The sequence below is a fragment of the Cryptomeria japonica genome, chromosome 2, assembly GCF_030272615.1.
Source record: "Cryptomeria japonica chromosome 2, Sugi_1.0, whole genome shotgun sequence".
NCBI classification, from domain to species: Eukaryota; Viridiplantae; Streptophyta; class Pinopsida; order Cupressales; family Cupressaceae; genus Cryptomeria; species Cryptomeria japonica.
The window spans coordinates 47816235-47888323 of NC_081406.1; the positions used below are offsets into that span (position 1 = coordinate 47816235).

At 36.7% G+C, this 72089-nt stretch overlaps 1 protein-coding gene across 2 annotated transcripts; it reads left to right on the top strand.

Annotated features, from left to right (window-relative positions):
• The first annotated feature begins 9746 nt into the window (after window positions 1-9746).
• LOC131046214 (putative RNA methyltransferase At5g10620) lies at window positions 9747-50022 on the top strand. 2 transcript variants are annotated; one of them, XM_057979899.2, is made up of 7 exons: window positions 9747-10011; window positions 10117-10151; window positions 27672-27829; window positions 27967-28033; window positions 28266-28343; window positions 28502-28647; window positions 49647-50022. In XM_057979899.2, the coding sequence occupies exons 1-7, from the start codon at window positions 9918-9920 to the stop codon at window positions 49687-49689; spliced, it is 621 nt and encodes a 206-aa protein (XP_057835882.2). In that variant the 5' UTR covers window positions 9747-9917; the 3' UTR covers window positions 49690-50022. The 2 variants fall into 2 exon arrangements, with proteins under 2 accessions (XP_057835882.2, XP_057835883.2); XM_057979900.2 differs by having other exon boundaries at window positions 9753-10011; window positions 27687-27829.
• Window positions 50023-72089: the final 22067 nt, after the last annotated feature.

Sequence of the window (72089 nt, forward strand, 5' to 3'; positions counted from 1 at the left end):
TAGCTAGTAAATCATCGACATAATCTTCCATTATAGTGTGCATAATATCATGAAAGATGGTAGTCATAGCTCTTTGATAGGTTGCCCTTGCATTCTTTAGACCAAATTGCATCACATTCCAACAGTAGGTTCCCCATGGGCATGTGAAAGTAGTTTTATGTTGATCCTCTGGAGCAATCTTAATCTGGTTGTACCCTAAAAAGCCATCCATAAGAGAAAGCATTGCATGACCCGCTGTTAGATCGATGATCATATCAATGTTTGGTAAGGGGAAGTCATATTTAGGGCATGCCTTGTTCAAATCTTTGAAGTCTGTATAGATACAAATGCCTCGATTAGGTTTGTCGACAAGTGCAATATTGGAGATCTAATCTGCATAATCGATTGGTCGGATGAAACCAACATCTAAGAGCTTTTTGAGTTTTGCCTTGACAAGAACAACAATGTGTGGGTGCATCTTTCTAAGCTTTTGTTTTATAGGTTTATCTCCTTCTGCCATGGTTAGGTGATGCATGACCAAATCAGGATCTAAGCCAGGCATGTCTGCATAAGACCATGTGAAGTTGATTTAACACTTCTGGAAGAATTCCACAAACTTTGGTTGTTCCTCTAGAGTTAGTAGAGATGCCAAATGTATTTGGTGAGGAGTCTCAAGGGTCCCACATTGAATTCATTTGTTTCTTCGATTAGGATCATCGATCTCTTCTGATTTGTACTAGAGGGGAGGATGTCAAACCTTTCATCCGCAGGCGCCTCAGAGAGGTTTTCACCTTTGGATATGCTCTTTATTTTTACTTTTTGGGGATCAACAAGTGCCATTGTGTGGTTTTCACTAGAAGATCCATGTTTTATTGTGATATTTTTGTAGCTGAAAGGTTTGGCATCTACCCCAAAGTACATTGCGCTATTAAGTTCGATGGCAAATCCAGCTTTATGATCTCCGCTTGGTATGTTATCCCGTATTTCTAAAAAGTTGATGAGCGCCTCATCATTTTGGAAGTGATCAAGACATGGGGGATTTGGCTGGTTCCAGTCGATGAATTCAAGGTGGATGACGAGCATGACCTCATCGATTAAGTTGAGTTCAACGAAGGCGTCAGTGAGGGTTAATATAGATGAGTGAAGTTCGTCAATGGTACTCTCCTTGTCAGATTCGGGTGTAGGATTTGACATAGGGTTTGTGGAAGTTGTTTCTTGTTCACAAACCCAAAAGGTTTTAATCCATGCCTCTCCATAAACTGGGATATCTTTAGGAGGTGGTGGAGGTGATGTGTCTTCCTCGTCTGAAGTATTTAGATTCACTAAATCCCATTCCCACTCATGTGAATCGATCTCTGAATCACTCTCTAAGATCCGATTATTGTACGAGGTTGGGATGTCTTTTGAATTGAAGAGTGTATTGGTTACGGGTTTGTGCTCTTTGGGAGGTGGGATTGCTGGGGCTGCTGGCAGGATTATTGGTGTTGTTGATGCTGCTGCTAGGAGTATCGGTGTTGGTGATGCAATTGGTGCTACTGATGGGATTATCAATGTTGTTGATGATGTTGTTGGCTTTGATGCTATTGATGTGATTATCGGTGTTGTTGGTACAGTTGGTGCTACTGCTGCTACTAATGGGATTAGTGGTGTTGTTGATGTCGCGGATGGCTTTGATGCTACTGATGGGATTATCAGTTTTGTTGGTGCCACAGAGATAATAAAGGATGGTCTCCTTGGAGTAACTATTTGATACATAGGTTTGTTGAGTTTACCTTTGAATTTAAGCTTAGAAAAAGATTCCTTTTGAAAACCTGCTCCAGTTTTATCTTTGGGTTTCAACTCAGGTTGTAAGGGCTCGTGTCATCCTTGTTTGCAATGTCCCAAAGCACTATGGCCATCATAGCCCATTCTTTGCATGATAGTGAAGCCTTTTGCCATATTTATCAGTGGGAATCTTATCCTTTGGGATTTCTATGTTGATAGGGTCCTTGTAGATCCATCCTGCCAAGTCCTCATCTCCGGTTTCCTCTTCCTAACTTTTACCAGGGATGAACTGCGCCAAAGTGCATGCTTTCTTGGCCAGTGGTGGTTGAAGCAACTTTTAAGGCTTGCCATGAGTTCTAGGGGAGGTGGGTAATTGCCCAACACATAAGAGTTGGTTAAGATTATATTCCCCATGACCTTCCTCAATCATTTTCATTTTCAACTTCTCTTGCTTTGGTATAGGGGTGATCGAACTAGAAAGAGAGGTTGGATTAACATATGATGTGGAAGGGATAGCTTCTCTTTTGTTAGGTATGGTAATCTCTGAATGATGGTTAATATTTTTACAATATGCAAATGGATTTGCATCGCCAAGGATTATAATTTCTACATCGTTATAGGGAAACTTGATTCACTGATGATAGGTAGATGGAATGACTTGCATGACATGTATCCAAGGTCTTCCTAACAAAAGATTATATGACAAAGGAAGGTCCAAAACTTGGCAGACTATATGTTTCATTGCTGGCCCCACTCTGATAGGTAATACAACAACTCCTCTGGAAGAACATTCTACATCATCATAGGCCTTAATGGTTATCTTTTTATTGGCATCCACTGATTCTACCGCATATCCCAATGCTGTGACCAACTGCAAGGTGCATATATTCAAGCCGACTCCATTGTCAATCAAGACTCACTTGATTCTGTGTTGGTTTACAAATCCTTCAATGTGAAGGGATGCATTATGTGGTTGTTGGAATGAAGCATTGTCACTTTCAGAAAAAAGTGAGGCATGGTGATGACCTGAGACTGCCAACCATGGCTTGAAATTGATTTGTGTTAAGGTTGGCAGGGACTGACGCTTCTTGGAGAGCTTGATCTAAGATTGTTTTATGAGAAGGGGATAAGCGCAAAAGCTCTAATATGGAAATGAGTGCGGGCATTTTATCTAATTGTTCCACAAGATTATATTGCTTGGGCAGGGGTGTCATTCCTTGTGGTGTTGCTCGAATGGAAATTTTTCTACGTCGCGTAACAACGTTGCATGTAGGTTTTGGATCTTTGATGGTGAGGGTTGCAACTTGTTCATCATCGTCATAGAGGTGATTCACAGTATAATTATAGGCAGCTTGTCTATAATTAGTTGTAGTATCTGTGTTTCGCTCGGAGGTGGAAGGACCCCTTTGATCATGTGATGGAAGTGGATTCTTGAACATTAGATGATCATCATTGGATGTTTTAGGGTCATGTCCTTCTATTTCAATTTCTCCTCTATCAATAAGATCTTGAACAAGATCTTTCAGTCGATGGCAATTGCTCGTCTTATGCCCTTTTCCTTTGTGGAATTCACAATGTTCATTATCTCTCCACCATGGAGGTTTGACCTGAGGCTCATAGTTAGAGGTTTTTGGTAAGTTCAAAAGATTGGAAGAGACCAATTGACGTAATATTGTTTTGATGGGTTCCCCTAAGGGTGTGTGCGTGCGTTTTGGTTTGTAGTTATGTTGCCTCTATTTTGGTTCCTCTTGTGGCACATTGTGACCTTGATTTTGTGGATGAGTGATGGTGTTGTTTTTAGGAGGGGGGATTTTGTCCTGCAAACTTGATCACAGGTTGTGCGATTTTTACTGTTCGTGCATCCACTATCCCATCATTGACAACGTTATTGTTCTTGTTCCACAAATTGGGTTTATCACTATTATAATGTGAGCGAGGGCCATCTTTGGGTTCATTGTAGATTTTGATAAGTCCCTTTTTTAAAAGGGCTCGTTCACATTTTAATCCTTGAGTGATCATCTCTTCAAAGGACTTTGTGCCCTTCATGTCTAAATGGAATTCCATCTCGTCATTCAAGTTGGAAATGAATATTTCTACTAGTTCTTGCTCAGGTAAATGAAGAGAACGTCTACTAGATAGTTGCCTCCATCGTTGTAGGAAAGATAAGAACAACTCCCTTGGTTTTTGTTTGGTGTTGCATAAATCTGCCATGGTAACATCTCCTTCTATGTTATGTGCATAATGAGCGATGAATTTTTGAACTAGTTCCTCAAATGTTCTAATGCCACCTGGTAATCGGGAAAACCATTGCGTGGGTGTGCCTCCCAAACTTTGAGCAAATAGGCACATTAGATAGGTGAACTCATAGGCCACCATTAAACAAGTTGAGTGAAATTCTTGTACATGATCTCTAGGGTCTCCTTTGCCCCTATACTTTTCAAACTTAGGTGTTTCGAACCCTCACGGAAAAGGTGGCATATGCATGTTCCTATCAAAAGCATAGGAACAAATATCGTTAAGTGAAAATCAAGTAGTCTTCACACCACTATTGAGTTGTTGAGCGAGATTTTCTACTTGTCTCAACATGTCTATTTTTGAAGGAGGAGGAGGCAAGGGATTCCCTTGATGATTAAGGTCATAGTGGGAGTAATCTCTACCTCTTCCACCATCGTTACGGCTATGTTGTTCAGATGTCTATCGTATCTGTGTGGTATCAAAGTCAGAGGGTAATTTGGCACCCTCTTGAGCAAGTCTCAAAAAATGAGCATCTGCGTTGTTTCTAAGGATTTCGTCAAAGAGTCTATTGAACTTGAGATTGTGTTGTGCTCTTTCTATATCTTCGGGAGTTGGAGTGCTAGGATCTTCATCATTTGTGTCTCCTCCAACGACCTCATGGAAATCATTGAGGTTTTCTTCCTCATCTTCAATCTCTGGTTGTTGGTTTCTCATTAATCTTCTTTGAGCCATGTTGTTGAAAGTTTGAGGTTGGTAAATGTGTTTATGAGGTGGTAATGAAATGTTTTGATAAAAGATAAGTTTTATGAAATGTTTAGAAGATGGATCTCTAACACTAAAGGTTGGATGTTAACAAAGTTCTTTGTGAATTGCTCTTTGTATTTTCAACAATTTTGATGTGATAAGGTATAGCAAGGTTTGAGATGTGTTACAAACCAAGCTACCTAGCAATGAGAGGATTCACTCATAAACTAGTTTTAACCTATTTAGAAATGCCTCTTAGGATGATTGATCCTAGATGTAGAGACACTCTAAAAGTGATTTGTTGGTTTGATTTAACCAATATTTAAAAGAACTTAGGACAAGACCTTTTTGTGTTTTTGAGAATGGATTTGTGATGTATGAAGGTGAAAGTGGATAGAATATGGACCTCAATAAATACTTTCTGTCACAAAGGGGGTTTCTACTTCTTCCTCTCTCTCAGGGGTTGGTGGTTCCCCTTGAGCTACGTTGTAGGTGATACAGATTTTTGGAAAGAAAGCAGGGTTGATCTTGCCCCCTTTGTTTTTGTGATAATTCAAGGCTCTATACTGAGTAAAAGCTCTATTTTTCAAAGTCTCCTTGTCAAATTCGTTGGATTTGCCTTGAAGATACAAGTGCATATGGTGCAAGAAGGCTCAATGTGAGAGAAAAAAATGTCTATTGATATAGAAAAACTTCCTTCTTTTGATAAGAGGTTTTGAACTCAATTGTCTCTTTTTCAATGTGGTCTTTTGATGAAGACTCCTTTTTCTCAAGATGTGAGTGTTGGTCATACAAACTTGATACTTGTTTCACTTGTTGATGTTGTTTTGTTTACCAATGTTGAATGTAAATTTATTGGATGAATACTTGGTTTAAAATTGTTTTGAGTTTCTTTGACAAGAAAACACAACAAGCACAATAACCTTTCCCCTTTTCAAAAAAAGGCAAAAATAGGTGTCGGTCTAAATCAACCCAATCATGAACCTTGTGAGCCTCTTTACAAATGTATTTTATGTTTTCCAAAGCCTGAAGTCAGCCCAAATTGTTACTGGTCTGACACAAGATGAAGACAACTCAAACACACTTTTTATACCTAAGGTCAATGACCAGTTGCGATATTTTCAGCCCACATCTTGTTATTTCTTCGATTTTGGTACTACATACCTTATGAATCCCGCTGTGGCAGGTAAGGATGTGATATACTAAGTCTTGCACGAGCATAACAAAGAGATGATCCCTATGATGGGGGAGTCACCACTTTCATCAAGCTACAAGTAGCCTTTCAAAGAGCCCTGTTTCTACTCAAGGAAATATGTATGGTGAGTATCTTGGGAGCAAAACCATCTACGCTCTTGCACTGAACTTTTCACAAATATCCTCAATCAATAGAATGAGTGGGCTTCTATAATAAAAGGTGTTTAGTAATGTTCAATGTCTTTGGACGTAAATTTATTTTGCAGTGACTCATTTAAGAGCCTTGTAACTTGTGGTGGGGCCCATATATCCTTTTGACAAGTTACACTATAGGAACAACTACACCCAAGGCTACAACTTTCGCTCTCACTTGATTTTTATAGCGGCTCAAAGGATTTACTGTGCAAGGTTGTTCCCAAGAGTGATGTGTCTCTTGACAGGCCTCTCTTTAAAATAAAAATTTCGAGTGTTACTAACACTTTTCTCTTGCACCTAGGACCACGAGAGCCAAGGGAGAGGATAGTGTGTGTTAGAAGTGGGACCACTCTACAGATTTTTGCACAAGTGTGCCAAACACTGAAAACACTTGTTCTTTTTAACTGGTTTATTGCAATGTGATCTATATGCTATTTGGAGATTTTGCTCCAACAACCATGGTGTTCTTTTTAACTTCACAAGACAATTTGTTTTCTAACTAGGAATTTGAAAATCCTAATCAACAAAAATGAAAGCACATTGCTCAAAGTAAAAGTGAGTTTGTAACAAAAAGGGGCAAGTTGTTTGTTCTTTTTAACTTGCAAAATAAAAAGTTGATTGTGAAGTTTTAACCTTGCAAGAAATGAAATTTGTTTTGTTTGTTTTAAGCACCAAAATGAAAAATTTGTTCCTAACTTGCAAAAGAAAAAAAAAATTGTTTATTTGTTTTGTGGTTCTTTTTAACTTTGCAAAATAAAATTTATTTTAAGCCCCAAATTGAAAATTCTGTTTATTTTAGTCCAAAAGGAAAAAATGAAGTTGATTTTAAACCAAAAAATAGAGTGAGTTCTTTTTAATCCAACTTTAAAAGAAAAGCTTAGAAAGAAAGAAAAAAGAATTTAAACCCCCTAACTCCTCGAATTTTGCAAAACAAGAAGTTAGCAAAAACCTGCACAAAAAACAAAACAGTTAGGGAAAAAAAAAGTTTTTGGCAACCTTCTACAAGCCTAAAATTTTGATTTTTCAATTACATGATATTTTTTTTTCAACTCTCTGTTACAAAAGTGCTACTCTGTGTAAACACAAAAGCGCTACTCTATGTAAACACAAAAGCACTACTTTAATATATACGCGCTGAAAGATTGACAAATGTGCTAAAATAACAACAACAACGCTACTATGAACGGACACGCTAATTAAAACTGTCAAACAAACTGAAATCTCTATCAGACAGAGAGCACAAATGCGCTAAAATAGTGACAAAAGCACTATTTAAACAACAATAGCGCTATAACTCAGACAAAGACGCTACTTCTCTAACATAAGCGCCAAAACTTTGACAAAAGCGCTAACTCCTCAGTTGTCGAAAGCGCTAAAACACATTCAATAGTGCTAAAGCGCAACCTGTGTGACAATTTGACAATTTTTTAAAAAAAATTAGTAGTTTTAGATCAGAAGGTTGTGTGTTCGATTCACGTCGGGTTCACCAAATGATGCACGCTAAAAAGGACACAAGAAACATAAGACAAGTCGTTAGTGTTGTTAGTGACAATCAAAGACCAAACACAAATGAAACTATGATCCTAAACATGCATATCAAGAGATATAAAACAGATAATGAAAAACATACAAAAATGAAGGAAGGAAATAAACCCCCCCAATATGCTCTCCAACATGCTCATAGTCGCTCCTCCCTTGTTCCTCTCCTCTCCAAGTTCCACATGAGTGTAACCCTCAACTTTTTGAACTATCTATGGATGTCTTATGGAGATTCAAGATTATGAAAAATGAAAATGACTACTTATGCAAGTGTAAACAAGCTAATATGAGAAAGCACCTTAATTATTCAATGTTAATTTTAGCCAAAATAACAAAACAAATGCTTCTAAAATGCTCTCTCAAAATAACTATAAGTTTGATGCATACAAGATTTCTGGACTGGATATGAAGGAAATGGGCTCTATTTATAAGAAAAACAGGGCAATGGATGGTTGAGTTTGAGTAATCTTAACAAGGGTCAGGATTGATGGGTTCATGATCCATGTGAGGGCTTTCAACCCAATCCCAGGATGACAAATGTCATCATGAGATGGCTTGAGAGGAGAGGGAAGAAGCATTAAATGCTTGAGATGACACGAAGGTTAGTTTGGAAGGTAAGGTTAGACTTGAGTTGAATGAATAAAGCCTTTATCTAATGAATAATGCTTTTATCCAATGGACAAACTCTTGTGCAACGGTTAGTGGGGATAACCATGGTCAAAACAATGAATGCTTGAAGAGACCCATGAGTTAAATGAGGGTTGAGTTAGAGGGAAAGTCTCTAACCATGTGGGTGAGTTGAGTTTAACCATTAATGGTCATGTAAGAGCCATAAATGATTATATAAGAACCATTAATGGGTTGGAAGACTTTAGGGGTTAACTTGATGGAGACATAAAATATTTAATGCTTTTCAAAGACTTGGGATGCTTTGAGAAGTGACTTCAAGTTGCTTAGGAATGTGACAATAATTAGGGGATGGGTTTAGGCTAATTAGGAATGGTTTAGAAGAATCTAGAAAATGGGTCAGAAGATTTTAGAATGGGTTAGAAGAGTCTAGTGGGTTTGGTGGGTGAAAGAAAATAAGATTTTAATTAAAATAAAATTCATTATTTCAACAAAATAGGTGCAACTTGCATTTGTAGGAGAATGCAAGTGGGGGGTAGTTTAGGGATTTAAATAAATGTTTTATTATTTATTTAAAAGAGGAAAGAGGGTTAAATTAACTAAATGTTTTTTATTCATTTAATTGATTTAGAGTGTGGCTTAATGAATTAATTTAAATAAATTGAATAATTTATTTAATTAATAGAAGAAGAGGTTGAAGATGAATTAACTAAATATTAATTTAATTAACTGTTTATTGATGGTTAAATAATCAAATAAATATTAAATATTTATTTAATTAAGTGGATAGATTTATGTGACTACAATATCTAATTTCTACAATTGAATAAATATTATCTACATTATTATAGATTTTTCTAGAAAGTTCGTTATGATTGTTCATAAAGTAATGCATAGTTTGGTTCTCTAAGCATGATTAAACCTCGCGATGTAGATTTTTTTTAGTTGTTATTGAGTTCTAAAACTTTTTTTCACCTTTACTTGTGTTTAAATCTTAGTGATGTTGGAAGTTCTTTTAGGGATTGAATATAGATAGAGGGGAATACTTTCAAATTTATTGATATTAGTTAAGATTTGTTATTGATAAAGAAGATGGGAAGACACCATACAAAATACAAGATGCTTTAATGATAAACCAAATTATAGTATGTGGCGGTGTGAGTATTAGATCAATGCAAACAAGATTCTAATGCTTTGATTTGATTTGTTCCAAAGATTTGATCCTTGATTTCTAAAGATATACTAATGACTTAAGGATTGTCCTTGTTGTATACAAGATTCTTAGTCCTCAATTCAAAGTATTTGACATACTAGTTAAGAATAATGATCGTAATATTTGAAAACAAATAAATAATTTCCAATTAAAAAACAAAATTCTAATAAAAAAAATCCAAAACACAGAAATGCATGTAAAAATAATATTTGATACCATTTTCTATTTACATTTTAAAACTAGTGAGAAACAAAATAAGAGAAATTGAACATTACAAACATTTTTAACAGAAAACTAAGTGAAACACATGAGGGTAAAGGAGGGAATGCACCTCTCTCCAATGAACTTCCAGTCACACAAATAATATGGGTAATATATACGGATTTAGGGTCTAAAGGGTGCCTATAGCCCTGATTCACTTCGAAACATGGAGTTTTGCCTTACCACAAAATCAATATCAGCAGCAATAAATCCGTTGGCTGCAAAAAGAAAGTCTGGTTACTCAAAAGATCTGCTAAAAGGTAAATCTTGATGCTATTTTTTCCCGCTATAAAAGTTTTGATTTTTTTAGACCACTGCAATTTTCTTCTAAATATACCGACTTTCCACCAATTCATCGCTTACAGGAGAGGCGAATTCGAAATATCTTGCTCGGTCTGTGGTAATTTTTCATCTTAATTTTACTTTAAAAAATCACTGTTCATGCATTTTCCTTATAAAATTTAACCAGGTAGGAGTTTTGGGATTTTATTTTATTTTATTTTTTAAAAATATTTAATTGTCGTGATGGAAATTGGGAATTTACTTTGGAAATGTAGAATTCTTTATGGTTAAAATTTAGCTGTGTAATTTAGGAGATGTTGATTGATACGCTTTGTTTCCCTTAAATAACGAAGACCAAATCAGATAGTGGAGCAAATGAGTAATAATATAATATTAATTTGTTGTTTTTTGAGATAGATTAACAGTAGGGTTCTATGCAACTGCTGAGTTAAATTTTTTAACGCAATGATTCTAATTTTTTAAGATTGTTATTATTTCTAAGAATTTTTCTGTTTATATAAAATTTTCTCTTAAAATAATGGAGCAGTAACAGTTTAAGAACTAGTATTCTATCTGTAGGTGAATAGGAGAGTTGGAATTATTCAGCCACCACTTTACCAAAAATGACATGGCTGCACATTTCCCTTCAATTTTTATCTCCAAAAATGTGCTATATGATTGCACATTTAAGTAGGAAAAAAAAATTAATACACATTTATATGATAACAAGAACATTATGTCAAGTGTCGCAGTTAAAACACTTTGTTGGTGAAGTGGCCACCAAGGTTCAAATCCCTGCTGGGCCATTGTGCTCACATGCCTTGTACCTTCGTCAGGTTTTATCAAGTGAAGTGTGGGGATGAGGTCAGATTAAAAGTTTACTAGGCATATTTATTTATTTATTTTTAATATGTTTTAAAAACATTACAAATTATTTATTATGCTTAAGTAGCATGAGGTAAGTAAGGATTCTATAGCTGTCCTCTGAAATACATAAACTGAAATTGATAAACACCAGTGAAGTGTGGAGAAGAGGTCATGTTAAAAAGTTTACTAGACAGTTTTTTAGAAAAATAAAATAAAAACACTACAAATTATTTATTATGAGGTCCTAATACAACACTTGCTGAAGTTTTTGCAAATGGGGTTGCAAGCTAAGTGGGTTTAACCTTGGAGGGAACTCCGTGGTTAAGCGCACTTGAGTTGGAGTAGTACTGGGATGGGTGACCTCTCGGGAAGGCCCAATGCTTCACCCCTGTGAGCATCACCTAGATGCAATGAGTGCTAAGTGGACCATTCATTCTCATGAGAGATGGCTTCTTGTGAACCACTACTCATGAAACATGGGTCAATGAGTTTGACTCAAAAGTTACATAGTTGAACCCTAATAGCAATATCATAGTTTGACTTACTGCGGAAAATACCTCCTACTTATCAATTGATGAGCTAAAGGGGCTCTATAATGAATGGTTCATAAGGCACAACAATTGCTGAAGGTTTTGCAAATGGGGTTGCAAGCTAAGTGGGTTTAACCTTGGAGGGAACTCCATGGTTAAGCGCGCTTGAGTTGGAGTAGTACTGGGATGGGTGACCTCTCGGGAAGGCCCAATGCTTCACCCTTGTGAGCATCACCTATATGCAATGAGTGCCAAGTGGACCATTCATTTTCATGAGAGATGGGTTCTTGTGAACCACTACTCATGAAACATGGGTCAATGAGTTTGACTCAAAAGCTACACAGTTGAACCCTAATAGCAATATCATAGTTTGACTTACTGTGGAAAATACCTCCTACTTAACATTTATGTTTTCCCTTTTTTTGGCTTTTGGCTTTGTTTTTGCAGCCCTTTGAATGATAATTGTGTTTTACATTGTAATTTCATTGATGTCAAAGGAGTCAACCGACCAGTGAGAATCAATTATAATTGTATGTGATCTCATGTGTCTGGTAGCTACAACAATTTTAGTTGCTTCTGACATGACATGTTTGAGCATTCGAGTTCTAGAAGGATTGTGACAAGTTATGTTTGATAGCTCTCTTAATGTTATCATTATGCTCTGGTTTTAGTAGTTCTTGTTTGCCTATCACATGTAATGTTGTTTGGAAGTATTTGTGGTATGTCTTTGAGGTTTTCTGCTTAGAAACAATGTGTGCACTCATTTGCATTGTTATGGTGTTTGGCTTCACATTTTGCTATAGTTATGTGTTTGGCTTCACATTTTGCCATAGTTATGTGTTTGGCTTGTGGTTGGAAGTTAAGTAACAATACATTTGAAGTATCATATTCTAGAGTTTTAGAGGTTGAGCTTCAACAGACAAAAAGTTAGAAGTGATAGAGTGTTAACACACTGTGTTTGTTGGCTGACTTTGCTAATGTTCTGAATGGATGTGCTGGAGGATTGTAATGTGCACCAATCGGAGGTAGCATGTTGATGTTCATTGGGACCAATGGAGTGTATGTTGGGTAATGCATAATGTGTCCTTCCTCTTGGAGACCTAGCCTATTACATGTTTGAGGTTTATTCTTGTGGCCGACTTGCGGATAGTCTACTCATGTTCTAGGCCGACTTGTGAACATAATTATAATTGTAATAAATATATATAGTTGATCTAGGTTCACTCCTAGAGTGACTATTGATATGTATATTTAAAAGGTCTAATTGATGTGCAAGTATGTGGGTGATGTTGTATGAGTAGCAACTCATCATTTTGTGTGGTTTCATTTAAGCATATTATGAGGAAATTTTGAAGTTGATCAAGTCAGGAAGAAGCTAAGTATTCAGCCTTGAAGGTTCGCATTTCATATCTCTTATATTCTGTATGAGATTTGTGTCTCACATATTGAGTTGGTGCTTAGATCTTGGATTAGGGGATCGGTGCCTCTTGTAGGTTGGTGCCTGCAAATGTAATTGGGGATTGGCGTCTTATTGTGACCATTTCACACATCGGCCCATTAGAATGGGGACCCCCTCTTTTTGCTTTAGGTTTTGCTTTCCTTTTGCTTGTTTTTCTCTTTGCTTTTTAGGTTTTTTGAGTGAGCGAGTGGTTTGCCTGGGCTGGCTAGATTAGGGATAATCTTGGAAGTTCGTTTTAGGGTTTCTTTCAAGCTGAGTCTAGCCTAATTTTGGGGAGTTGTTAGTCGTCTGCCTGAAACCTCAAGATTGCCATAATGAAGCATGCCTTTCAGGGGAGTCAAGTTGGCTTGATCAAGGAATAGGGTGAATAGGCCTCAAGTCAGGTCAGGACTAGATTTGAGGGTTTTCTTGTCAGAGTCCTATTTGTTTCCCTGTCTAAGTCAGTTGAGCAGAGCCAATGAAGAAAAGGAGTTGGTTTGATCAAGTTTGATGGAGGATGAAGCGAATCAAGGTAACATCTAGCCTGAAAATGTCAATTTCGCTCCTGACCCTTCCAAAGGGTCCAGGGCGAAAATCATTGTAAACCTCTTTTTTCTTCTCATTTTTGACTGAATGATGCTTCCTAGGGCATGTTTGAGGGTAGATTGATATGTTCTTGCCTGGAGAGGGACTTGATTGATATTTGAAGAGCAAGATGATATCTGAAGGAGAATTTCGCTCCTGACCCTTCCAAAGGGTCCAGAGTGAATTTCATCCTAAACCCTATTTCTTGCCGTGGATAGATTTGCAATCTTGTTCCTAGCTTGGAAAAGACCTAACTTTGCCTTGTGAGGTGGTTTGAAACTTGAAAACTGAGCAATTTGGCTTGGAATGGAGATTTCGCTCCTGAACCTTCCAGAGGGTCCAGAGCGAAAATCTTATTAGAGCTTATTTCTTCCTAACTTTGGCTAAGTTTTGATGTGCAGGGTCTCTTGGAATGAAGATTGGACATTATTTGATACCTTTGAAGATTTGGAAGCGTGCAAAATGAAGAATTTTGGACAAGAAGGGAAATTTCGCTCCTGACCCTTCCAGAGGGTCCAGAGCGAAATTCCCAAAAGCTCTTATTGTGCAGTGAAGAAGGTCAAGTTTTTGGCATGGATGAGAGAGGAGTAGTGTCTTCTTCCTTTGAGAGGTGAATTCAACCTGAAATGATGGTGGAATAAGCCTAAATAGTGAATTTCGCTCCTGACCCTTCCAAAGGGTCTAGAGCGAAAATCTCTATAGGAGGCATTTTTGGCTTTGTTTGGTCAAATTGAGGTGTCCAAGACATGATGAAAGGAAGAATGAGCATATTGAAACCCTTGGGCATGTTTAAAAATTGTGAAAACGAAGGATCTGGCCAGGAAAGAGAATTTCGCTCCTGACCCTTCCAAAGGGTCCAGAGCGAAATTCCTTGTAAACCTATTTTTTTAGCCTTTCTTGGACATGAAACCTTGTTCCTAAGACAATAAAGATGAAATCCCACCTAGCAAAGAAGTTTCAAGGTAAAAAAATGAAGATTTTTGGTCAAGATTGAGAATTTCGCTCCTGACCCTTCCAAAGGGTCCAGAGCGAATTTTCTCAAAACTCCTTTTGGCTATCAAGTTTTGCTAGGACAAGTATGGGATGAGGTAAAATCAAGAGGGAATTGCCCCTGGGAGTGACTTGAAGTGCTAAGAAATCATTGAAAAGTGAAGGAATTGAGCCAAATAGTGAATTTCACTCCTGACCCTTCCAAAGGGTCCAGAGCGAAAATCCTAAAAACTATTCTTTCTTTCAAATTTTGGGCAAAACTAAGCTTAGACAAGGGTGTGAGAAGGTATTTGGATTGCTAAAAATGCAAGTTTTGAAGACAAATGAAAATTTCGCTCCTGACCCTTCCAAAGGGTCCAGAGTGAAATTTCCAAATTCTCCTTTTTTCTTGCAAATTTAAGACAAGATTTTGCTTTTCATGACTTGGAGAGGAGTGAGGCAAGATGTTCTATGCCTTGGAAGTAATTTGAAGATGAAAGGGTTTGAAAATTGCCCTAAAAACCTGATTTTCGCTCCTGACCCTTCTAAAGGGTCTAGAGCGAAAATCCTAAAACCAACATGTTCCTTTCAAGTTTGTGCTAAGACAAGACTAGACCAAGGTAGAAAAGGCCCTTGAGACCACCTTTGAGTGGATGTTTGTTTCAAAAAAAATGATGATTCTAGGTCAGAGAAGGATTTTCGCTCTTGACCCTTCCAAAAGGTCCAGGGCGAAAATCTCAAAATCCCCTATTTTGCCTTGCAGGAACAAACCAAGCTTGGGTGGAGTGAATGAAGAAGACCATTGCCTAGCCTTGAGGGGTGGATTGAAGTCAGAATGATGGAGGAGTAAGCCTAAGCAAGGAAAATCGCTCCTGACCCTTCTAAAGGGTCTAGGGCGAAAAACATCAAAGACACCTTTTCCTCCAAAATTCAAGTAAAACTAGGCCTGGACTACAGTAAAAGAAGCCATTTGGAATGCCTTGAAGAAATTTAGGCCTTCAAAAAATGAGAATTTTGAGCTCAGGAGAGAATTTCGCTCCTGACCCTTCCAAAGGGTCCAAAGCGAAATTCCCAAAAGAACAATATTTCCTTCAAAAATTGATAAGCCAACTCAGTGATTGAGATGAATAGACCCTGGAGATTACCTTGGAGCAGGTTAATGATCAAACTAAGGTGAATTTTGACCTAAAAAGTAAAAATTGCTCCTGACCCTTCCAAAGGGTCCAGGGCGAAAATCACATTTTCATCTAATTCGCTCATGAGAAATGCTAAAATTTGGAATGCAAGACTTTGTTAGGTCAAACATGAGCTCACCTTCCGGAAGATTTTGGAGTCAAGAAAACAAGGTATTCAGGACCTAATTGGAAAAATCGCTCCTGACCCTTCCAAAGGGTCCAGGGCGAAATCATCAAAAAGCCTATCATTCAACCTTGTTAGATTGAGTCAAGGACAAATTGCAAGATTGTGAAGACAAAGACATGGAAATTTGCAAATATAGGTTGTGAAAATTTCAATTTATGAAGTGAGCAAGCCTGGATGTGAGGTTCAAACAAGTCTTGAAGTGATTTAGACCTTCATCATCTTGGATATTTCAAATGCCTAAGGAGGAAAGAAGCTTCATTAAGCCTTGATCAAACCTCAATATTCCTCAATTTTTACTAAATTTGCCAAATTTAAGACATTTGGGGAAGCTAAGTCCAGTTTGCATAATTTAAGGCCTTTATAATTGAATTAATTAATTTTCAAGCCTTAAAATAGATAAAAATTCACCTTGGAAGCCTTGAAATTAATTTTAAAACTTAAAAAATAAAGGTGAGCGCTCAAATTCATTTCTTTGCTTTTACAAGCAAGTCGGCCTCCTTCTAAAGGGATTTTATTTTATTTTATTGCTAAATACCTAAGTCGGCCTCAAGGATAATTAGGGTGAGCGCCCTATATAAGGGAGGTGTATCGTGAACAAAATGCAAATCATTCATTCATTCCTTCTTATGCGAATTTGAGGAGCAGATTAGAGGAGCGAATTTTTATCAAGTTGGAGGCTAATTTCCAGGATTTGCTAAGTGTTTGGAGGCTGGTGGAAAGCGAAGTTCTTTGAAGGTTGATTGAGGCATAATTCATCAAAAGGGAGAACAGAAATTCAGTCCTTATCCAACAAAATCTGATCTTCTTTCTTCATTTTTCCAAAGTTGATAGTTAAGCATTCAAAGAAAAGATATGAAGAATCAATTTTTTTTTTTTGAAGCTCTTATTCAAGACTTATTTTGATTTCATAGCAATCTTTTAAAATTCAAGTCTTGTAAAATCTGATTTCAAGCTCATAATTAATTTGAAAGTTTATAATTCTTGGATTTATCATGTCATTTTCAAATTGATGTCTAAATTAATCCCTTGAAAGGTCTTAGATCCTATGCTTTAAGATCTTATACTCAAAGACTAACTTTAATCTTTTGTGTAGGCATCGAATGACGACCCCAAAGCTGGAGGATCAACTACTTGGCAGACTCTCATCAAACAAGATCAAGCCAGGACAAGGACGATCTCCTCCAGTCCAGTTTCATTAAGGACGACCTTCTCCATCTATCTTCCAATCCAGCATTTGAAGGAAAGCATCACCAAATTGAGCATCAACCAAGTGTTAGACAAGGTGGCATCCCAGTCATCACTCCTCCAGTCGGGTTGGTCCACCTCAGCATGTTTAGATTCAATGCACCTGACTCATTAAAGATGGCACAAACTTCGATGTACCTACCCCGGCTATCCATTGGTCGAATATTCCAGAGAAGACATGTGTCCAAATAATGCAATTATTTCATTGGTCAGAATTAAGTTTGTTGTAACAAACCCTAATTAGGGTTTCATTGTAAAATCTTGGCCATTGATCTCGAATTGATCCAAGCCGTTCATTGTATTTGAGGATGCTATATATGCCCTCAATCATTTCATTTTAAGGGGTTAGAAAAAGAGTTTAGAAGTTTAGAAAGTTAGAAAGTTGGAGAGAAATTAGTCATTGTTTGTAGCAAGATTGAGTGGTGAAGAAAGAATTTTGAACAATTGTTGTCCATTTAGCTATGAGATCAATAAAATATTGAAGTTATGGTGTTTTATTGCAATACTTGTGGCTATCTTCATGATTGTTTATCTTCTTGAATCACTTTCAGTTGAAATAGCATTTAAGTTCTAAGTTTGAAGGACGAAGTGTTGTGCTTGATCTTTGATAAGATTTACATTCCAAACCACTAGCTTTTTACTGATTGTAAGAACGCCTTGTGTGGTCAACTGGAAACATTGAGATTGATTAAGAATTCAATCATCATTAGAAGTATTGATATGTATCTCCTTGATAGTATCTATATCCTTGATGATTTGAAAGTTATTGAATCCCCTTAGAAGATCACATCAATTCCAATAGAGTTGTAATCTCTTGGCGATACTGAAATTGGTAGGATCTTATCAAGTCTAGCCTTCATTGAGTCATCCTTAGGATTAGTTTAAGTATCTCTTCCTTGAAACCCTTATCTTTTGATATTTTTGAAAATCTATCAGCATCAGGAAAATCCTGTTCCCTCATTTGAAAGGAAGTAACACGGACAAGCTTTCTTTGAAAGTACGTAAGGCCCCTTGAAGAAACATTCAAACACAACGACCACTGGTGCTAATCCACAAGTAGAGATCCTACAAAAAAGAACCTTGAAGTCATCCTGATTGATCCTTTTCGCGACATCTTCAGCATTCGGAGACTTTATTCAAGAGAGGATAAGATACCTCTGGGTATTTTATTCTGTGTTTGGTCGTGTACAAAATACACATCAACATGTCTCCGGTAGGTTGGTGCCTACTTCATATTGTAAATTCCTTATTATATTCTTGTGAGGTTGGATTTGGGCAGTAGATCCAAGTAGCTATTCTCAACATAGTTTTTCCCTTCCAAGTTTCCATGTAAATCTGGTGTTCAGTTGTGTGGATGCGTGCTTATGTTCATTGTTTGATAAGTTGCTTAATAAGTAAGGAAAGATTAGTAAATGCTACTAATGATAATTTGATTTTGAGGATAGTTGTGATGCTTGAAGAAGTTATTGATGGTAATTAATGTTCAATCAATTTGAAATCGACATATACTGATTCACTTCCCCCTCTCAATATATCAGTGTGCTTAACAAATTGATCCAAGATGTATGAAATTAGGGCTAATGTATGTGTCTGCATGTGCTATGTGAAAGGGTTCTATCCTTGGCTTATGTCATAGCTCTTGCTATTTGTGATTACTAGTTGTTTGAACTTCAATAAGATGTGTGGTGTTTTACTATAGTAGTAAGGCAAGGATGGTCATTTTAAAGTACATGTGGCATATGTGGAGTTTTCTCATTGGTCTAGGATGATTGATCTTGACAACTTGTATGGGTCTAAAGTATGTGGACCAAGTATATTTTGCTACATGGCTAGTGGTAGGCACCATGGTGTTGTCTACGCTTTGTCTAATATACATTCACTCATTTTCTTCTCAAAGCATCGAGTCCATTTGGATTGCATTTATGCATATCATACAAGTGGTTGACACAAATGTTTTCTATTGGTTTAGGGGACTAATCAATGGATATCTAAAAGGGTCCACAAGTGCATAGGTGAATGAGAGGTCGCATGTCTCTAGGTGGTACGTTTATGGTGGGCTTGATGTGTCTACTTAATGGGGCTCGTATTTTTCATGGCACATAAGTGATATAAAATAAAGGAAGCCACGTGTTTGTTTTTCATTGGTTGTGAGCAGGATTTGCTCTTTGACAAGTTTTATTTACCTACTTGTTGATCTCATTGAAGCTCATAACAACTATTTATCATGTGGGCTTGGTTTGAAGTTGATATAGGTTGTTGATTTAAGTCCAAATTTCAAAAATTGTAATGGAAAGGTGATACTTTCAGGCAATCTAATACAAAAGTAGGGGCATTTGGGGTTTTCTCTGGTAGTTTTTTTACATGATGAGATTTAGGGAGACAAAGGGCATTAGTTGCCATGGAACGAAGGTCTCAGCTGATTGCAAAGGTTTAATGACAAAGCAGGACTTGCAGAGAGAAATCTGATCTCATTCCCCTCCCCTATAAAATGAAACTAGCTAGAAGTGGTTAATCTAGGATGGCAAAGCCTTTCTTTTGCATAAAATATGATTTTAGCCTAGACCCCTATGATCTCAAATGTTGTGCAGGTTTCCTATGCAGCGATCTTAGCCAATTGATTCACAATTCTATTGAGGAGCGATGATCAATAGTCTAGATTTGATTTCCCCTAGAAATTAGGGAAGTAAATCGAGCTTCAGTGCATGTTTTATGGTATTTACCATAGCTATAGGACTCGCCTAGACTTGCCCATACTCTACAAGTCCTAAGGTGAGCTAGGCTAAATGAGTCTCGGGGACTTGAGACTAGTGTAAAATCCCTAATCATTTTCTTTTATAATTCTTTATGCTTCCCGAACATAAGGAATAACAATGTGCTAGTAAATGGAGGATATTCGTTGTTTTGAGCTACTTTTGATTGGAAGATTTTGAGATATATAAAGATATCTTGCAAAGTCCTCTAGTGGTAGCACATCTTTGGGAATGATGATCACCTCATACTTTGTCTCTTCATTACCTTGAATAAAACATTGTCCTTTGGGAACAACAAGAGTTGTTGAAGAAAGATCTCAATCTCTTGTTTTTGATTCTCCAAGTTGACAATGAGTGTTGGTTGTGAACCTTGTGCATGCATCCCTTAATTTCATCACATATGCTTATTATATCTTGGTCTATTAAACCCTCTAGGTTTGTACATTATTCTAGTATTGGATCATCATCAAAGTGAACCAAAGAAAAAATTCAATCTTTGGCAACATACTTTACACGTCCTCCTCGAATGCACATCCCCCTTAAATGATGATTGTGAAACTTTGGTGAATAGGACTTATTAGACTCGTCATGACAATATTTTTCAAAGAATCCATCAAGAAAAGGGAGAAGACAATTAAATTGATCATCTCTTATAGTGTAGCTACTATTTGGTGACACAAATGTTAAAGTGGGAATGTGATCCCCCAATAGTTTGTTTTCTTCTTTTGTTAGCAACCCTTTTTCTATAGTAGTTTGTTCTGACATAGAGTTGTTGATACTTGTTGAATTTTTAATACTTGTAACTCCATTGATACCCAGAGGAGCTATTGAAGATGACGTTGAGGATGAATTGTACTTCAAAAGGAAATTTATTGTGTCTTCTATTAATGAGCCTCTCTGAAGGTGTTGTAGGAAAATGTCAAGATTTGGTAATGAATCCTCAATATTCAACCCTGATTGGAAGAGTGGTTTTGAAGTTGTATTATCTTTCAATTAGAAGATCCCATTTTTATCTAATTGTGGTCTTTCCTTGACCTTGTCCTCTGTAAGTTCTTCAAACCAGCCTTGGAATGTAAAGAATAATTCATTTGACAACTCTTCCTTCATGGCATAGTGGATGCCTTCTTGCTCAGTGCAAAAAGTTGAATCATCACTTTGCTCGAGAGACACATGTGAGATCTTGTCCTCCTTAGAGAATGTATGATATGCTTTTGTAGTTCAACTTCCTTCTATGTGCAACATGGAAATTTGCTTTCCTTTGATCAATAGTCCTTCATCATAGAATTTGAGCAAGGCATGTGAGGTAGACAAAAAATCTAGCTCCTCTTTATGATTTGTTGTTGAAAATACAAAGGTGGGTTCTTGAGGATAGGGCACTATTTGTGGATCCTCCCACGTATTTTCTTCTTGTACTTACCTCTTTTATGCTCCATGCCCTTTCTTGGCTCTTTACTCTGTGAGTAGGTGTAGTCAGTAAGCACTTGGCCATGCAAAGTATTCATGTTTTAAGCACAAATGGGTTCAAATTGAAAATATCCTAATACAAAGTCACCATCAGGCTCATCATGAAGATGTTGAAGGTTACTTGAAATTCTTTGATGATTTGAACCATAAAAGGTCATTAGGTGCAACATGCAATGCGTTTCTGGACAATGTCTAGCATTGTGCTCTCCTAGCTCATGGAAAAAACAAAAAATATTCATGTGGTGCCTCTAGAGAAAGCCTTGTAGGTGAATTTTCAATAGAAAAAGCCTTGTAGGTGGAGGTAGTTTGAATCTATCATTTTTGTTGGAAGGACCAACATTTCAATGAAGATGCCCTTGGTACATTGAGCTAGACCGTTTTGCCGAAGCTATCTCTTCATATTTGCAAAAGTGTATCAATGAGACTTTGAATCATGAGTCTAATTGAGTCTTTTCTAATTTTGCCAGTGGTAATCTTGTTGTCTTGTAGCGCATCCACTCATTCTTGAGCTTCTTCTAGTTCATCAATTCCACCGGTTTTGATCATGAACACAACCTCTTGTATTAATGAAATAACTCATGTGAATCTTAAAAGAATGCCTCAATCTAGCATTGATTTTGCTAATAAGGTGTTTGAATTGCACAACTAATTCCCTTATGGGCTCATTATTTTCTTTCTTTGCATTTGAGGCTTGTGAAAATAGTATGTGGCTATCTTCAACTAGTTTGAAACATGATGAGAACTTTTCCCACATGATCTCCCATGTAGTGATCAAACCTGTGGCAAGATGTTGAAACCACTTTGTTGTGCCTCCAACCAAGGTCTTGACAAAAAGATTGATTCCATTAATGAAACAACTCATTAGGATCTCTAGAAAATGCTTCAACGTGGCACTGATTTTGCTAACAAGGTGATTGAATTACACAACAAATTCCTTTATGGGCTCATTATTTTCTCTTTTTGCATTTGAGACTTGTGCAAATAGTATCTGGCAATCTTCAATTGTTTTGAAACATGAGATCTTTTCCCAAATGATCTCCTAGTTGGTGATTGAACCTATGGCAAGATGGTGAAACCACTTCGTTGCGCCTCCAACCAAGATTTGGACAAGAAGTCTAATTGCAACATCTGTTGAAGATGGGCATATACTATTTGCACAAGCCTCAAATGCAAAGAAAGAAAATAATGCACAAGCTGATGAACTTTTCCCAAATGATCTCCTAGTTGATGATTGAAACACTTTGTTGTGCCTACATGTTGACGTGTATTTTGTACACCATCATACACAGAATAAAATACCCAAAGGCATCTTATCCTCTCTTGAATAAAGTCTCTAACTGCTGAAGATTCGCATCAAGGATCAGTTAGGATGACTCCAATGTTCTTTTGGTAGGGTCTCTACGTGTGGATAAGCTCTTCGTGGTGTGATGTGATTTGCTGGAATCACAAGGGGACTTACATTTGATGATTGAACTTCCGATATGCTTTGCTGGAACACAGGCTCTGACTAACTTAGATTTGAAAAAATGAAAAAGGATGGGGCGAAGAGAGGATCTAATCCTAATACTAAGAATGTAAGAGCAATGATTGATCTTTGATGAGACTCTAACTAGGTCTTGTTTTGACATCAATGGACCATCTCCACAAGGCTAGTGCGATCTTCTAAGGGAAGCTTTATGATGTTCAAATCATCACCGCAGGCATAGACACCATCAAGTTGATGCATGTCAATGAAGAAGCGACAAATTGAAATTGAGCTTAGGCTGAATGATTCTAGTTGACTACACAAGGCAAGTCTGCAATCAACAAACTGCTAGTAGTATGGATATACGAATTCCACCATCAATCAATCACATTTCCTCCATTCATTTAATCATCTACCATCTAGGATTGAAGACTCAACAAGAAACCATGCAAATTGCAAGAAACGACACACTTCACCATTACTTCAATGAAAATGGAGTTTGTTTACAATCAATGGCAACAATTTCTTGCCTTGTCCTCCTATTCTACTCTAATTGCTATTCTATTTCTATCTTCTAACTATTCCAACTATCTCCTAACTCTCTAGCTATTGCTAATCTATTGCTAAGTTCGCCTTTACAAATGAAATGCCTGGGCTTATATAGTGCCCACAATACAATTTGATGGCTTAGATCAATTCAAGATCAATGGCCAAGATTCAACAATGAAAACCCTAATTAGGGTTTGTTACAACCATTACATAACATTTAATGCTTGACCAATGATAAAATTGTATTGCTTGGACACATGTCCTCTCTAGAAAATTCCACCAATGGATAGCTGGGGTAGGTACATCGGAATTTGTGCCACCTTCCATGAGTTAGGTACATTGAATCTGGACATGCTGAGGTGGACCACACTGACTGGAGGAGTGATGACTGGGATGCCACCTCATCTGACACTTGTAGCTTGCTAGATATTCAATTTGATGTTGTTGAGAAGCTATCTTTAATTAACTCTTGTTCTAACTCCTTGTGTCCTTGATGTGCAGGATGATGATGTACCTCGCCTTGGAACGCTGGATTGAAAGAGGTCACCCCTGTCTTGGCGAAGACCGTCCTGGCGAAGACCGTCCTTGATCCGGCTTGATTTTCCTTGAAGAGATCTCCATTTGATGCCTACACAACATTTCAAAATTAGTAACATGATTTTGCAATACATAACATAAATTAGAGAGCAAATTTTAGGAAACTTAATGATAAGTCCTTTATTAATCATTTCCTAAAAACGACTGAGCTAAGGGAAAACAAATTTTCAAAATTCAAAATTAAGGCAATGATGATCAAAATTCGAAATTAAAACAAGAGATCTTGCCATACCTTACTTGAGAGCTTAACTCTAAAAATAAAGGAATTCGCCTAGGCAAAATTTGAAATAAGATGGTCTTCAACGTGATCTCCCTTCAAAATAGCAATTTCGCCACCTTTCAAGTTTTTGACGTGATCTTCAAGCCTTTGACATGTTCGCACCAATAGAATTTTCAAGTTCGCACCCCTTTTGAATATAATTCGCACCTCTTTGTCTTCCTTAAATCGCACTTGAGATGATAAAATAACAATGTGAAAATAATGATCTTCACCACCCTCCTTTATAAGTGCTTTCCTCTCATCATTATTTAGGCCGACTTTTGTAAAAATAAAGCAATTATAAACGATTTTTTAATAAATAAGAAAGGCCGACCTTCATAAAACAATAAAATACCAAGCGCTCTATAATAATTAATTAATTTGCCATCGTTTTTAATTAATAAACTTCGATTTTTTTTACAAGGCAAAAATTAATTAATATTTAAATGCAATATTTAAATGCTATTTTTAATTAAATTTTCAATCTTATCGAATTTTCTAGCATTTAAATAAATTCAAAAATGTGTTTGAGCGCCAAAATATTTTGAAGATGGAAAGATACGTACCTCATCGCCCTGGTCCCTTGGAGAGGGACAGGAGCGATCCATCAACTGGGTCTTGATTCTTGCAATTTCGACGTCCAAAGTATTTATTTCCACGTTGAATTAGACATTTTTGCTAGGATCTTTGAGCTTAATTGACTTGTTTGTGCGAATGAATGCATCTCATGACTATTATCGCCTTGGTCCCTTGGAGAGGGACAGGAGCGATCCATCAATTTTTACTTGAAATTCTCCGTCCTTGATATCAACTTCTCCTTTATTACCTTTCAAACAACGCTTTGAACCCTTTGCAAGTTTGTTTTGTCATGATCTCCGAAGGAAAATGAGTGCTTTGGCAAATATCGCCCTGGTCCCTTCCTGAGGGACAGGAGCGATCCTAGTGTCCTAGCTCAAATTTGCAAACTTTTGATCTTCGTTCTTCGTTCATTGCCTTCCAAAGGACGTCCTTGACCTTGCCTATCCTTGCCTTGTCTTGGTTTTGACGGGACATGAGTGTTTTGATGAAAATCGCCTTGGTCCTTGTCCAAAGGACAGGAGCGATATAGGCTCTTTATACAAATTGGTGATCGTTTGACGTTTGAAGCCTTTGGTATATCACCTTCGAAGGACGCCTTAGACCTTTTACCACCTTGCAAAACCTTGACTTGGCATGAATTTTACATGAATTGGCAAATATAATAGATATCGCTCTGGTCCCTTCCTGAGGGACAGGAGCGAACTTCAAGGTTTTGAGTTTGTCCTTGTTTCGACCAATTTGCCATCACTTTCATTGCGTAGAATGAAGTCCCCTTGAACACCTTGGACGCTTGAAACTTTTGAAATCTATGCCTTTATGGAAATATCGCTCTGGTCCCTTCCTAAGGGACAGGAGCGAATTAGGTGTCTTGATGCAAATCTTTCACTTTGGTGATCTTCGTAACTTTGTGCTTGATTGAGACACCTTAAAACATCTTTGCCACCTTGTACTTCGCCTTGAAGTGTCTTGAATTTGGAGGAAAAGGCAACATAACTAAGATATCGCCCTGGTCCCTTGGAGAGGGACAGGAGCGAATTTGTACTTGTAGTCTCCATCACACTTCGCCAGCTTCCAAATTTATCTTCAACGGTCTCGTAATGTCCCCTTTCATTCATCCATGCCTTGGAATTCATTGTAACTTGGCAAGAAATTTGTCTAAGACAAAAATCGCTCTGGTCCCTGCCTGAGGGACAGGAGCGAACTTGGGCATTTGGGTCCCTTGTTGACGTTTAATAATCTTCAATTTGTCTTCAATGGGTTCAATTCATCTCCTTTCTTACCTTCAAACATAAAACTTGCTTGATCTTTGCCCAGATCGTACCTTATGAAGAATTTCGCTCTGGTCCTTCAGTGAGGGACAGGAGCGAATTTGACCCTCTAGGTAAAAACTTCATCATTTCATTGTTTTTGATCAAGTCTGGATGCTCTATCATGCTCATTTCGTCCTTCACCATGCCTTTGATGTCTCAATTCGTCCAAACACGGTCAGGAATGGCTCAAATAAGTATTTTCGCTCTGGTCCCTTGGTGAGGGACAGGAGCGCTTCGCCTTGGTCCTCCTGGGAGGGACAGGAGCGAAATTCGCTCTAGATCCTCAGTGAAGGACAGGAGCGAAATTTGACTTTTCGAACTCTCTATCAGGTTAAATTTTATGGAATATAACATTTAAGTATAAGAAAGGAAATGTCACTTATACTTTAAGTTATATTCCATATATACTTTCAGGATGTTTGAGAGTGGTTTCAGACCTCCAGGAGTTATATTGCAAAATCTAGTTTTTGGAGGTTTTTTCAGTTTCCAGACTTAGTCAAATTCAGGATCAGGACATTCCAGACTTAGCCAAATTTCAGGACTAGGGCATCACTTAAGTAGGACTTGCTACCCTATTGATCACCTGGGCGACACTCAAAATGCAAAGGCTAACTAACAAAACCCTAAAAAACCTAAAGAACAAACCCTAAAAAGCAAAAAAGCAAGGGTCCCCATTTGCAATGGGGCGATGTGTGAAAACGTCACAACACTACAACAAAGTGGCAAGATGGTGAGACCACTTTGTTGTGCCTACAAACAAGATTTAAACAAAAAGTCTGATTGCAACATCTTCATGTGCCACTCATAGAATAGTACATGCTATGGTGAAGGTTGCAACATACTCAATTGGATGTTGAGTGCTGTCACCATGAAACTTTGGACGACCCTTCCTTGAGTCATGTGGAAAATCATTTGAGTCAAACAAGAACTAAAGGCTCAATATTGACTTCTCGTGATAGAGGAAGTTAAGGTAGACTGTTGCAATTATTATGGGTGTTGTCACCCATTGTTTGAAGAGGCCCTTTATCTTATGTGAAAAATATTTTTAATGAGTCTAGGAATAGTTGAAGATGAGCCTTTGCTTGGATGTGCTTGATTGAGTGTTTGACAGATATGATTAGGAAGACTTGCCTTTCTTTGTGATTTTGTGTGGAACTTATCTGCTAAAATGGAAAAGTTTCAATAGGAGGTGACAAGACTAAACGTTAGCTTGAAGATAACTTTTTTAGTAACCTGTACCCCATGATGCATGCCAAAATTTATATGAGGATAAACCTCTCTTGAAACTCTAATGGAAGGCTTGGTGGAAAACTAAACTAACCTTAGACTCGAAGCTATGAACAAATACACAATTATAAACACCGTACAAGATTTCTCAGGGGGTTTGCATACATGATACAACTAAAATAATCCTACCCTATCTTTTTATCTTAGGAATGGGCACAAGGCATGAAAGGTTCTTTTCTCACAAAAGAGGTTTTATATTATAAAATACTTGCAATTGGATGAAGCAACAACTAAACTAGAAACAAAAAATCCTTTCTTGCCATTTGAAATCAGAGGTCATCATTTTGTTAGCATTCTTGTTTACGTAATCTACTGTCTTTTGGACAGAATGCAATTTTTTGTTCCTCAAATATAAATGTTAACTACAATATTTGACTATAAGGTGTTAATGATGCAGAAGGCACTTCCAATAAGATTGTTCACGGTAGGGAAAAACAGATCCAGTGGGGTGCAAATGGTGGTTGATGACTATATGGAGAAACTTCGACGATATTGCAGTGTTGAGGATGTTCAAATTAGATCAAATCCGATGAAAACCAGGCATGCTTGACTTCACATGTAAAAAAGACTCTAATAATATCTTATTAACATGAACTGGGATCTGAAGTTAGCATTTATTTCTAGTGAACCACATACACATGCATTTATTATAAAAAGTAGCATTGTGGTTGTAACAGTGATGTGAAAGCACAGATTAAAGGAGAAGATACCAAAGTTATGCAGCGCATCACTCCAAAAGATTGGGTACAGTAGTAGAGCTTCTCTGTAATTGAGGTGAAAAAAAGTTAACTATGTTGTCCTTGACTCTTTTGAATCCAGCTATATTTTTATCCTTGGTTGATTAAGGAACTACTTCAAAAGTCTATTGCTTGAAAGGATTTTTCTTTTTTATCTGCATTCATATAATCAGAGATTGAGGAAGACACATGTAAGTGTTAAGCAATATTTTCTGAAATTTGAGTTTAAGCTGTCCCAGGTTGTGCTCTTAGATGAGAATGGGAAAGACATTACTTCGGAGCAGCTAGCTAAATTGATAGAGGAGTCAGGGTCAACGGTATGATTCTAGCATGTACTTCTACCGTTACTTTATGGTATTGTTTAGAGCTACTAATCAATATGGAATTCTTCATGTCATTATGGAATTGAAATTAGCTGTAATCAATTGTTGCCTCAATTTTCTTTTCTTTGGTTGATGAGTAAATTTGTTTACAGGGATCGTCGTCTGTTGTGTTTTGCATAGGAGGCCCATATGGTCACGGCCAAGAACTGAAGATGTGTGCTGATGTCACTATTAGACTTTCATCTATGGTCTTAAACCATCAGATTGCTCTTATTGTCCTGCTTGAGCAATTATACAGGTTTGTTGAATGTTTAATTGCAACATATGTGATTGTTTTAGATTTGTAAATGATTTTGTTAAAACTAAATTTTGTCAAAGTCCTCCATCTTACCAAAAATACAAGACAATGATTACCAAGATATGTGATTTTAACAAAGGAGTGAAAGTCTCCTTAACTAAGAGTTACAAAGATCTATCCGTACAGGATAAGATCAACAACTAATAAAGCAAAAGGATAAGAACAACAACTAAAAGAATAAATAATATTCTTAAAGTCTATCCTAAAGACTTAATTTACCATTATAAACTAAATATTACAATATTAATTTAATACCCTCCCTTGGTCAATCTACCAAGTACACCAAGTTTTTCCCTAAATTTTACAAATTTGTCAAGACTCAGACTTGGTCAGAATGTTTGCAGTTTGATCGTTAGTTGGACAATACTACAACATCACCGATCCATCTTCTACAAGTTGCCTGATGAAATGACAATAAATTTTCACATGTTTGATACACTCATGGAAGATTGGATTCTTGGCAAGCTTTAGCACCCCTTGATTGTCACAAAAAAAAGGTGAAGACCCCCTATGAGACATCTTCATGTTTGAAAGCATCCTTCAAGTCCATATCGGTGTACATGTTGCTTTGAATATCCTCGATATTTTGCGTCTGCTGAGGAAAGAGCTAGTGCCTGCTTCTTGCTGGTCTATGTGATTGCACCATGCCAAGATTGAAAACATTTTCAGAAGTGGATTTTCTGTCATCAATAGATTCAACCTAGGATTTTTGCTTCTACTGTACAAAATGCCAAATTCAAGTGTCCCTTTTACATATCTAAACACCTATTTCGTTGCAACCCAATGTTTTGCCTTTGGTGTGGTCATGAATCTGGAAATGTAACTCACAACATAGTCCAAATTAGGTCTAGTGGCTGTAAGATAGATAAGGTTGCCCACTAGTTGCTTAAATGTGGACTCATTTATTACCTTTGAGTCTGTTGTGGCTGAAAGCTTCAACAATTTCTCCATAGATGTTGATGAGATTTTGCAATTTGTCATTTTGAACTTGTTGAGAAAGCTCTTGGCATATTTAGATTGAGAAATAAAAATACCAGCACCTGTTTGCCAAACTTCTACACCTAGGTAGTAGCGTAGGAAGCCTAAGTCAGTCACGTCAAAAGCCTTACTCAAATTACATTTGTTTTGTCCCATCAAATGTGCCTCACTACTTGTAATGATGATACCATCTACATAAATGACCAGTAAAATAATCTCATTGCCTATGCCTTTGATGTACAGATTTGGATTGGAAGGACTTCTTGGGAATCCTTCTTGAACCAAATACCTATCAATCTTAATGTACTGTGCCTTGGGTGCTTGCTCCAAGCCATAGAGTGCTTTCATCAGTTTGCATACCTTATGCTCCTTTCTTGCAACTTGAAAACCCTAAGACTGAGTCATGTACACTTCGTCCTCCAAGTCATTGTTGAGGGAGGCATGCTTGATGTTCATTTGATGGACTTTCCAACCAAGCTATGTTGCCATAGCCAGAACTAGATAGATGGTGCTCATCTTCGTTGTAGGAGCAAAGGTCTCTTCATAGTCAATACCTTCTCTTTGCAAGAACCCTTTTGCCACCAATCGTGCTTTCTATTGATCAAATGTACCATCAGCTTTGTACTTGACTTTGTACACCCATTTGCAGCCAACAGATTTCTTCCTTGATAGAAGATTTGAAAGAACCCAAGTCTTATTTTTCGTAAGACTCTTATGTTTGATTTTTGTGGCCTTTTCTCATTCGGGTTTACCTTTTGTCTCTGCAAAATCTTGGGCCTCATAACTCCTTGAAGATTGGCCATTAGAGTGAAGTTAACAGTGTTCTTGCTCTTTCCTCTGGATGATCTATCCTCGATCATTTTATCATCCCAAACATCACCAATGGTGCTTTCCCACCACTTGGGTCTCCTTTTAGAAACCTCTCCATCCAAATCTTTGTCATCTAGATGATGATCCTGGTTCTCATCAAGGAATTCTTTTGGTACTATTATTTCTAAGCCTTTGTTGGTAAACAGATTTGTCACTCCAATTGTTTCTCCAAATATGACTCTGTTTGCCGAAAGAACAGTGACAATCGTTCCAACAGTTGGAGAGATTGCAGCAAAACCACAATCTTCCTCTGCGTTTGAGAGGCAGCTCCCTCGTATGATGGGGTTTTTTAGGATTTTTGTGTACTTTTAACCTGAAAGTACAGAAAGGAGAGAAAACTAAACTAAAGAAAGCTGAATAAAAAAAACCCCAATGGCAGACATACAAATACACACTAAGATTCCACAACTGATAATAGATTACAAAGGGGCTTATAAGAAAATATGTTTGAATGCACAATGACAACAAACGAAGATTGATGAATCTTAACATATGAGGAGATAAACTACTTCAACACATTCAAACTGAGATACCAAAGTTTGTTTGTGTATCATTACATCAAATGGATAGGTTGTCAATGTTTTACACATATGCTTGAAAAGGGATTACCGATTTAACGTACAATAAATCAGCAATAATAACATAATAACACATTCAGACATACGAACCAAATGCATTATTCATTATCTTCTTGAAAATATACAAGTGCAAAAACCCTTTTGTACATAGTGTGAAATCAAAAGTTATGACAAGTTTCATTGAAAATTCCTCCAGATTTTTCTCTTCTAAAAGTCTCCCCTTAGAATGCAAAAGCCTTGTATTTATAGGTTCACTTTGATAACCAACCCATAACCACTTTGAATAACCACTTAGGATAACTACCTGAGGTACGTGTTGGGATTTTTTCACACATCACCCCACTGCAAATGGGGACCCCCTACTTTTTAGGTCCTCTTGGTCTTTTGGCTTTGGTTTGTCGGGTCTTTTCGCGGCAGTCTCGTCAATCTCCTCGCTTTGCAAGTGAGTGGGTCCAATTTGATCAAGTCTGCTTTTCGTTTGAGCAATTTTGGCCAAGTCTAGGGTTCGTTTTGTCAGTTTTAGGGTTTCCTACCTTCAGTCCTAGATTTTAGGGGTTTCTTTTAGGGTTTTGGGAAAACTAAATGTTGCACTAGAATCAAGCTCCTCTGAGGAACCTCCCAGTGAAATTTGGGCGAATTCTGAGTAACTTTATTTTTGGAAAGTTCCTATTTTTTAGGGATTTCATTGCCTCCTAAAATCTCTTCATTTCACCGAAAATCAAACTTACTATTTTTAGTAGTTTCTATTTTTTAGTAAGTTTATATTTTTAGAAAGTGTTTCTACGTCCTGTTTTGCTCTAATGCTAATAGTTTGAAAAAGTTTCTATTTTTGGAAAGTCTACTTGTGGTAGGTCCTTGCAGGCTAACATTGAAGGCCATAAATGCACGATCATTTCTAAATCCAAAGAGTCAAAGAGTAGGCAGAGTGATCAAAATTTGGCTGTGTGGATATTCAGTCCAGGAATGGAAAGCTTGAAAATCACCTAAGTCCGGAAAATCACTTCAAAATCCAAGCATGTCATCCCGATCTATGGTCCGGAATTCATGAAAAGGACGTAAACTCCTTGACCACTGTGAAATGGTGCCCAGTACCCTGGAGGGCGCCAAAATCCATGTCTCCTGGAATTCATGAAATTACATAAAATCCAGGACCAGGTCAAAATTCCGCCCAAGGAGTTAGGAGGGCGCCAAAATCCATGTGCCATGGAATTCGTGAAATTACGTAAAATCCAAGACCAGGTCAAAATTCTGCCCAAGGAAGCGGCAAGGGCGCCAAATCTGAGTAGTTAGGAATTCATGAAAGACGAAGGAAATCTAGGACCAGGTCAAAATTCTGCCCAAGTGGTTTGGAGGGCGCCAAAATCCATGTGCCATGGAATTCGTGAAACGACGTAAAATCCATCATCAGGTGAATTCCATGCCCAAGAGTGGGAATTTTCCAAGGCAAAGGGGAATTTGGAGGTCAGGAATGAAATGAAAAAGCAGAAAATTCCCCTCGGTAAATTTTTTTAAAATTCTATTTGTAGGCATCAAAACTTGTCAGAATTACAAATTAAAACTTGTAGATCTGGATTCGTGAGATAATTCTCTCTTCCAAGACCCGGGAATTCTATTTTTGGAAAGTTCCTAAAAAATAGATGTGAAAAAATTGGTCAAAAAGCTTCCTGCGGACATGATGAATTCAATGAGCACAAAAATTCCCTCCTCAAGGAACAAATTTCCAGAATTTCTTCTCCAGTTCCAAAATGTGCCCAAGGTTGGAAGCAAGACGTAAAAATCAAGGTTTAGGAAGAAAGGTTCAAAATTGAAGAAATTCCTTCCTTAGAGAAGAATTGCGCCCAAGAAGAAGAATTCCAAGAAAGGTGAAAAATTGACTAAAGTGTTGGAAATTCCTTCCTTCAAGACAAAATTCCAGGAAAGGTAAAAAATTGACTAAGTGTTGGAAATTCCTTCCTTCGAGACAAAATTCTTGGAAAAAGTGTGAAAAATTGACCCAGTGTTGGAAATTCCTTCCTTCATGACAGAATTCCAAGAAAAAGTGTGAAAAATTGACTAAGTGTTGGAAATTCCTTCCTTCAAGACGGAATTCTTGGAAAATGTGAAATTTGGCTAGGATTGAAGAAATTCCTTCCTCGGGGAAGAAATGCGCCCAAGGTTGAAGAAAAAATTTTAAGGCATGGAAATTGAAGGTCAAGGATGAATTGAACATAAATTTTTTAAAATCCATTTTCGGGCATCAAAAACCATCCAACTTTTAAAATGTTGATGGATTTGGATTTGGATTTGTGAGAGAATTTCCTCTCCTGGACCTTGGAACTCTATTTTTGGAAAGTTCCTAAAAAATAGGAGATGGTGAAAATTGATGGAAAATCTTCTACAAGATAGGGAAAATTCAAAATTTCAAGAAAATGCTTCTTGTATAAAGTTTTCTCTCTAGGGATTTTCTCTCTCCAAGGGTTTCTCGCCAAGTGGCAACCAGGTTAGCACATGATGAATCTACATGCAGCCGTCACATTTAAAGGTATTATGGCAGATTCCTTCTGCATGTAGCTGTCATATTCAGGAGATGGTGGTGCATTTATGACATCATGGGCAATTTTGCATGGAGGCACATTTATTGCATTTATGATGTATTGGGCAAATTTGATCAAAGTGGTGCATTTAATGCACAAATGTACATCGTTTTGGGCATATTGTAATTAATTGTATATGGGCATCATGGGTATATATTGTAGATTCCCACCTTGTTGCCTCATGTGTGGGGAATCTTTTGGGGGAAAACCCTAATTAGGGTTTTGCATGTAGCCAAGGCATGAAGCCTATATAAGGGGGTGACCCCCTCATTTGTAAAACAAGGAGATTTGTATGAAATTGTTGTGATAAGTTTTTGAGATAATAACAGTGAAACATTGTTCCCTGATGGTGTCCACTTAAGTTATTTTTTCAAAACTTGCATGGTTTCACCTTCCTCACTTAGAGTAGTAGTATAGTGCTTTGATTTCAATGGAGAATGTAATGGTGTTTGATGAATTTCCATGGTTCATACTTTTTGCATCTTGCTGATTATAAGTTGCAGTGTAAAGTTAGTCTAAACCCCCAAATTTGTGCTAAGTTTGATTGTGAATAGTCGTTTGGATTGCGCCGTGTTGGGTATCCAAATGCACTTTTCCCAATGTGAAAATCCTTCAACATTTTGAGAAGATTGCATTGGTTCTTGCGGAGTTGTAGTAAAGCTTGGCGAAGCAGAGCTTGGTTTATTTGGAATTGATCCATTAGAGCATTATCTGTTGACATCACTGCCCTTAGGAGTAGATTTAGATCTTTCTAACCCTTTCCCCTTTAAATTCCAGTTCATTCCAGTTGAGTTCATTCAAAGCATAAGCATCATAAAATTGCAATATTCAATGATGAAGTTCCACACCACAGCAAAGAGATGAAAGAACGATCCAAACGTAAGGCCCCTTGGATTACCAACAAATCACATTAGCCAACTGAGTCATGTCCATAGCATAAAGGAACCTTGGATTCGATTGTCTGAACTTACTGCAATCTTAGTGCACAATCGTACTTTGATCAAGAGAGAGTGAAGTGACCGTTAGGCAACTTTATTCTGTGTTCGACGCTGTCATAAAAAGCACGTCAACAGTACCCACTTAGGATAACTACCTAAGCAACTACTTCTATTAACTACCTTTTTAGGAACAAGTTAGGATTTACCTAACTTTTACAAAAGTCAAGTCCAAATTCTAACTTTAATTACAAGAAGTAACTTAAGTCACTTTTACAAATGAAAATTCGAAACTTGTGACCTTGAAGAAAGACAAGATTATTGATCTTGTTGATGTAGTTTGCAATCTTCACTTGTTTTTCTTTTGATACATTTTGAGGATCTTCTTGGAACCAACCATTGTCTGAACTTGTCCTCTTTGTTGCATAGCATGAACTGATACACTTTTCACATATGCGAGCACAAGATGGTACATAGTAGGAAATGGTAAGATATTTAAAGACACATCTTTTTCAATCAAAACCTCCTTAACCTGCATGTTCTAGTCAAGAAGTTGAAATCCAATGCAATATTCAAATCTGATAAACCTTTATTGAGAACCTTGCATGGTGAGTTTCATCTCTCAAATAATTTCTAAAGCTTCACATGCATCTCTTGTAGTTGTGGCATGATCTATCTCCATTTGAATCTTGCATTAACGTGAAGAATTCCACACAGTCACTAAATGTTGAATGTACATTTTGTTGATGAAGTTTAAGGTTTCATTGCATTCCATGATATGACATATCTTTGAAGCATTCTTTTTTCAAAAGTTCACTTGCTTTGTCTAAGCTTCCATATTTTGGATATATGTCCACCAGTGTATATTTGCAATATCGATCCATCATTACCCATATTTCTGAAGCATTTTGTGAAATGGTTCACTTGCTGGTCACTTCTCTTCCACAGGCCGCGCAAGGAAAGGTAGAATTTGGCTTTACATCAACAAGTGCATTTGCTCGAAGGTTTCTAAAACCTTTTCACCGAATTCATTTTCTGCAAACTTTTCAATCATTGCGGTTGATAAGACTACATCTCTTTGGGGCATTTTGTCCATCACCTTTCTTGAATTCTCCACATTTTTTAAAATTCCCACACATAGTAATAAGACTATTTGCCACAACAGAACTTAACTCGTAGCTGGTTTCAATGACAAGGGCATGGAGGGTGGTGGCAAATAATTTGGCTACATAACCGTCAATTGCATTCATTAGAAAGTTTTTGAAGCTCGTTTACCAAATACGTTTTGTGCACATCCTTGCAATCATTTCATTTGTTTCCATGAGAAGATGTCTTTGAGATTTTTTTTTCGTCAAACAGCTTACATGCCTTCTCTTTGGAGTAGTCTGTTAGATTAGTTTCATGTGCTTTGACCATGATCATGCATTTTGCATGCACGTAGAACAAAGCACTCCATGAGATGAAATCTTGTTGAGGATTCCTGTCGAACAATTTCACTCGCCCATCATGATTCCACGTTTTGTATACATATCCACCAGTGCAGTTAAAACCAAAATGTTTGACAAAATTCATTTTTCCTCTGTGCTTCGATGGATGTCCAAATGATATTTCAAAACTCCCAGCTCATGTGATGTTGACAAAGGTTTTGGCTTTACATCAGCCGATTGCATTTGTTTGAAAGTTTCTATCGCCTTTTCAACAAATCTGTTTGTGTATACCTTGCAACCATCGCATTCCAAATGATGACAGTTCTTTGAGCCATCTTGTTAAACAGTTGAGGCACCTTCTTTATGTTTCCAGATTCAACATACATATCTATCGTAGCACTTCCAACTCAAAAACCTTCCGCATGGGCAGGGAGAATGTTGGCGGAGGTCATAGAGTTTGGCCTTATGCCTGGGAATCGCATTTTCCCTGAAATTCTTAAAACTGTTTTCAGTGCATATCTTGCATACATCACATTCCATGAGATAACATTTTCTTTGAGGCTATCTGTCAAACATTTTATACGCTGTTCTATACTTTCACCTTTTGAATATGTCTATCATGGCATTTGCAACCATAATATCTAACAAATAGATATGGTTTGGTGGATGTTTACAACTTGTTCCAAAGCTGCCATATTATCACACAGAGAATGCAAGTGTAGCTCAGCGTATAACTACCAAATGCATTTGATAGAAAGTTTCTAAAGCTGTGGCACTCTTTCTGGAAGCTTTCTGTCAAACAATTTACGTGCATCTATATTATACATGCGTATTGCATTCTCTTGAAAGTTTCTAAAGCTTTTTCAACCTATCCATTAAGTGCATATCCTACGACCATCGCATGCAATGAGAGCACATTTCTTCCATGCATACATTGTAGAATTCGGCTTAACCCCGGCCGATTGTATTTGCTTGAAAGTTTCTAAAGCCTTTGTTGTGAATCTCGCACCCAATGTTTCGATGGAGTAGTTATCTGCAAGTAGTTATTATAACTACCTCCCTTTTGTCCTTTGAAAGCAAACGAGTAACTCCCTTTGTTGGCACTTTGTGCAAGTTGGCCAACTTATGTTAGTTGTTAAACTTGCTGATGTAGATGAAAACCGCAACATGGATACTTTGAAAATGTCGGTAACTTGTGAGTCTTGGACAAAACACCGAATTGCTTCACTCGTTCACTCTATCGATATTTTGAGCAACTTAATTAACTTAGTGAAATAGCCAATGAAGATATAAAATGTGATATAACATTATCACTTGTTATCGGTAACTAGAGGGATTTTATAACTTGTAGATGGAGACCGATATGCCGTCTTGAATCATTTCCTTCACCTTGTCTATGTTTACATTTTGCACATATTTCATGAGATTACATTTCTTTGACACCTTCTTGACGGAAGACATTAATAAATCAATTTATCTCCTCATCATCGGTCTTAATGGATGAATACTCAAACTCCTTGAATGTGCCAATAAGGTGGCTTAGGTGTGTTGTCACTCTCTCTTTCTTCCAACATTTATAAATCAAGGATGTGTTAGGTCCCGGAGACAATTGAGGGGGGTGGGAGGGGTGAATCAGTTGTCCAATAGTTTTCCACCTAATTCAAATCAAATTAACTTAAACAAAACTTAATGCTTAATACCGGTAAACCAAACTTTATGCCGGTAGACAGTTTTATCAGTTAATTGCAGTATCGGTAAAGATTAATGCATGAAACAGAAAGACAATAACATCCACAACACATAACACAAATATTTGTACGTGGAAACCCTGTAAGGGGAAAAACCACGGTGGGAAACCTTACCCACAATTAGATGATGCTACTGCAGATAGTATGTGTGTACAATATGGAGTCTGCAAATGCAGAAAGGCCAGCTACCTAGAGCTCACTGCTCAATCACAAAATGGGAGTCACATTGACTACAATCGGATGGTTAAATCCAATGATAATGTACTGCTCAAAATAGCATCTTCATAAGCTGGATTCAGTATCGGTTTAGCTCTGATTATCTTCTCAAAACCTTCTTTCAATCTTCAAATGATGTCTGCGTGTATAGCTCTTCTTATTTTCGCATATTTGCACTTACTTACATTCCCATATCATTCTCACAAATGAGATTTTACATATATACCGAAAGTTAAGACCAAATGTATAGGTCGGCTTACAAAGAATATTACAATAAAATCAATTACAAATAAATCAATATGCGATGCATCATGTCGGCTCAATGCATTTACAATAATAATAAATCATCTCCATAATGTGTCGTGTTGATCTGGAATAGATATGCTTGTCGGTGCATAACCTGGACCTATTTGCCGGTAACAGCAAATATGCAAACCCGATTAGATCAATAACCAAATCGCCAAAACCAAGTGATCAAATAATGACTTCGACATAACCAGGTAGTCTCCAAGTCATTCCAAGTGCCAGTGAACAATATAACCTGCCGGTGAACCAAATATCGGTGACTGTGCATAAGTCACTGACTTGCCGGTGGACAAAACCAAAGATCTCCAAGTGTTGATAAGTGTTGACAAGTGTTGACATCAATGACAAAACCATATCAACATATCCAAAATACCAACAATCTCTCCCTTTGGCATTGATGGCAACACAAGATGGAAAAACCATCAAAGTGCCAAAATAGAAATGCCAAAAACCCAAAACCAAAAACCAACAATCTCTCAAAGAGATCATTAACCAGAAATCAAAATACATAATGTCTCTCCCCCTAGGAATAATCTCTCCCAAAAGATGATGTGTTTTTCCATAATATCTCTCCCTCTTTGACATCAAATACCAAAGCAACACAAAACCAAATTCAAATACAAAATACCAACTACTCCCCCTGAGAAGTAGCTCTCCTCATCAAAGCTGGGAAAAAATTTCTCTGTTAATTCTACCAGTTGATGACAAACATCAACTGTCTAAGTCGCTACCAGTGGGGGTAGAACTCCAAGCTGCTCTCTGAGATATTCAAAAGTCTCCTTAGGTAAAGGCTTAGTAAAAATATCTGCAATCTGCTCTTTAGTATTCACATAAACCAATTTCACTTCTTTTGCTTCAATATTTTCTTTCAGAAAATTGAATTTGATAGAAACATGTTTAGTTTTTGAATGAAATACCGGATTGTTAGATATATCAATTGCTGTCATATTATCACAGTAAATAGTTATAGGTTCCTTGCATTTTACCTTTATGTCCTTCAACATTTGTTTAATCCATAATATCTGTGTACAATTAGTTGCTGCTGCAACATATTCTGATTCTGCTGTTGATAGTGATATACAACTCTGTTCCTTGCTCAACCAATAAATTAATCTGCTACCAAGAAAAAATGCTCCGTCGGTGGTGCTTTTTCTGTCATCTACATCTCCTGCCCAATTAGCATCTGTGTATGCACATAAATCAAATTTTCATCTCTAGGATACCATAAACCAAGATTTGTAGCGCCTTGTAGGTATCGGAAAATCCTTTTTACTGTTGATTCATGGTTTTTTTTAGGATTACTCTGAAATCTTGAGACAATACATACTGCATTCATAATATCAGGTCTTGTTTGTGTCAAATACAGTAAACCTCCTATCATAGACTTGTATCTAGTCGGATTAACAAGTGTTGATTCATCCTTCAAAGATAGTTTATCAGTTGTAGTCATAGGTGTACTTATTGGTTTAGAGTTTTCCATGCCAAATTTCTTTAGTAATTCTTTCAAGTACTTAGTTGACATAACAATATACCTTTATCAGTCTGTGAAATCTGCAATCCTAAAAATAATTTTATCTCCCCAATCATAGACATTTCAAATTCTTGCTGCATCTTATTAGAAAAGTCTTTGCACAATCCATCTTCTCCTCCAAAGATTATATCATCAACAAAAACTTCAATAACCAAGATGTCATCATTAGTTACTTTGTAGTATAGATTGCTGTCAGCATTACTTTTAGTGTATCCAAGCTTCAAAAGATATTTGTCCAATCTAGCATACCAAGCTCTAGGAGCTTGCTTTAGTCCATATAAAGCTTTCCTTAACCTGCAAACCATATCTTTGTCATTTGTCAAAGAAAATCCATCAGGTTGTTCAATGTAAACTTCTCCTTCAAGTTCTCCATTCAGAAATGCACATTTAACATCCATTTGATATACTTTATAGTTCTTGTGAGCTGCAAAAGCCAATAATAGTCTGACTGCCTCAATTCTAGCTACCGGTGCAAAGGTTTCATTGTAATCAATTCCTTATTTTTGTGAATATCCCTTACACACTAATCTTGCTTTGTTTCTGATTACCTTGCCATCCTCATTAAGTTTATTTCTGAAAACCCATTTAGTTCCAATTACATTTTTGTTTTTAGGCCGGGGAACTAATGACCAAGTGTTATTCCTTTCTATTTGTTCCAATTAATCTTCCATAGCTTTAATCCAATATTTATCTTCACATGCTTCATTAATAGTTGTAGGTTCAATTTGAGAAATAAGACATACCTCTTCATTTGCCAATCTTCCTCTAGTCATAACTCCTTGATATTTATTTCCAATTATCTGATCTTCAGAGTGATTCAATCTTACATACTGGGGTGTTTTTACTTGCTGCTGTTCTTCAGTGACTGTTGAATCCTCAGATGATGCGGTGTAACTGGATCAACATTCTGTACCGGTGTATTCATAGTAGGTTCATTTGTGATTATCTCTATTGCCGGTTCAGAGTCCATTGACCTTGAATTTCCTCTAAACTGTTCATCAATCTTCACATTTGCACTTTCAACAATTTTCTGCAATCTCTTGTTAAAACATCTATATGCCTTGCTCTTAGATGAATAACCAAGAAATATTCCTTCATCACTTCTAGGATCAAATTTGCCAATATACTCATCTCTTTTAATATAGCATTTATTTCCAAATATTTTGAAATATTTAAGAGTAGGAGTATTACCAAACCATAGTTCATGAGGGGTCTTACTGGTTTCACCTTTGATGTGAACTCTGTTGAATGTATAAACTGCTGTAGTGACTGCTTCTCTTTAATATATATGAGGTAGATTTGCTTCTGATATCATGCTTCTAACTACATCCAAAATAGTTTTGTTTTTTCTTTCTACAACTCCATTCTGCTGGGGTGTCTGAGGTGCTGATAATTGTCTTCTGATCCCATTCACTTCACAGAATGTATTAAATTCCTTAGATGTGAATTCACCTCCTTGATCTGATCTCAAACATTTGATTTTCTTGCCGGTTTCATTCTCTACCATCACCTTGAATAGTTTGAATTTCCCAAATGCTTCTGATTTCTCTCTGAAAAAAGTAACCCAACACATTCTAGAATAGTCATCAATGATTAGCATAAAATACCTATCTCCTTGTATACTTCTAGTTCTTGTTGGACCACATAAATTAGTATGAATTAAATCAAGAACATTGTTAGATTTCTCTGTAATACTCTTGAAAGTTGCTCTAATTTGCTTTCCAAATTGACATTCCTTACATACTGGATTGTGAGGTTTAACAATCTTAGGTAAATCTCTTACTGCCTTAGTTGTACTGATTTTCACAATGCAATCAAAATTTACATGACAAAGTCTCTTATGCCATAACCAACTTTCATCAATATGAGCAATCAAACATGCTTTCTCATTGTTATTCAAATGAAAGATATGACCTCTAGTCTGATTACCGGTTGCAATTTCCAAACCAGTTCTGTTTAAGATTTTGCATTTACCATTCTTGAATTGTAACTGAAATCCTTTCTCAACTAATTGACCAACACTCAAAAGATTATACTTCAAACCTTCAACATAGTAAACATTATCAGTATTGTGCTTACCATCAAAAGATATAGTTCCTTTTCCTTTGATCTAACAAGCTTTATCATCTCCAAATCTCACTAGACCTCCATTGTATTCCTGAAAGGTTAAGAATTTACTCTTATCACCAGTCATGTGATGTGAACATCTAGAATCAATAATCCATTCATCCTTATCTTCAATTTTAGCTGCCAGGGCCTGCTCTATCGGTTAAACAGTAGGCGCTGGTTGATCTTCTGTTATAGCAACAAAAGCCCATCCATTGTCTTCCGGATCCTCTTCAGAATCATCAGTAACTCCTTCATCAGTATAATATCAAGATTTGTCCCTATTCTTCTTAAACTTGTATCTCTAATAATCAGGGTTAGGCTTATATGTTCTTTTAGATTCTTCTCTTAATTTTGCATGTCTATCAGGCCACGTAGAAGCCATATGACCAATTTTATTGCAGTTAAAACATTTAAAGGGTGCTTTACCTTCATACTTACTACCAACTGGACCTTTAGGCATTTTCCTTGCAAATAGTGCTTCAAGTTCTTCCAGTTCTTCATTCTCCTTTCTGATTTCTTCAAGTTCTCTTGCATAAAAGGCTTTCCAATCAGATTTCTCAGATGATGATGATGATGATGCAGGTGATGATGATGCTTTGAAAGTTAAATCTGTCCTAATAGTAGCAACAAGACCAAATTCCTCAAGTTCAAAAGCTGAAAGTTTTCCAACCAGAGTGTCTCTAGATACTGATGCATTAGGCATTGTTCTCAATTCATTTATAGTAGTAACTTTTATTTTATATGCCGGTGGCAAAGCTCTTAAAACTTTAGAAACAATCTCATTTTCACTTAAGGTTCCTCCACAACATTGTATACCCAAAACAATTTATTTACTCTTTCCATAATAGCAGAAATCCTTTCATCTTCTTCCATTTTCAGATTTTTATACCTGACTCGGAAGCATTCAAGTTTTGCAATTTTGACTGTGGAATCTCCTTCATTCAATGTTTCCAATTTGTCCCAAATAGCTTTAGCAGCAGATCTATCTGATAATCCCATGATTTGCTGATCTGACAATGCGCTCAAAAGTGTTTCTCTTGCTTTGCAATCATTTTCCTCATCTTTAGCCAAGGTTGGTGGATTAGGTTGACCTTGAGTAGGAGCAGCATAACCATTCTTTGTAACATCCCATATGTCCTTTCCAATGCAATTCAAATGTGTCTCCATCTTGATCTTCCATATGCCATAGTTGGTTCCATCAAGTTTAGGACTGTCCTTCCTGAAATAGTTAGAAGACATTGGATCTCCTCAAGCTGTTAAACTTCTGCAAAAAGAGGACTAGGCTCTGATACCAATTGTTAGGTCCCAGAGACAACTAGGGGGGGGGTGAATCAATTGTCCAATAAATTCAAATCAAAATTAACTTAACCAAAACTTAATGCTTAATACCGGTAAACCAAACTTTATGCCGGTAGATAGTTTTATCAGTTAATTGCAGTACCGGTAAAGATTAATGCATGAAACAGAAAGACAATAACATCCACAACACATAACACAAATATTTGTACGTGGAAACCCTGTAAGGGGAAAAACCACGGTGGGAAACCTTACCCACAATCAGATGATACTACTGCAGATAGTATGTGTGTACAATATGGAGTCTGCACATGCAGAAAGACCAGTTGCCTAGAGCTCACTGCTCAATCACAAAATGGGAGTCACACTGACTACAATTGGATGGTTAAATCCAATGATAATGTACTGCTCAAAATAGCATCTTCATAAGCTGGATTCAGTACTAGTTTAGATCTGATTATCTTCTCAAAACCTTCCTTCAATCTTCAAATGATGTCTGCGTGTATAGCTCTGCTTATTTTTCGCATATTCGCACTTACTTACATTCCCATATCAATCTCACAAATGAGATCTTACATATATACCGAAAGCTAAGACCAAATGTATAGGTCGGCTTACAAAGAATATTACAATAAAATCAATTACAAATAAATTAATATGCGATGCATCGTGTCGGCTCAATGCATTTATAATAATAATAAATCATCTCCATAATGTGCTGTGCTGATCTGGAACAGATATGCTTGCCGATGCATAACCTGGACCTATTTGCCGGTAACAACAAATATGCAAACCCGATTAAATCAATAACCAAATCGCCAAAACCAAGTGATCAAATAATGACTTCGACATAACCAGGTAATCTCCAAGTCATTCCAAGTGCCGGTGAACAATATAACCTGCCGGTGAACCAAATACTGGTGATTGTGCATAAGTCACTGACTTGCCGGTGGACAAAACCAAAGATCTCCAAGTGCTGATAAGTGTTGACAAGTGTTAACAAGTGTTGACAAGTGTTGACATCAATGACAAAACCATATCAACATATCGAAAATACCAACAGGATGATATTGTAGTCAATCAAATCAATGGAGTGAAGCATCTTAAAATATAACTTTTCCATTAAAATGTTAAAACAATTTTAAAAATTCTTTGCTTATGATCCTTGAGTCGGTGCTTAGATGTCTTCAATTGATGCATAGATGTCTTCAATCAATGCATGATACACAATCCTTATAAATTTGCTAGATAAACCTCGTGATCCATGAAATGAAGATTCACGTATAACTTTTTCTCAAGTCAACGTTTGTCACATAACTTTTCCCTAAGTCAATATTTGGCCATGATGGTTATCAATTTAAGGAGTTTGACACAAAATCTTAAAAATTGCCAAGTTTAAAAACAGGGCTAACAGCCTTCAAATGGAACTTTTAAAAAGTTAAATCACTTTGACAAGTAAAGTCTTCTCCCATTGTTTCCAGTTTGCCAAGACTCATGTAAAACTTTTTAGTGACATTGCCTAGAGCTGACTTAGCCATCTTTCTTCCCTTTCCCCTTTGTTGATACCTTTGACCGTATCTCAAACATCATCATCATTCTTTGTTAGACTTATGTTGCTCACTATCATCGTACAGATGTAATTAGTTAAAGAATGAAGCCACACTATTCCAAATGTAATATATCAGGAATGATCAGTTTTAGAAGCTCTACGATCAGTATGGAAATAATAAATACTTAAATTTATTACATAGGGCAATAGGGCAAAAGTCATCAAAAGAATGTGAATTGGCATTTTTGGGGATCAAAGCTAGAAAATTACTAATGAAATCTCTAGAAACATTTCCAGATTCTCTAGATTCAGTGATAGTTGTTGTAAAATCCTTATCTAATAAATCCCAAAAGTGCTGGAAACAAGAAGCTACGAAACTATTTGGCAAGGTGGCCTGTCAACTTCTAGAGCAAACGTCGCACTGTGAAACTCCTCAATGGAGATTGGTTCTAGAAGCATAGAATTGTGCACATCTAACACAATCTTTGGAATGCAATGTAAGAGGGGGGCAAAGGCATCTTCATTTCAAGAAACCTGAGTCAAGAAAAGATTAGTGAAGAAGAAAATGGCATCCCAAGGAATGCCCTTAGAGATAAAAATACTAGTTCCTTTGTTGGAGAAAATACAAGTAATACAATTCACTTGGTGCGTCAACCACGACAGCATGAAAAATGTTTATTTTTCAACTTTCTATTCCCTATTCCTGAGATTTTGGATGCCGAAATATCTCCTCCATATGAAGAACATATTCCAATTGAAAGTGGAGACTGGATTCCCTAGCCAATGGCACATCAGAAAGGCCCAAAAGATGAATCACCAAACCTTGGCAAGTTGCTTTTCAGATAGAGCCTTTTCCACATAAATATTGCCAAACATTGTTTTATTCCAATCCTTCAAACAGTTCTTAACAAACCTCAACCTAAGAAAAAATCTACACAATAGAGAGCTCAAGAAGTGCGAATCAAAATTCCACCACTGTGGCACTGCAGCCTCAAAGCCCTGTTGATGAAGCCACATTAGGTCAAACTTGAAGGGACTTTTGAGGGGAGCATTCTTGTACAGAACTTCTAATCAGATCAGGATTTGATCCAATTCATCTACTGGAAGAACAGCTGAAGACAAAAACTAGGCATTATGCATCAGTCAACTTAAACCAAAAACCTATCTAACCTCTCTGCTATATTGCAACAGCAATTTTAATGGCTATTCTAGGAATATATACCTGATTTAGGAATAATATTGATGAGGTGATTCTATAGAATGAAGGCAGAAAAATCTACTTCCAATCTCAAGGTCACAGAGCCATCACCCTACTTATCTGAAGCCTGAAGGTCCCAAGATGACATTGAAGCTCTTCCCCAAAATCACATTTTGACCTTGCAAATCTGAGATAACAAAGGATAACCATTCCCAAAGACGATGTTTAGAGATTGGATTGTTTGTACAATAAAATATTGAAAAGGTTGCCATAGATGTCCTTTGAGTAAGAGAGGAAGTAGAACCCATCCAATTAACCACTTTAGCCATCAAAGAAAGGGAAACCCTTCTAGGCTGCCATATAATACAAACCTCTAGAGGAAACCACTCTAGCCAAAGAGAGACTTGACCAAAATCAGCCCACAGATAACAGAAGGCTTTGAAACTAAGTTACCAGTTTGGGCTCGGGCTCGAGCTCGAGTACGTGAACCCGGTTTGTGGGTTTGGGTAAAAAAAATTTCCCTTTGGGTTCGTGGGCCAGGTTCGTCCGTATATATATATATATATATATATATATATGTATGTATGTATGTATATGTATACATAGATACATGTATATATATCATAGTTGAAAATCTCGGACTCGCCTCGGACTCGGCAAACCAAAATTTTGGACTCGGACTCGGACTCGTGAAAGACTCGCGAAAGACTCGGCAAAGACTCGGCAAAAAAAAAAACCGTAGTTTTACAAAAAAACATAAAGAAATTAATGCATTTAGAGAACATAAGTGCCATAATTGAAACATTACACATGTCATATGATCTACAAAGTACAAACACGCAATATTTGAAATTTCATCATTCATGGCAGCATATTCAAGTTTCAAGTTTCAACTCTAAAATGTATAATACTATAATGGCAGCATAAGTATATAAATGTTCACAAAATTACATATAATGATATGTCCAAGTCCAACTGCAAATGTGAAAAACAGCAATGTGAATGAACAAACCAAAGAGAAGACTACATCTTCCTCTTGCTGATTTTTCCTTCTTCCCTCTACTCCTCCAAACCCTTCTAACCTGCTCCAGCCAAAAAAAACCCAAATTGAAGTCAAAAAATGAAAAAAAAAAGTGGTTTTAACCCCCACGGGCGCATTTTTTCTGGGCCCGCGAGTCCCTGTGAAAGACTCGCGAGTCTTTGCGAAAGACTCGCGCGAGTCTTTGCGAAAGACTCGCGAGTCTTTCGCAGGGACTCGCCTGGACTCGCCACGCGAGTCCTAGGCGAGTCGACTCGGCTCGCCAAAGGACTCGCGAGTCCGTGGCGAGTCCGAGGCGAGTCAAAGAGTTTTAAAACTATGATATATATACATTTTATATGTAAATTTTTTAAGAAATATTCAGAATTATAAAACTAAATACATTTAATAGTATGCTACTTCATCATTGATCAATGTGTGACGAAAACACAACAATAGAAGGGGTGCTTTTAGGGTTTTTAATTGCAAAAGAAGTTAAAAAATGTATGTTTTTGTTATGTTTTGGCGCTCAGCGCCTTTGGGTACGCTCGGCTTCGTACCTCAGCACCTTTGGGTACGCTTAGGTTTGTACCTCGGTTCGTACTTGGCAAACCCAAACACCTGGGTACGTACCCAAGGCGTACCTAGGGCGAACCCCATGTGAACTCGAACCCTAGTGAACCCGGTTCGAGTACGTGGACCAAAACAAGCGAACCTGGTAACTTAGCTTTGAAACTCAACAAAATGATTTTTATTGGAGAAGAGGCAAGGTAGTTGGAGACTAAATTTTTTGAAAGAGCATTCAAGCCCCTTACCTTCCAAGAAAGGAACCTCATTTCGTAGAAGGATTCTTTCCTCTTTGCAAAGACAAGAAATCATTCATTGTTGCTTGAGCTCTTGCATCAATATCTTCTTTATATTGACACCTTGAGACGTTCTACTTTGGATTTGTGTCCTCTCCTTTTCTTAATAGATTTTGTGAAGAATTTGGATGATAAAACTGAGAACTTTGCAATCCCACCCAAAGCTTATATGAATTCCTCTACCTCTAAATCTCCAAACTTGAGGTGACCATTTTCCACAACTTGATCCACAAGGGGAGGAGATGGGATATTCCTAACCTTCTTGAGGTGACACAGACAGTCTTCCTAATGTGCCAACTGAGGAGTAACCAGACAGTTTGGAAGTTGAGTCACCTCATGGAAGATACAACACTTTGCCTTTGGGGGATGAGGGCTTTTGCCAATTTTCAAGAAAAGATTTCCAAAGAGTGGGGATGGATCTTTAGAATGTAATGGCCCATGACATTTCTATTTTAAAAAGTGTTCCTTGCCTTGGACACCATGTTTGGTTTCCATCCTTCTTCTTACAGAAACCCTTGGAGACTGCCAAAAGAGGAAGTTCTACAAGCATTGGCAATATGCCTCGCCTTGTGGCATTTAAAGCAATGAAACAAAAGATTCTCCTCTTGAGCAAACTTCCCTGAAGGGGGAGAAAGAACTATCTACTTCGGGAGGGGTAGGTTCAAATACCCTTTCAACAGGTAAGTAATCATGCACTGTATGAGATTTACTCTTTGTTTAAGGATCAACAATTACAAGCTCACCCAAGCTTTCTCCAATCTTTGCCCAAGATAGAAGATGCCAAAACTCAAGGTGAACACCGTATCACTTGATCTAGAGTGCTGAGCAAGATGAAGGAGGAGGGAAGCCAACAAACCACAGGGCTCAAGGAGAGGAGTCCACTTTGCGTTCCACAATTTCCCAAATTGAAGACAACACTCTTATCTGCTCTTCATGAAGAGGAAGATGAAGCACAAAGGAGCCTTTTGAAAGAGAAAAAATCTGTTGTTTCTCCACCAAAACAACAAATACCTAATTTTTATCTGCTATGAAAAGGCAATGATCCAACCAAGAACTAATAACCTCTGAATGCACAAAGGAGAGGACAAGGATCTAGGTCTGATTCCTCCAGAGCAACCAGGAAAGGAGGATCCACAACTGTGAAGGTCTAGAGAGGAAGATCTCCTGAGACCTCCTGCTTCAAGTAGGGGTAGCATTTACCCTCGAAGCTGGAGCTGCCACTGACAAAGACTGAGGAGAAATTGAGTAGAAGATCTGCTATCTCTGACAAGATTCACATTGATTGTGCAACAGCATGACCTCTATTATCAGATCTAAAGTGGGGACAATGACTGCAAAACCTCTTCCACCTGTGAACAAGCTGCCATGAGCTCTCATCTAGCATCTCTGCAAAAAAGAATCGTTGTCTCAATTGGCCTAGATTGATATGGAAATATAATCATAAGGGAGTGCTCAAAATTTAGGTTTTTGAACCTTTTTAGCCCCACTAATCCAAAGATTGTTGTAAACTAAAAGTGATTTGAGGCACGTGGTACATATTTTCAGTAAATACATTCACTCTAATTTACTAAATTAATGAAATTTATTGTGCTTTTATTATTTTGTGACAAACATGTATTCATTTTATTGTTTTTACAGATCTACTAAGCCAAGTTTATTGGCTACAGATATCCCTTTTCTTCCTTATTTTTCATATCATATTTATTATTTGAATGATACACACTTGTGTTTATTGTTGTTTCAGAGCTTGGACAATTCTCAAGGGGCAAAAGTACCATCATCAATAAGTCTGTCATTCATAATGGCACCATTTCAACGCGTTAGTGTTATATATGGTTGTTTGGCATAATTTCCCTGGTGTTTTCAATTTGTTCTTTGCTGTAATACAAATATTTGATCATTTGGCACTTCTGGTTCCACTATGGTGTTGTAAACCATTTAATTTCTTGTACATATGAGTATGGCATGTGCTGCCTCATCTCTTGACGTTTCTTCTGAACTTGATTTATGTTGTACATATACTCTTGCTACATTTCTTTACCTACCAACAATGTGAGTAAGGTATGACAAATATCATGGCCCTAATCCATGGTTTGAGAAATATGAAGGTGTTGGAATTAGATTGTAGTTTTCAATCAAAATGCACCCATGCTATGCCGAGAAAGGCAAGTTAAAAGTGAATCTCTAGATTATGATGTGCATAAGGCATTCTGTTGTATTATTTCAACTTTCATGTGTGAACTTGGTTTGCCCATCCAATGAAAGGTTGCCTCAAATTTGGACCTCTGGTCCAAATATTAGTTTACTAAAGAAAGGTCCTCTTATTGAAATTTAATTCATTAGAAGTTTGTGGCCATTGAAAAAATAGAACCTTGTCATCTGACTATAGTAGTAAAAGCATAAATGAAATTTCAGTCACTAAGGTTTAAAACGGGAAAAACTTGGCAAATTTAATATGATTTTTCTGCTCTGAACTGTTTGTAGTCTTCTCATGCTCTGATTTTTCTGCCCAATGATTGTCAAAAAAAAAGAAAAGAAACTGAATATTGTATAAGAAATAATGACTTTTTTTCATCAGATCTGTGATTTATTAATAAAAAGTATTGCCATTTTTTTCAAAATCCTAGTAATTTAAAAAAATGGGCAATATTTTGGGGTGAAACATCAGGTTTGATTGCTGTGCCTTCTAGCATTTCAGAACAGCATGGCATGGGACCTGTGTTGGGATTAATCCTGACTAATTGCTGGTTGTTTGCAATTTTTGCCTCTATGCATATTAAGTACTAGATTTTTCTTTAGATTTCATCTTTTTAAACCAAGCTGTATTCGTCTTATGCTTTTTTTATTATGAGACTTGGACATCTTCTTTTTTGATAGTATAATTTATGATAGTTACTAAGAATGTTACTCTTCCCATCGTAGACTTCATCACAGAAATAAATGATCTCCTAAGAAAGAGTGCAGGCTAAGATAGCCCAGAATTAAAGAACTCTTAATCAAACGGCATTGGTCAAAAAAGGAAATAGAGAAAAATGACAGTTTCTGATTTGTTTTTTTACGGAAAATCTTTATTTATATCTCAACAGAAATGTAGTGGACACAGAAATACATTGCCATAGTGAAAGAAGCAGGAGCTGCAGGCATGCTTAATCAAGGGCAGGGTATACAATTATTTCCCTGTTAGTTTTTTAGTGATTAGAGGTTGATCCCCTAGTGGCATCATGGCACCAATCTTTCACGAGGTGTTCATAGGCAATTACTTTTTTGACTTTTGTGGTTACTGTCCAGCACAATTCCTTTCTGATCACATCAATATCCAAAAGTTTGTCTCACCTCAGTCTCCTCTGACTCAAGTCTTAATTGCTTCTCAATGTGCTTTTTAACATAGTCTTCTGCAAACTGTTGGAGGGATGTGTTCAAACCAGTAAGTGAAATCATAAATCTAGAAAGGTTTTTGTTTGCTCTAAACTGCACCTTCTCTTTCTAATTCTTGGAATTACCGAGGCTAGATCTTGGGTCTATTGTCCAAAATTGACTTCACACCTACAAAATGATTTCAAAGGTAATTGTGAAAAAGTTCACACTAAACCTTCCTCCTTCCCTACATAATAAAACAGGAGGTTGAATTCCTCGAGAGCAAGTAGATGCGTAACTTCAATTAAAGAAAAGAGCAAATGGAGAATAGCATTATGGCCACTCAATGATTTGAGTATGCAAAACATTTGTATGAGCAAGATTCAGGGATTGAAGTGCCTCCAAGGGTAAACACAGCAAATAAACTTTTCACTTTACAAGAGGTTAAGAAAGGAATTAAGAAATTGGGTGCAGGAAAGGTGAGGGACATAGTTGATCTTTGGACTGATTATCTAAAATGGGGGATGAAAATCCTTGCTTTGCACGTTGTGAAAATATTTAATAGTATCATCTAGAATGGGTTCCCAAAAGATTGGATCCCAACTTAGCCATCCTCCCTTTAAGAGTGGGGATCTTAATAATGCCTCCTGTTATCGGACCATCATGATCAATCCTTTGCTTGCAAAGATGTTTGGTAGCATAGTGGAACGCATAATAAACAAGTGGGCAAATTTTTTTAAAAAGAGAGCAAAAGGGGAAGTGGTTTCAAAACAAAACACTCAACAATTGATCATGGCATCACTTTGGGGCATATCATTGAAAACAATTGGGATGAGAAAGAAGATGCTTATTGTTGTCTTGTTCATTTCAGAAAGGCTTTTGAAATGGTTCCTAGACACAAGTTATGGTGTAGAATGAAGGATCTTGATATTTGAGAGAAATTTAGAGCTATTGCCCATGGGTTAGGTGAGGAGGCTTGGGTGAAAAGCAAAACTCAAGTAGGTACTTTAGAGAGTTTTTAGAGTGACATCGGGGTTAAGCAAGGTTGCATTTTATCTCCTACTCTCTTTGGCCTTTATATCAACAAGCTTGAGGAATGGTTGAATATGAAGAGTGCGGCCAATGCTCCTTTGGGGGAGAGAGTATGTTGTTAGGCTTCTTTTGTATGTTGTCGATCTTATTTTGATAGCTAAGCTTGCCCAAGGGTTGCAAGTACATTTGATAGCTCTTGAGCAGTTTTGTGAAGATGTGGCTATGCAAGTTAATATTAGCAAGACCAAGATCATTATCTTCTCCAATAAAAAAGAAAAATAACTAGTTTGGCTTTTATTTCGAAGGTAGTGCCCTCAAGGAAGTAGCAGAGTATAATTACTTGTGGTTCAACTTCAACAATAAGCTTAGTTGAGAAACTTACAAAAGGAAAAGAGCTTTGGGTGGACAGAGAACACTTTTTGCCTTTCAAAATATGTGCAAAGAAGTAGAGCTATGAAATTGGAAAACTACTCAAATTCTATTTGGGCTATTAGTAATTTGGCTAGTGTTTTATGGTTTCAAAATCTGGGCTAGTAGTACTTTTGATGTCAAATGGTCACAAATAGAGAATCCAAAAGCACTTGATCACAAACAAATTCAAACTAAAAGCATTGCTTTCTTATGAGATCCTTTTGGCTAAATTTGGTGCAATTAGGTGATATGCATTGGGTGAAAACATGTTGCAAAAACAAGGAGCATGGGTTTTAATGCATTAGGTAATATGACACAAATAACTTTGTCCTATCTGTCCATATAGATGCTACCTACTCTTTTCATATATACATGTGTGTGTGTATACGTATACATACATACATATACATATACACATACATACATACATACATACATACATACATGCATATCTATGTATGTACACACACACACACATAATCTGCAACCATTGATCAAATTAGAACAGAACCTTCATTAGGCTATATGAAGTAACATCCTTGTTCTTGATGGTAAGCACGCACACACACACACACATGTATGTATGTATGTAATATGTGTGTGTGTGTGTGTACATACATACATACATACATGTGTATGTGTATGTATATGTATATGTATATGTATATGTATATGTATATGTATATGTATATACACATTAAGGATGGACAAGGGGAAGGCTACTATTGGTTTGGTCAAAGTCAAAAGATGTGGTAATGATGGTGAATATGAAAGAGCTTTCAAAGAAGTCAGCGAGATTGTTAAAGTCATCAATGGTAGTTTCCTCATCAGTCTCTATTACAAAAGGAGTTTTATCTACCTCATTAAAGGCACACTTAGTGTTGACGGGTGTTTTGACAAACTCACCAACAGTCAGGTAGTTTATGCAAACACTCACCACCTCTCTTGAAAAGTAGTAAGTTTTGAGAAATTAACTACTCCAAGGTCTCTATAGTCGGGTCTCAACGGTGATGGGCAGCTCAGTGGCTGATGCGATTGTACCTGTCAAGGGGCCTGCTGGTTGAAACAACTTCGAATTACCTACTTTTTTTTTTGTATTTTCAGATTTAGATTCTCTTTCGAAATAAACTGCAAAAGATAGATCAAGGAAACAAAAAAATAACAATTAAACCAATACAATAACAACTTAATGAACTACGCAATTAGCGCCCTACAATCCAAAAATCATCAATATCATTCAAACCAACATTCAATAACAAACCTCCAATAAACATGCAAAGTCATACAACCTCACAAATTCATGGAAATAATACCACCACAATATCGTTCTATCACATTAATTCTCATACACCACTTATGTGTGCAATATGATTCATAAAACAGAAAAACATAAGACCAAAATAAGTTGCTGATTTCAAAAAATAGACTTTACCAGATTGCAAAGGAAAAAATTCATAGCACATACGCATAGATCCGGAATCTATAAGCTGCTTCTTGTATAACTCCAAAGAATGTATCACAAAACTATTTAAATTCATAACAATAATCTAAAATCTCTAAGTGGACCTCAAATCATCAATTTGTGGACCCTCTTAAAGGAATCTCTAATTAGACCTCAAATCATCAATTCGTGGACCCTAAACAATGAATCAAAAATCTCTAATTTATAGAGTTTCTTGTCCTACTTTCTAGGAAATAAACCGAATCTAAATTAAGAACTAAAAAAGTAAGGAGTCGCAGTTGACTTGCAAGTTTCTGCCTTGGACTCCAGTTAACTATTATGAAACTGGGATTGGGTGAGCATTACGAAAATGGTGCCCATTATCAGTTGAAGTTAGAGTGGTTGTGATGGTGGCACTGCTCCAGCATGCATTTTGCTTTTTCTAATTGCATGCTTGTCCTCCAAGTAAACTCCAGTTCAACATTTGTTCCAACTTATCTCCACTTCATTCCAACTTTATCTCTATGATTTGCAAATCTAATTCATTTAAGGCCTGCACATTAAAACAATAAAATAATTAACTCATTTCCAAAAAATGTGCCAATTTATTTTATAAATTCTCAATTTCAAATAAAAGTTAATCTCTTTATGAAAATAAAATAATTTAAATCGTTTAAATTAAATAAAAATAATATTACAAAAAGATTTAAATCATTATAAAAGAATTTTATTAAATTTTAAAATAAATTAAAATATAATAAAACAAATATCCCCTTTATCATTATTTAATTTGCCATGGTGGCCCCCATCTTCCACTTTTTCCTTGCAAAGACCAAAAATGAAACACATTAATTTACTCCAAAAAGAAATGGATTCAAATTAATAAATATTATAAATATAAAAAAATTGATCTAAACCCATTTTTTAAATGCCTCTTTTTAAATAATTATTATAATTTAAATATAACAACATTTACATAAAGAACAAAGGAGAGCATTTAGAACTAAAGTATTTCAAAAGATTTTTTTTAAGAAAAAAGAAACTCTTCTCATGCTCTAAAGTTACTTATGAATTCTTTTCCTTTTAAGTCTTATTTAGTGTAATGCGTTCATACACATTTTCATTGATGCATCACAAAATATGTAGGTTAATGTGGATGTGGTTTCAAAATTCTATAGGGGAAAGGATCTAGTAGTTGTGTACTCTAACTTCGCGCTTCTCAAAATCTTACTTGGAAATTTCAAATCACTCCGATTTTTTTTACAGTAGCTTACTTGGCAAGTCCCTGCTTACAACTAAGGTTTCAGGGCCACATCATCAAATATGATGCCACATCAGCATGCTTTTTGCCAAGGTGTCCAAAACAGCCCAAAAAAAAGTGAGACCAATAGACGTGCAAAAGAGACCCCAATAGTTGTGCAGCTGACATGACATCACCTGATTGGTTACTTTTTACAATATTAGTACATTTCTTAACAACTATTGGTACATTTCCTAACAACTATTGGTACATTTCCTAACAAAAATCGATATTTTTTGTTTCAAACAATAGGTTTTATTTGTTCAATTTTTGAAACAAAAGGTATCAACTACCCTCACAACAATTGCTACATGCTCAACTACTCAATCCTTTCCCCTATTTACTTATGTTTTTTTTTAATTTCACCACTATGTGACACGTGATTTACTCTGTTTCCAAATCGCACTCCTCCTTCCCCATTCTATTTTCTTAATATGATTCAGGCCTTTCTATTTTGTACTGTTTTCTTGCTTTTGCCCTAATTAGAGTTCGTCTGCAAGCATTTCGTTTGTGCCAGGTGCTATGATTTCTTCAAATTGCACTGTGCTACACCTTTATTGTTGCTGCGAACGATGGATATCTTCTAGATCAAGCTCCTTTGTTTTTCACTGGGTCGGGTGTTGTGCATTGATCTGTTCGTTCCTCTTTTATTCGCAGAGCTACTCTTCATCACAGCTCGCTTCTTCTTCTAATAGACTTGCATTAGGCATTATGATGTATACCAACAATTTCTTGCGTGATTCATCTAATTTGAAGGATCCTCAAATTTCATAGCACTGGGATATGATCTCTTTTCCTATGGCTAAAATCGCCATTCTGTCAGCTGGTTGCTCCACCGTAAATGTTCTCCTCTTTGCTGCTCACCTCTTACACTCGTTCCGGACTTTGGGGATGTGGTATTCGATCTATCCAGGCTCTACATCACTTTCAGGCTCCGGGGTTTTGGAGTTGCGGAGAGTCTTCACTGTCCAATTTCTGCACTCCTTTCACTTCTCTCGGATTTCGGGATCCATGTTTTCCAGAGTTTTAGACTTTGGCTCTTTACTTACCTCACACTCCCAGCCTTTGGGCTACTTGCTGTTGCACAGATCTTTCATTCACTGGTGTACACTTCTAACCAATTGCCGATTTGATCATTTTGTCTCCGGGGTTCGAAACTACGGGACTTTGGAACACTGATTCCTCCACATCTCGGAGGTCCGAAACTCCGGGGTGCTTCCATATTTTCATTGTTTCATGAATGCCTTTCACTGTTCACGAGCTTCGGGATTGCAGGCTACTTCGGAGTCCGAGACTTCGGGCCTCCGGAGTCTTGAGTTTCGGGATGTTTCATGTCTTCTGCACTCCGTGGGTCCGGAGTTTCAGGATTCCGGAGTCTGAAACTCCAGAATGCTTTGAACTTTGATAGCCCGGGAGTCCGGAACTCCTTTACCTTTTACTTTTGATACTTTGGAATTTTGGACTCACCAATGCCTCGATTCTAGCTGTTCCATATATTGGGTTGAGTGATTGGGATATTGACTAGATGCTTGGTCCAATCAGATTGGCTGTGAAATGCATTTGTTCTCTGTTGCACTCTCCATTACATTAGCTTCATACTTAGTGCTTATTTGGTCTCATTACCTTGTGTAGTGCGTATAGTGATAGCGTTTTCATCCATATTCACACTTACACATTTGTGATTCACGCCTTGCTCTTCTCAACGCATGAACTCTGTATTTCCTCCAAATCTTCTCTTTGATCGTTCCTTCAATTTCACTTGAATCCATTTGTTATTAACAAGATCTTCAATCAGATTGCACCCAAGTAAGCTCTTCCCTTGTCTCGGAGGTCTGGGATTGCGAAGTTGTAATTCTTAAGATTTTGTTTTGTGACTCACTTGAGAGTGCGGGGTTCATGACATTGTGCTTTGAGCCTTTTGGGTGTTGGAAGACTTCAGGTTTCAGTGTTCATGGCAACGCACAGGAATCTGGAGTTTGGGGGCTATGGAGTCCCGAACTCACAAATCTTTTATCGTTGCAGCACCTCGGGGACCGGAAGTACGAAGTTCCGGACTATCAGCTTTGTCTTTCTTCCAACTTCGAGGATCAGAAACCCTGGGGGGTGTTTATTAGCTTCCACCTCCCTAATTGCGTAATTTGATCTCCTTCTACACTTTGCACTTCACAAAATGAGTGACTTCGGCGTTTCGGACTCTCGGACTCCCCAGTTTTGAAGGATTAGCTCTCTCATACTCCGGAGGTCTGGATTTTTGGTATTCATTTCTAGCTCCGGGTTTCAGAACTATGGAGTTTTGGGCTTCCAATCCAATGAAACTTTTGATTTTCCATGTCTCTGGAGTTCCGAAACTCCGGAGTACATTATTTCATTGTACTAGGTTTCGGGAGAGTTTATGCACTTTGAGTTTTACACTCAAAACTCCGGGGTTTCGGACATTGAAAACTATCATTTCTTGGTATCTCCGGTATCCGGAGTTCCAAAGACTCCGTAAAAGTTTATTTTAATGAACAATTAAAATCTTTAAAAGATTTCAGATTTATTAATTTCAAAATTTTACTTCAAGTTTTATTTAAACCTTGTAAAACTTTGAAGTTTAAATTAATTTCATTTTTATTGCAATTCTATTAAAATTTATTAAAGTTAAATAAATTTTTAGAATTCATTTTTTTTTTTTGGTGATTATTTTTTTATAACTTTTTTTTGGCGTTTTTGTAAATATTTGATATTTTTGTTATTTTTAAAGGATATTTTCAATTTTTATTTGTTTTTCAAAAATTTCAATTTTTTTTTGGATTTTTGGTTTTTTCGATTTTTAGGGATTTTGTGTTTTCATTTTTTAGGGTTTTTGGGTCTTTTCGATTTTTTTTTTGTATTTTGAGAATCTTTTCATCTTATTCTAAGCCTACAACCTATAGAAGATGAAACAATCGACGATGAAAACAACAATGACGACGAACAAGAAGACGAACGCACAACGAGTACGAAACAATGACTAACAAGAGGACGCATAGACGACAAGAAGCAAACACGAAACTTTGGGACTTCGGGGTTTCGAAGTTCCGAAATCAAACAACAAAGCGACACTTCAGGATTCCGGAGTTCCAAAGTGTCAAAACGGAAAACAATGAAGACTTTGAAGTTTTAGGAGTCTAAAATTTTGATCTTCTTCTTCTTGGATGATTGTGGTTTGCCATAAGTTCTAGGTGAAGGAGGGAATTGCTCAATGCAGAATGATTGATGTAGGTTATATTCACCCATTCTTCACTCTTTGATTTTTGCCTTCATATCTGATTGATTGGAATTGGAAGTGGAGGTTTTCGAAAGTGAATTGGGATCAATGTATGAAGTGGAAGGAGTGTCTTTTCAATTGTTTGCTATTGTTGCTTTAGGTTTGAGCTTGATGTTGTTGCAATATATGAATAAATTAGGATCACTAGGAATAGTAATCTCCACTCCATTGGGTGAAAATTTTATGCATTGGTGATAGGTGGAGGAAACAAATTCCATGGCATGAATCCACAGTCAGCCTAGAAGGAGCTTCTATGGGAGATCAATATCTAGAACTTGGCAAACTACACATTTTACTACTATCCCCACTTTAACTAGCAATGTGATGGATCCCTTGGATGAATGTTTTGCATTGTTAGAGGTTTTTATGGTGATCTTTTTCTTAGGATCCACAACCCCTTTAGAGAACCCTAGAGTTGTAACCAAGTTCAAGGTGCAAATATTAAGACACACTCCTCCATCTATTAAGACTCATTTAATTCAATGTTTATGGATAAAGGCTTCAATATGGAGGGTTACATTATGGGGTCGTTGAGCAGCTATGTCATCATGTTTAGTGAATGTAAGGTAATGAAATGAGATAAGGTGACCCACCATGTCTTGAAACTAGTCCACATTGGGGTCAGTAGGTATAGATGCTTCTTGGAGAACTTTGTTAAGGATGGTCTTATGAGAAGGTGATTTGCACAAAAGCTTAAGGATAGATATTTGTGCAGGTGTTTTACCAAGTTGGTCAATGAGGTTGTATTAATTGTATATGAAAGTAGATTTGGATGAAGTACCTTGAAGTGTGACCCTTCCCCTATAAGTAATCACATTACATTTGGGAGTTTTATTCTTAATGGTAACGGTAGAAACATCACCGTCCACTTTAGTAGTATGATTAATTGTGTATTCATAGGGGACATTGGTATAGTTTACATTGTTATCACTATTCTTCCCTGAATGAGAGGCTTTTCCTTTCTCATGGTTAGGTAGAGGATCCTTAAATACCACATGTTCATCATTAGAACTATTAGATGTATGACCTTCTATGATAATATCTCCTTGATCAATGAGGTTTTGGATGATGTTCATAAGTTTATGGAAATCATTTGTCTTGTGTCATTTGTTGTGATGGTACTCACAATATTCTGAATTTTTCTAGCATACAAGTTTGACCTTAGGTTTGTAATCTCTAGCCTGAGGAAGTGTGACAAGATTGGATGCAACTAACTTCTTTAAGGCTAATTCAATAGGTTCTCCCAAGAGTGTGCACTTTTTGCATGGATTGTTGGAAGGGTTAGGAGCAGTCCTTTGTGTATTCACTTGATTATTTGAGGTGCTTGGTTCTAGAAGACTTAACACGAGTTGTGTGGTCTTAATGGTTTTGGCATCTACAACCCCATCATTAATGATGTTCTTGTTCTTAGACCAAAAGTGAGGTTTGCCATTGTTGTTAGAGCTAATGTTCTCTTTGGTGTCCTTATAAATTTTTACAAGTCCTTTTGCTATGAGGGCCTTTTCAATGGATATCCCTTTGTCTATGACTTCATCAAATTTGTTTGAGCATTGGACTTGGAGGTGGAAGCCAATTTCTTGGTTTAGATTTTGCACAAAGATTTGGACCAATTTGTTGAACACACAAATACACTGAGAAGGGGGGGTTGAAGTAGTGTATACAAAAACCACTTTTTCAAACTTCACAAGAAATTGAACATATAATGCAGAAGGATGAAAAGATCAATAACACATCACACAACACCAGGATATACGTGAAAAACCCAGGAAGGGAAAAACCATGGTGAGAAAAATGTTGCTTGGAGCTACTGTCCAAATCTAGCCTCACAAATGTTTTAGATGATTACAATAAGTATGAAGGCACCAACCTTCAGGAGACACCAATTCCCTACACTAACCTGCAAGACTACAATCTTGAAGTAATACAATGAATAAATATGAACCTTCAGTAGTTTTGTTTGCTTCTTTAGAAAATTGGTTCACTCTCTTTCAACTTTGCAAGTCTTTTTTAGCTTTGCAACTCTTTCTTCTTCTCGGTCCAACATTCATCAACAACAACAACTGCATTAACCTTTGTCGACATAAATATATTCTACATTCACCTCCATAAGGTCAGCCAGATCATAGATCATCACAGATCAAACAAAATAGTTTGCATAAATTCTACAAAACATGATCTATACAATTTTCTATGCTACGTTAGAATCATCCATTTAGTCAATTTGCATTTTTCTCTTATCATCTCCAATTTGTAACAATTAAAAATACATTTAACAATTGGCAATTCAAGTTTCCAAAAGTTATATTAATGTGCCAAACTGAACTCTTCAATATCTTTAAACTTGGATCGTCGATTTGCTTGAATTGACCAAAAAGACTTGGTCAGTGCTGCCAATGTGATGGTTCCACACACCACCTCATCAAACACGTTTACCATTCACCTTTTCTTCTTTATCACAATATCGCAAAAGATCTAACAGTCAACATGATCAAACATGCAAAACTTCAATAGCTTCTCTTTTCATCGCTATATCGCAAGGACTCGGTCAACATTGTGTGTTGACCAGTGAAATAGCAAAAACCCCTTTCTCTTCTCCCTGTGAACTTATTCGTCGCTATATCGCAGATGATCTAACTGTGGTGGGGTCCATATTTGTGAAATAGCGACATCACTTACTTATTTCATTGTATCGTAGATGACCTAGCTATGGTGGGGTTCATGCCTGAGACATAGTGATAGACTTCACTCCGCAAGACACTTCTTTGCTATATCGCAAGTGACTTGGCCATCATGGAGTCCACACTTGCGAATTGGTGAATTCCATTTTCTGAAAGCCATTACCCTTGTTGTGATTTCACAATGACGTTCTTTTCTTTGTGCTGAATACCTACGAAATGGCGAAAGCCATTTCACTTGTGGTTTCGCAACGACATTCTTTTCTTTGTGCTGACTTTTGCAAAACTACGAAAATACCTTCTTCTCTCTCTATCAAGTGAATGTTGACATCAATGACAATCGAATGCCAACACAATTAAATCTCAAGAATATTGTAAGGACATTTACTTGCTAGGTGTATCCACCTTTGCAAGAAATCGACAAATGACTCTCCATTCTTTTGCTTGTTATTACTTAAATTAATAATGGAGATTTCATGTTCAATGTTGTAGGAAAAGTGTGCCACAAAGTTCTCCACTAGATCATCAAAGGACTTGATTTCGGGGGTAAGTCATGATAACCATTCCATAGCTTGTCCCCTTAGGCTATGTGGAAAGAGGCACATAAGATAAGTCTCATTGTGTACCACCTCTAAGAAAGCCATGTGAAATTGTCTCATGTGGTCTTTTGGATCACCTTTCCATTTGTATTTGTCAAATTTGGGCACCTCAAAGTTGGGTGGAAGGGGTGGTATAGGTATGTTTCTATTGAATGGATATGGACATATGTCCTCAAGTGTACATCTCTTGTTAGGAACCCCTGATTGAATGTTGATAATTTGTTGTTGGTGTTCTTGAATTTGTTGTGTTAAAGCATCTAGTAGTTGTGAAAGATTCCCTATAGCCATTCCCATGTTTTGTTGTTGAAGAGGTGGAGGTGGAGGAGGAATGTAGTTCAAATGTTGTTGTTGGTTGTTTTGGTAATTGTAGTTTTGATTGTTTGGGATTTGTTGGTGGTGTGAACCCATTGTTTGACCAATAGTTTAACTGACATTGTATTGTTGATAGTTTAGTTTACTTCCCATGCTTTGAGTATTGGTATGTTGTGGACTTTGGGTATGTTGTTGGGCACATGATTGAGATCCTAGGTTGGATTGTTGGAAGGCAACATTTTTTTGTTGATATGGGTCGTAAATAGGTCTCATGGTGATAGGTCTCAAGGTGGTGGTTTGCAAAAGGGATGATGGTAACTTAGGTATGGGAATATGTCCAAATGTGTGTCCACTAGCTATAACATCACTTATGTTATTGGTCTCTCCAACTTGTGACACATCAAAATCTTAAGGTAACTTGGCACCTTGTTAGGCAAGTGTCAAAAAGTAATGATTTGGATTTGAACTCAACACCGCCTGAAGGAGTTTATTGAATTTAGGATCTTGTTGGGCATCTTTGTATGTCATCTTGCGAAGGTTCCTCATCATTTGTAGATACATGATTCTTAAGAGGTCTTTCATTGAAAGGATGCATGGGGTCTTAGAAGTCTTGATTTTGTTGCTCCATTTCCTTTTTTTAAAGGCTCTAGTCTTAATGGGCATGCAAGAGTTTCAACCTAGGCAGCGTGGAAAGAAAGTGATGAAAGGGGGGGTCAAAGTGATGACTCTAGGCTTGCTAAAATCATAGGGAGAGTTCGATGAATTTTTGGTGATGAAAAGAAGTGAAAAGTTCCTCTAGATCTTAAATAAATCTAGGCAGTGACAAGACTAACTTGGAATATGATGGATATCCACAAGACAATGGGTAATGGAGGGAGTGAACTAACAAGGAGATGATGAACTCCAATTCAATCTAACTCTAATAAAAAGAATTAGAATAATCTCCTACTTAAGGATGATAGATCCCAAGCAATAAAGACCAACTAGTGATGTGAAAAGGGGTGTAAGATCATGAGGTTTAAAGAAAACTTTGGTTTGATGACAAGGCTAATTGGTGAATTTTGATTTGACTAGGAGGAAGCAGTGTGATGTGATAGGCAATAAAATGGGCCAATTCAAAGATCCAATGAATGACTGGAAATGAAGCTAGGAGTGTGAAGAGAATGTTATGTCAGATTTGAAACTCAAGGAACCAAAAAATACAAAGCTTAATGATCAAGACGTATTATGAAACTCTCTAGAATCAATTGCATAAGATTAGGACTCAATAGAATAGATAGACAACCTAGATGCATAGGAACAAAAGATCAATTGTGCAAATAAACTAGTCAAATGCATAACAAGCAATTGCAAGTGTGTGGGAATAAGAGGCAAATATGTATTAACAAGTGCCAAATGCGTAGGTACATGCAATATATGCATCAAATGCACTAGAAAATTGAATAGATGCACCAAAATACTAAACAGGTGCCTCAAACTATTGGACAAAAGTAGAAAACTAAAAAGAAAAGGCATATAATAGTCTAAAACCTAGATTGTCAAGTTTGAATATGTTTCAGTGGTTTTCTCAAGTTCACTAAGCCTAAAAACTGAAGTGTATAGTCAATATAAGGCTCAATAGGTGTATGGTAGTCTAAAAAGGACAAATTGTAATCAACAAACTATTTTTTACAAGTGACAAATTGGATAATGCAGTTTACTGGTTCGATAGCATAGGCAAATAAGTGAAAAGTGTAGGTACAAGGCTCAAGAGTGCAGGTACAAGGCTCAAGATTGTAGGAAAATGGATCAATTACGTAGACAAAAAACTCAAATGCACAAGATCACAATGCCAAATGTGTAGGATCAAGCAACAATTACACATATATTGGGCTTAAAAATGCAAAAATAGAGCTCAATTACACTGAAATAACTATCAAATGTGTAGGTAGAGAGATCAATTGTGCAAAATCAGAATGCAAATGCACAAGAATACTACCGTCTTGTGTTTTTTCCTAAAAACCTAATTGTCTTACCTAAAATCTAGTTTGTCTAAGTGATAGGTGCACGACAAGAAGACACATCAAACAATGGAAAACACAATGGCCATTTTGACTCTCGGCTTGAAGGGTATTATGGGTAAGGCTCAAAAAAGGCTAACGCTCAAACAAGGCCAGTGGCTTCATTGGTATTGTACAAATACAAGACACTCATAAGATTCTATTGGGAGTGTATATTTAGTGTAGGCCAAAGATCATGAAGGATAATATTCCAAGATAGGTGCGAGATACCTAATCTTTCGAGAGTGGATAACTAGAGGTCTAGTGGCACAAAGGCTTACCTTTCCTCTTTATTTGGGAGGAAATTAAGCCAAAGCCCAAGAATTTCTATCTCAACTTAAGGGAGTACATCTTGAGTAACTTCAGGGCATGATGCACATCCCCTGCACCACACTAAGCAATGATCAAAGGCTCTTAGGATACTACAACAAATGTTCTTAATGGGGGTCAACTTTGAATAGAGAGCCCATTTGAAATAGACCAAGATCAAAGGGGTCTCCACGTACTGCTCACCAAACAAGTCTCAATGGATTGAGGGTCTTACGTCTTAGCTTCAATTGATGCTAGCCACTCCTTGAAATACAACTCCCCCGCCCTTTATATACCCCATGGGGAAATATGGTTGAGGTTGAATCATAGGGTGGTGAAATCCCTAGGAAGACCTCTTACTAAAAATAAAAATAGATTGTTGTAAGTTTCTCTTGCACCCAAGTTCACATGGGCACATGAGGAGAGAGGATACATGCACAACAAGTTGGGTGAACACAAATGTGCAAGCACACCAAACATGACAAACAAAGTTCATTAACCTTAGAAAACAAAATGTGATATAATCTAGAAATCAAAGACACAAGATTTGATTGAAAATATTCTACCAATAGAAGTTGCAATTACAAAATGTTAGTACTCTAAAGATCAAGCCTTGGAAAAACAAAAGACAAGATGTACCACTTGGTTAATAAGACAAGGTTAGCCCCAAAATAAAATATATCTTAAACTTCAACTTCTCTAGATTAAAAGTGTAGAAACAAAACTCAAAAACAAAGGTATAGCTCTCATAAGCACAAAAAAATAACTTAGATGCAACACTCTGCATGTCAATTGCACAAACAAAGGGTTCAAATGCATAGACAGATGCTTTAGATGTGCAAATAGAGTTTGACAAACAAACAAAGCCTACAAACACATATAGAACAAAAGCGCAAAAACACAACTTAAAAGCGCAATGATATAGATCAAATGTGTAGAAACATAAAATCTATAACACAGAATAAAGGCTCAAATGTGCAATAATATGATTCGACTGCATAATATTATTGTAGCATCCTAAATTGTACTCGCCTACAATTTTGTCCTCACTTAGGCCTCACTTTGGCGTTTGTCCTCTAAGGCGTGATTGGAATTGATTCTGCTCACACCAGTTATCAAAATCAATTTTATCACTCTCTGCACTTTCTCCCCCCTTAATTCTGGAGCCCTGATGCCCATGACCATGTTGGGCACCATGGTCCCCTCTCAAAATGAGCCCATTTTGGGGCCTCACAACGGTCAATTTGGGCGAGGACCTAGATCCCGTGTTAGCCTATGTTGGAAATTCAATTTGTTTTTTAACCAACATGTATAAAAGGAGGTCTACCCCTCTCATTTCAAAACCTAATCTCAAAATTCAAGATCATCATACACTCTAGCAAATTCAAGTCAGTTCTTTATCAAGCATTGGAGTAGAGGTGAAGTCAAGATTCAAGCATTGAAGATGACATTCATGTTCTATGTTTTATGAAGACTATATACATGAAACCCTAATTGCTTGTGAAGACAATCAAAACTTCATTAAAGGTATATCATTAGTGTTTCAGACATTTTCAGCCTTTCCCTCAAAAGGAAAGTATGTTACTGTAGTACTTCATTTACATTTCAATTGAATTTTATGGTTAATCCCAAAATCACAAGCCAATCACAAGCCAATAGAGCATACTTTCCTTTTGAAACATACTCATTCATCTCTACGAACTCGTAAACAACCCAATCACAAGCCTAGAATCTACAAGAAAATCAAGAACACCAATAGAGCTCCAAATCAAGTGCATGTAAATAAAATAATAAAGTTATACCTTCACACGCATAGTAAGCTTGACTCTGTTGTCCTCCAATCCTTCAATACCTTGTGGACAATAGTATTTTCTCTTAGCATTAAGCATTAGCACAAGATGACATTCAAAACTGGAGTGTGGTTGATTGATGATGCAAGCATGATGCAAGTATTATAGCAATGAAGCAATGAAGCTAAGTGGACCCTAGAAATCTCTAAGAAAATTCTAGCATGGTAGATGTAGACACTAGTTGTAGATGATCAAATGAGAGGAAAAAGTCTCTTTTAATAGAAATTTCCAAGAGACTTAAGGGTTTAGATTAAGAGCTTACAAGATGAATGGCCACAATAAAGAGATGAAAGGATAATGAATAGGATTAAGAGGTGAAAGGATAATGAATAGAGGGATATCATTAATAGGTAGAAGAGAGTGAATAAGATCAAGAAGCTAATTTGAATAAAGAGATGAAATTAAGAGGTGGGTTGACTTTTTGAGTTCAATGAATCTAGACATGTAAAGAAGGGATAAGGTGGGACACTTGTCACATGACTACAAATTTAGATTATGATCCATGTGAACAAGTTGGAGGGCTAGGATTAGAGAGGAGATAATGAATTAATTAAATAAATAAAAATATTTATTTAATTAATAGTTGAAGAAGATGGGATTAGGATAATTAAATAAATAATAAATAATAAATATTCATTTAACTATAAAAAAGCTAATGAATTAATTAAATAAATAAAATATTTATTTAATTAATAGAGAAAACGGCTAATGAATTAAATAAATAAATAAAATAATTATTTAGTAATAAAGGAAAAAAATTAAAGAATCAATTAAATAAATAAAATATTTATCTAGTTAATAAAGGAAAAGGCTAAAGAATTAATTAATTAAATAAAATATTTATTGTATTAATAGAGGACAAGGGTAATGAATTAATTAAATAATTAAAAATTTATTTAACTAATAGAGGAAAAGGGTAATGAATTAATTAAATAAATAAATAATTATTTAATTAATACATGAGTATTGGTAAGATAATTTTTTATTTTTAATATTTTTTTGTTGGAAAAAAGGGGGTAAAAATTTATTCATCAAAGAAAGAATACAACCAAAAGGCCACAAGCCCACCAAAGAACAATTAACAATCACCAAGAAGAAGTCCCAAGAGAAACCCACAAAAGAAACAACTACATATTCTTGTCCACCATAATTAGCTTCTCCAACATATGAAAATAGTTTGGGGTCAAGAGTCCCTAGTTGCCAACATCCCACTTGTCTAAATTCTCATGAGTCCATTTAGCCAAGCAATTTGCGGCTCTATTTGACTCTCCAGGAGTACAACAAAAGGAAATATATTCCAAAGAGCAACACATATTCAAAACCTATATAACCACTAAGGCTAATTGCCAATTAACACTATCCAACCTTTTCTTGTTCAACATATCCACCACAATCTATGAATCAAATTTACAAATAATTTTTTCCCATCCAAGGTAACATTCTCTTTCCACTACATAAAGAATAGCCAAGGCCTCCATAAGGGTATTAGTATGCTGCCCTTTATAGATAGATTAGAAAAACAAAACACCTCCATCACTATCCATACCAATACCATCAATCCTCGCATGAACAGGAATCCATATGGATGATCCATTAGTATTGTAATAGATGGAAATAGGGTTTCACAAGTCTAGATATGCAAACAAGGAAAATGTTCTATTTCACACACATCACATTAAATGGAGGATGAACTCAATGGATCCAACCTCAAATTGAATGCAAATTGGATTATATTCTCCTTTCATTTGAGTTGATGATGCAATTGAAAAGATGCAAATTGAGTGCGGAATTAAGCTAGGAGGTGTATGCATGAACTAGCAACCTAGACTAACTGTACTAATTGATAGTGAAACAAAAACTTCACGACATGTATAGAAATGGATAGGGAATTCGACTGTGCACTTGTGACTGAAATTGATGATGATCTAGCAGGACCAAGGTGCTAGAAGACCTTGGTCTTCTGAGGTTGATTTGTTGTTGGAAGATCTAGATATTGAGACTGTCTGAGTGCCACCATTGAAAAATAATGCAAAATTCTGAGGACAAGGGCACCCCAACACCTTGGTCCTGGGACAGAGGTGCCCCACCATCCCGGTCCCTGAAATTTAGGTTCAAATTCTGGGAGCAAATCTATATCGGGCTCTTGACGTTGTTTTGGGTCTCCTAGCTCTGTTAGGTACCTATAGCTACACACAAGATGAAAGAAAAGGGATTTGGATAGGGGTTTGCCTTAGGTCAAGCCATGGGTTCAAAATCAATCTTGATTGAAATGGAAATTAAACTTGAACTGAATTGGAAAGCTTGCCTTTTGAGGGTAAAGCTAGATCTAAAATTAGAATGCTTGAATGTAGATGATCATACCTTTAATAGGTGATGCAATGCTCTTATGATAAGTCCTCCATTTGTTGATGTAATAACATGATAAATCACATAAAATCCATCATGAAATCATAATTGAAACATAACATGAAGATGCCTTGAAGTAGTTTGTTGTTCCTTGAATCAAATTTGCTATTGAGGAAGAAGAATTGCTCTTGAATTGGATGATAATGTTAGCATAAGATAAGATTATCATTGTTGTCTACATGAATTGAGAGAGATGTCTTATATAGGGATTTCATAATTAAAATCACCTTTAGGCTGACTTAGACTTGTGATTTATTCACATGAAACAAAATTTGAATTAGATAAGACCACCAATTTATTCTCTGGAAATTCGAGGGACAAGTGTGTGGCTAGGGTGGTAGGTCACCCTAGTCTTAGCAACATTTTTTTTGACTTTTGAGGAATGCAAGATAATCGGGTTCTAATGTCAATTCCAGCTTGGTGTCTCAAACCATAATGTATAGATATGCGAAATATGGTTTAAAGTTGAAATTGGGGTAGGATTAGGACTAAATTAAGATGAAATAAAGGATATAGGGCACACCTAGAATCAAGGGCCCAAAAAAGAGTTTGATGATGTAATAAAGTGAAATGAGACCCATAATATTGAATTAAATATTAATTAATTACAAAAAAGGTCCTATAATGCATAGAAGAAATAGAAATACTAAAATTAGCGTTAGGAGAGTGTGATATTGAACACACTAATAAAGGTGTACAATTTACAATGCTACAATTATTTACCTTCAAAATTCCTTTAGGAGGATGAAGTCATTGAACTTCCTAAATAATATTCTTTTTGGCATGTCGAGGCCTTTTACCCATAAAAGAGCCAAAACAATTGTCAGTTAGAACCAAATTTCTCATAATTGCTAGATCACCAGGATCTACTATAACCAAAAGATCACATTTTGCTGAGATAGTTTCTTGGAGCTTGTTGATGATCCTACGCCACAAGAGAGCCTCCACCATTTTTAAATCTTGAAAGATCCTTCAATTCCTTTCCAACCAAATATGCAAGATAATGAAAGTAGGGCCAATAACCCAAGCAACTTGAAGAAAAAAGGTTTTAGCTAGATGTCTTCCCAAAACTCAACCAAATATGTAGGATGAATAAAAGTATGATTGTAGAGCCCCCACCAGAGGTTCCAAATCTCTTTGAAATAAGATCATTCAAAAAAGAGATGTGAAGTGCATTCTTCACTATTGTTAAAAAGAAGACATATAGACAAACCCTACATAAATCTCTTCTGCAAGTTCTCCCATGTAAGGCACCTATTTTGGAACCACCAACCATAAAAAAAAGTTACACTAGAGCCAAGAAAAATTATTTTACACCTATTTCCACCAAAGAATGCCAACCTTTCCAAACAATTGTCTATCCAGCTCCAGGTTTCTTGAGGCAACTGAAGATTAGGACCCCAACCAGAATATCATTTCTTTTAAGGGAGTTGCACATTCAACCAACCAAGATCCTAGCTAACTCTTGTCGATACTCTTTCAAAACTCTCAGTGCTCATTCTTAAGGATCTTTCCAGCGATTCACCTCCACTTGACCCATAATATGAACAAATTTATAGTCCTCCACCTTTCTCTAGCTTGCTTTAGGCAAACTGTTACAAAGGGACTACAAATGAGGAAAGATTGATATAATAAGGGATAACCATCCCAATAATCATGCCAGAAAAGGGAATGTAAACCCTTATTACATATCCAAAAAAGGCCCTCTTTAATTTGTTTCACCCTTCTTTTGAGAGTAATCTATATTATTGATCCCTTCCCCAAATGGTTGCACCAAGGCACATCCACAATGTTCACCCTCAAAAGATACTTGGGAGTAATAATTCTAGCCCAATCTTGAAGTACACCATTGCCAATATAACTTGGTAGCAAAAGCCTGACAAATCATACCTGCAAGCTCAAGCCCGAGATCTCCCTCTTCAAAGAGAGCAAATTACTTGCCCATAGAAATTGCCAACCAAGGGCATCAAACTCCTTTACAAAACTTGAAGGGGCTACCTGTATAAAGCATTTATAAATAGGAAGAGCTTTCATCATTGACTTCAAAAGAGTCCCTCTCCTAATAGATGAAAGCCATCTACAAGTCCAATGGCTAACCCTCTTACGAGACTTATCAAAGATCTCCTTCCAATAATTCCTAAGTTGGAATCCCACAAGGGGAATCCCAAGATAAATCAAAGGTAGGGAACCAATTTGAAGTTTAAGAATTAGGGCAATACTGCTCTAAATAAGCCAACAAGTGTTGAAGAAGAAAATAGAAGACTTATTCTCATTAATATTTTGACCAGAAGGAACCAAATAAGTGTCCAAGGTTCTTATATTCACTTCATAAATTCTAGTCATGCCCATCAAGGTTGTATCATCAACAAACTAAATGTGAGAATTGGGGGGCAAACTATTGCACCATTTGCATCCTTGAATAAAACCTTGTCGAACATGAGATTTGATAAATCTTCACAATCCTTGAGCCATAATAATACACAAATAAGGGGATAAAGGGTCTCCTTGCCAAAGTCCCTTGGAAGCTCTAAATAATTTTAAAGGCTCACCATTAATAAGAATTGAAAAGGAAGTAGAAGTTACACAACTCATGGTCCAATTAACCCAATCACCACCAAATCCAAAAACCAAATTAACTTTCTATAAGAAGGTCCATTTAACCATATCATAAGCTTTGGCTATGTAAAGCTTGATGAACATGGCTTTCTCCTTAGAAGTTTCCATAAAATGAATGGCCTCAAAAGAAATCACAATCCCATCAAGAATTTGTCTACTAGCAACAAATCCACCCTACTCTTCAAATATCAAAGAATCGAGCCAAGGCTTGAGCCTCTCTAAAATCAGCTTGGTGATGATTTTATAAACCACATTGCAAAGAGAAATGGGCCTAAAATGGTCCAAACAATTAACCCCTTCCCTTTTAAGAATAAGAGACAAAAAAGTGTAATTCATGACTCTTAACATTTGTTTGTTTATTTGTAATTCCTACACCACCTCTAAAAGGTGCAACTTGATATTCTCCCAAAACTCCTCAAATAATTCAATTGGATAGCCATCTAGGCCTAGGAATATACCCTTTTTCATTTGAAACACAACCTCCTCCAATTGCAACAATGAGGTAGGTTAGATGAGAGCCTCATTCATCACTAAAGAGGGGATGCAATCAATAA

Coding starts and splice junctions, on each gene's coding strand:
- LOC131046214 (XM_057979899.2), top strand. CDS start 9,918: ATGGAGTTTTGCCTTACCACAAAATCAATATCAGCAGCAATAAATCCG. Junction 10,012..10,116: donor CTCAAAAGATCTGCTAAAAG/GTAAATCTTGAT, acceptor CATCGCTTACAG/GAGAGGCGAATTCGAAATAT. Junction 27,830..27,966: donor TCAAATCCGATGAAAACCAG/GCATGCTTGACT, acceptor TGGTTGTAACAG/TGATGTGAAAGCACAGATTA.